Source organism: Benincasa hispida, chromosome 1, assembly GCF_027475165.1.
Source record: "Benincasa hispida cultivar pf3 chromosome 1, pf3_genome.v1.1, whole genome shotgun sequence".
NCBI lineage: Eukaryota > Viridiplantae > Streptophyta > Magnoliopsida > Cucurbitales > Cucurbitaceae > Benincasa > Benincasa hispida.
The window spans coordinates 29,643,268-29,708,232 of NC_143478.1; the positions used below are offsets into that span (position 1 = coordinate 29,643,268).

At 33.4% G+C, this 64,965-nt stretch overlaps 5 protein-coding genes across 14 annotated transcripts in view; all 5 read right to left on the bottom strand.

Moving 5' to 3' along the window:
- Positions 1-4,207: 4,207 nt before the first annotated feature.
- On the bottom strand, positions 4,208-9,686 carry LOC120084984 (C2H2-like zinc finger protein). 2 transcript variants are annotated; one of them, XM_039040802.2, is made up of 10 exons: positions 9,416-9,686; positions 8,360-8,540; positions 7,774-7,910; positions 7,547-7,591; positions 7,262-7,315; positions 7,005-7,109; positions 6,700-6,903; positions 6,375-6,460; positions 4,916-5,955; positions 4,208-4,742 (listed from the first exon to the last, which is right to left on the bottom strand). In XM_039040802.2, exons 2-10 carry the CDS (start codon positions 8,538-8,540, stop codon positions 4,480-4,482), a joined length of 2,115 nt encoding a protein of 704 aa, XP_038896730.1. In that variant the 5' UTR covers positions 9,416-9,686; the 3' UTR covers positions 4,208-4,479. The 2 variants fall into 2 exon arrangements, with proteins under 2 accessions (XP_038896730.1, XP_038896737.1); XM_039040809.2 differs by having other exon boundaries at positions 8,360-8,581; positions 9,416-9,681.
- A 17,780-nt stretch (positions 9,687-27,466) lies between these two features.
- On the bottom strand, positions 27,467-41,890 carry LOC120081741 (U-box domain-containing protein 32-like). Of its 8 annotated transcripts, none has more exons than XM_039036864.2 (11): positions 41,548-41,890; positions 32,706-32,827; positions 32,359-32,480; positions 32,181-32,237; positions 31,723-31,827; positions 31,320-31,414; positions 31,068-31,195; positions 30,271-30,402; positions 29,439-29,966; positions 27,954-28,691; positions 27,467-27,842 (listed from the first exon to the last, which is right to left on the bottom strand). In XM_039036864.2, the coding sequence occupies exons 1-11, from the start codon at positions 41,714-41,716 to the stop codon at positions 27,660-27,662; spliced, it is 2,379 nt and encodes a 792-aa protein (XP_038892792.1). In that variant the 5' UTR covers positions 41,717-41,890; the 3' UTR covers positions 27,467-27,659. The 8 variants fall into 8 exon arrangements, with proteins under 8 accessions (XP_038892792.1, XP_038892784.1, XP_090162630.1 ...); XM_039036856.2 differs by having other exon boundaries at positions 31,068-31,205; positions 31,315-31,414; XM_090306504.1 differs by having other exon boundaries at positions 31,068-31,205; positions 31,315-31,414; positions 32,165-32,237; positions 41,548-41,844.
- A 15,119-nt stretch (positions 41,891-57,009) lies between these two features.
- On the bottom strand, positions 57,010-58,623 carry LOC150038371 (uncharacterized). Its single transcript, XM_090315446.1, has 4 exons — positions 57,937-58,623; positions 57,587-57,675; positions 57,349-57,452; positions 57,010-57,277 (listed from the first exon to the last, which is right to left on the bottom strand). Exons 1-4 carry the CDS (start codon positions 58,375-58,377, stop codon positions 57,162-57,164), a joined length of 750 nt encoding a protein of 249 aa, XP_090171572.1. The 5' UTR covers positions 58,378-58,623; the 3' UTR covers positions 57,010-57,161.
- A 149-nt stretch (positions 58,624-58,772) lies between these two features.
- Positions 58,773-60,411, bottom strand: LOC120076483 (large ribosomal subunit protein eL36-like). The gene is made up of 4 exons (XM_090315448.1): positions 60,374-60,411; positions 60,013-60,117; positions 59,184-59,383; positions 58,773-59,034 (listed from the first exon to the last, which is right to left on the bottom strand). The coding sequence occupies exons 2-4, from the start codon at positions 60,112-60,114 to the stop codon at positions 59,004-59,006; spliced, it is 333 nt and encodes a 110-aa protein (XP_090171574.1). The 5' UTR covers positions 60,115-60,117; positions 60,374-60,411; the 3' UTR covers positions 58,773-59,003.
- Positions 60,412-61,892: 1,481 nt separating this feature from the next.
- LOC120081550 (uncharacterized) overlaps positions 61,893-64,965 on the bottom strand; it is a 5,675-nt gene continuing 2,602 nt past the window's right edge. For both annotated transcript variants that reach the window (XM_039036536.2, XM_039036544.2), the window contains exons 4-10: positions 64,735-64,823; positions 64,497-64,600; positions 64,326-64,425; positions 63,811-63,886; positions 63,608-63,722; positions 62,973-63,504; positions 61,893-62,564 (exon numbers count right to left, since the gene is read on the bottom strand). In XM_039036536.2, the coding sequence (XP_038892464.1) occupies positions 62,063-62,564; positions 62,973-63,504; positions 63,608-63,722; positions 63,811-63,886; positions 64,326-64,425; positions 64,497-64,600; positions 64,735-64,823 (1,518 nt within the window). In that variant the 3' untranslated portion in view covers positions 61,893-62,062. The remainder of the gene's footprint in view (positions 62,565-62,972; positions 63,505-63,607; positions 63,723-63,810; positions 63,887-64,325; positions 64,426-64,496; positions 64,601-64,734; positions 64,824-64,965) is intronic.

Consider the following 64,965-nt stretch of genomic DNA (forward strand, 5'->3'; position numbering starts at 1 on the left):
GGAACCTTTTGATCTCTAGTCTATGGCTGCATAGACTTTAAGGTTTAGCTGAATGTGGAAGTAAAATTTTATTGAAATGGATTGAAAAAAAAAAAAAAAAAAGTCGATCGAACCCTACTGTAACACTTGAAAATCTGATGGAAAGAGGAGAGAACGAGGGATGAGAGAGGAGAGAAAAAAGAGATAGGAGAGAAGTATTAGAATATACTTTTTTCTTTTCAAGTCATCTAGTTATTTTTTTATTTAAATTTAATTAATCCATTTGTAGACAGACGTTTTAAACTTATTCTTGAAAACTCATGGACTAAAATGACTAATTTAAAACATAAAAGACCAAAGGCACCTTTTGGTCCCTGAGTTTTGAAAAATACGTGCATTTGGTCCCCTATGTTACAAACTAACCATTCTAGTCCTTGAGTTTTCAAAAATAGGTGTAAAACATCTCTATACAAATTGATCGATTATATTTAAATAAAAAATTTACTAGATGGCTTATGTGGCAAGATGACTTGGAAAGAAAAAATATATTTTTATATTCTCCCCTTTCCCTTCTTTCTCTCCTCTCTCCTCTCTTGTTCTCTCTCCCCCTCTCCATTGGGCTTTACAATGTTACAACAAGGTTTGATTGACTTTTTCCTAATCGTTCCATTTCACTAAAAATTCCATTCCACACTCAAACAAAACTTACAATCTATGAAACCATAAACCAGAGATCATAATTTTCCCCAATGTTTCACTTCCCTCTACGGTTCTAACTATCCACGCTCTCTTTTCCATCTTTTGTAAAATCAGTAGTCATAACCTTCAAGGTCCTCACTGATTCAAATAACTTTGTAGAATTGAAATTAAAAGATGAACTATCGTACCTTGTTTAACTTAAAGCCCTAAATGTGTTCTTCCTGCCAAGCGAGGTATCTCTCCTTTTCTAATTAAAGAGAGTGCTTAACAAAATCAAAGCAACACACCATTAGGTAGATCAATCTTGGAACTAAAAATGGTTGTGGCTAGGAGGAAACTGGAGATTTCATCGCTTGGCGGGAAAAACACATTTAAGGCTTTAAGTTAAACAAGGTACGATTGTTCATTTTTCGATTTCAATTCTGCAAAATTAATTGAATCAGTGAGAAACTTGAAGGTTTGGATTCTTGTGGCTACTAATTTTGCAGGAGAGATGGAAAAGAGGGAACGAATAGTTAGGAAGGGGAGTGAAAATTTGGGGAACCTTTTGATCTCTAGTCTATGGCTGCATAGACTTTAAGGTTTAGCTGAATGTGGAAGTAAAATTTTATTGAAATGGATTGAAAAAAAAAAAAAAAAAAGTCGATCGAACCCTACTGTAACACTTGAAAATCTGATGGAAAGAGGAGAGAACGAGGGATGAGAGAGGAGAGAAAAAAGAGATAGGAGAGAAGTATTAGAATATACTTTTTTCTTTTCAAGTCATCTAGTTATTTTTTTATTTAAATTTAATTAATCCATTTGTAGACAGACGTTTTAAACTTATTCTTGAAAACTCATGGACTAAAATGACTAATTTAAAACATAAAAGACCAAAGGCACCTTTTGGTCCCTGAGTTTTGAAAAATACGTGCATTTGGTCCCCTATGTTACAAACTAACCATTCTAGTCCCTGAGTTTTCAAAAATAGGTGTAAAACATCTCTATACAAATTGATCGATTATATTTAAATAAAAAATTTACTAGATGGCTTATGTGGCAAGATGACTTGGAAAGAAAAAATATATTTTTATATTCTCCCCTTTCCCTTCTTTCTCTCCTCTCTCCTCCCTTGTTCTCTCTCCCCCTCTCCATTGGGCTTTACAATGTTACAACAAGGTTTGATTGACTTTTTCCTAATCGTTCCATTTCACTAAAAATTCCATTCCACACTCAAACAAAACTTACAATCTATGAAACCATAAACCAGAGATCATAATTTTCCCCAATGTTTCACTTCCTTCTACGGTTCTAACTATCCACGCTCTCTTTTCCGTCTTTTGTAAAATCAGTAGTCATAACCTTCAAGGTCCTCACTGATTCAATTAACTTTGTAGAATTGAAATTAAAAGATGAACTATCGTATCTTGTTTAACTTAAAGCCCTAAATGTGTTCTTCTTGCCAAGCGAGGTATCTCTCCTTTTCTAATTAAAGATAGTGCTTAACAAAATCAAAGCAACACACCATTAGGTAGATCAATCTTGGAACTAAAAATGGTTGTGGCTAGGAGGAAACTGGAGATTTCATCGCTTGGCGGGAAAAACACATTTAAGGCTTTAAGTTAAACAAGGTACGATTGTTCATTTTTCGATTTCAATTCTGCAAAATTAATTGAATCAGTGAGAAACTTGAAGGTTTGGATTCTTGTGGCTACTAATTTTGCAGGAGAGATGGAAAAGAGGGAACGAATAGTTAGGAAGGGGAGTGAAAATTTGGTGAACCTTTTGATCTCTAGTCTATGGCTGCATAGACTTTAAGGTTTAACTGAATGTGGAAGTAAAATTTTATTGAAATGGATTGAAAAAAAAAAAAAAAGTCGATCGAACCCTACTGTAACACTTGAAAATCTGATGGAAAGAGGAGAGAACGAGGGATGAGAGAGGAGAGAAAAAAGAGATAGGAGAGAAGTATTAGAATATACTTTTTTCTTTTCAAGTCATCTAGTTATTTTTTTATTTAAATTTAATTAATCCATTTGTAGACAGACATTTTAAACATATTCTTGTAAACTCATGGACTAAAATTACTAATTTGAAACATAAAAGACCAAAGGCACCTTTTTGGTCCCTGAGTTTTGAAAAATACATGTATTTGGTCCCCCCAATGTTACAAACTAGCCATTCTAGTCCCTCAGTTTTCAAAACTAGGTTTAAAACGTCACTATACAAATTGATCGATTAAATTTAAAAAAAAAAAATTTACTAGATGGCTTATGTGGCAAGATGACTTGGAAAGAAAAAATATATTTTAATATTTCCTCCCTCTAACCTCCCTTGTTCTCTCTCTATCTCTCCATTGGGTTTTACAATGTTACAACAAGGTTTGATTGACTTTTTTCTAATCGTTCCATTCCATTCCACCCTCAAACTAACCCTACAATCTATGCAACCGTAAACCAGAGATCAAAATTTTCCCCAATGTTTCACTTCCCTCTACGGTTCTAACTATTCGCACTTTCTTTTCCATCTCTTGTAAAATCAGTAGTCATAACCTTCAAGTTCCTCACTCAATTAACTTTGTAGAATTGAATTTAAAAAATGAATTATCGTACCTTGTTTAACTTAAAGCCCTAAATGTGTTCTTCCCGCCAAGCGAAGTATCTCTCCTTTTCTAATTAAAGAGAGTGCTTAACAAATCAAAGCAACACCCCATTAGGTAGATCAATCTTGGAACTAAAAATGGTTGTGGCTAGGAGGAAACTGAAGATTTCATCGCTTGGCGGGAAGAACACATTTAAGGCTTTAAGTTAAACAGTTCATTTTTTGACATTTTTTTATTTCAATTCTGCAAAATTAATTAAATCAGTAAGAATCTTGAAGGTTTGGATTCTTGTGGCTACTAATTGTGCAGGAGAGATGGAAAAGAAATAACGAATAGTTAGGAAGGGGAGTTAAAATTTGGAGAACCTTTTGATTTCTAGTCTATGGCTACATAGACTTTGTGGTTTAACTGAATGTGGAAGTAAAATTTTGGTAAAATGGATTGGAAAAAAAAATCGATCAAACCCTACTGTAACACTTGAAAATCAAATGAAAAGAGGAAGAATGAAAAATGAGAGAAAAATGAGAGAGTGAAATATTAAAATATATTTTTTCTTTCTAAGTTATCTTGTCACGTAAGTTATTTAGTAAATTTTTAAATTTAATGACTAATTTGAAACAAAAAGGCCAAACGCACCTATCCTTCAAGATAAAAATGTATCCTTTTTCCTGCATGTATCAACAAAAAGAAATAAACGTGGATTTTTAAGACATAATTTGTCATATTTACTAACCCCTAATCCTAATGGAGATAGACCACCAGCAAAAATTAGGCTTTAAGACCGATAGCAAAAACCCAAGAGAAGTGAGGAAGATGAGAGGAATTATAACAAAAATAACAAAAATATGACAGAATATTACAGGAACATCTAAGAAATCATGGGATGAATATTTTCAATTATGGGAAAAACCCAAGAGAAGTGAGGAAGATGAGAGGCAAGGCAAAATATGGGATGAACCTTTTCCATAACTAATAACAAAAATATTACAGGAACATCTAAGAAATTATAACAAAAATAAGGAATTTTCCTCGCTAACAAATCTGCTGCAGCAACCTGACAGAAATGACAGAATCATAAAAGATTTCCCAGTAAAGGAAAAAAAAAGGGGAAAAAAGAGAGAAAAATTTCAACTTCCAAGACAGAAGACCATTGGTAAAACTGGCTCTGCAAAGAATGTAAAAAAAACAACTCGTGGGTTAAATCCCACCTGTCTTGATTATTAGGTAGTAGTAGTAGTTCGAAGTTTGGGAATGTACTTTATCTTCGCACCCTTTTCAAATTTTGTCCTGAACTTGGTGGTCTTTCCAGCTTCATTGGCTGAGGATTTGGGATCCTCCAAGTTAATCAAAATTGTATTGCCAACAACAACATTGCGTCTGTCAAAGGTTTCAGTGTCATTTTGCATCTGAAAACATCCAGAAGACTCAGAATCTGAGGGTAAATTCAATTTGACATGGTCGGCTGTTATAGCCTCCTTCCACCCTGCATCAACAAAACAGTTCAAATTTGGATATTCTATCACCTTGGAGAATATGTTTCAAAAGTGAACTTATGAAGTAAAAAGTGAACTTATGAGGGTCCATTCAATTTGACATGGTCGGCTGTTGATCTCTCTCCATGCCAACTTGGAGAATATGTTTTAAAAGTGAACTTACTTTGTGCAAGGAAAGCTTTTGCAGCACGACTGGAGAACTCCAAACCAACTGGTTGTGCAGGTTCTTCCTGGATCGAAGAGTTGTTTCCAAAGTCTCCAGTGTCACCATCCAAGGATTGTGGAGAATATGAATTCAGCAGGGCCTGATCCTCTATCTTTTCAGTTATCACTTCAGCTTCAGACTCACCATTTTCGCTTTGATCTGGCATTGCGTATTTGGTTCCATTACGACTAACTGGCCTCCAAAGCTTAACCATCACCCGATTTGTTGCAGTTTGAATAGAATCCAGCTTGATGAATTTCTCCGAATGATTATTGATCTTCTTAGGCGTTTGATGACCATCCTGGCAATCATCTGGGGTTCCGACTGGATCTTTACTCTCTTGATTGCAATTTCCTAATGCCACGGAAATAGAACCAATCAAAACCTCATGGCTCTTAATTTCCTCTGCCTGGGCCGTTGTCTCTTCCTGTATCCTGGCCTGAAAACGATCTCCATCTCTTTCTGGCTTTGGTTTCCGGCTCCATACTTTTTTACCATTAACGATGGGCACAACCCTTGATTGCACATGGTTCCCATGCCTTCGCATATCTCCATTTTTGAGTCCCTGATAATTCTGGTCTGCACGAAAACCATGAGAAAGTCCCCTTTGTGTCTTAGGCAATGCCTGCCACTGGGAGATTACATGCTTATGGCCATTCATTTGTATTTTCTGCTGTTCACCATTGTGATCAGAAGGAAAATGTTCAGGGTAGCCATTGTGAAACCCAGAATGCGACTCGGAATCTTCATCTTCATCAGTTAGAGAATGTTGAGATGTTTCAATAGACGAAGGAGTATGATCAGGCAATATGCCCAGAGAGTCCCTTTCTGAATGGCAATCAGTCTGAGGGCTAGATGATTCTTCAATTAACACGTCTTCAATTGTTTCATCTACACTCCCTTCAATATCAGGCTTCTCCTCAAGCTTTTGCTCCTTCGACCTTTGTTCTTTCTGCCTCAGCTTCTTCTGCCTTTTTCTTTCCAACAGCTCTGCTTGTCTACAGAGTTACATGACTACATGAGTGAGGAACAAGCAATCTAGTACACAGAATTCACAACAAGCAAGTTTTTGAACAGTCAGTATTCTTAACAAGGTTATTTTGTTTATATTTTTATTCCCAAGGGTACTAGTTAGTGTGGCTAAGTTAAGAAAACCAGGATGGTCGTCAAGTCAAAGTATACTAGTTGAGGTAATCTTGTTTCTTACCAAGATATAATAGTTCAAGGAAGTAGATTTTTCTTCTCTATCAAATAGCACATTTACCATTGATCTAGGTACATGACTATTAACGTAAGATATCGACTCTCTGACTACACCACCAAGGTCTATTATATCCAGCTAGATCAGGTTACTCTAATAAAAATTCACAGGAAGGTACAAAGAAAAGGGGAAATTAGATGACGACAATGGATATACCTCCTTTGAGCAGCTTCTTCCTCCTCTACCAGCAACTTTTGACACCGTAAAGCTTCAGCATCCTTATCAGCAAGCCATGTTTTGACCTTAAAGAAAACAATAAGTCACAGGTTAATGAGCCTCCCCCCCCAAAAAAAAAAAAATAAATAAATAAATAAATAAGAAGAAATTAAAAAAAATAAAAAAAGGGCAATCAAGTCAATATGAATATATGATTACATAACAGCATATTGCTTGTATACAACGCAAATCTGCAACAAAGCAAGAACTATCAGCCAGACAGAACACAAGAAATGTACTAAAAATTGAAGGTTAGACAACTTACCAATTTCTCTTCCAACAAGAAGCTCATGCAAGCAACTAAGTTTTTAGTTTCAAGACCAATCTTTACAGCCTCCCCATCAAATATATATTTTTGCATCGAGACAGCTGTTCCACATAGGAATGTTTTTTCGCTTGCATTGTCAAGAATTTCAAATAACTCCTGGGAAGATAGTGGAAACCTAGATGGTCTACCTTGTACAATGTCCTGAAAAGGTTCACATATGCGATACAAATTTATATTCATTCACAATAATGCACTGATGACCAATAGGTCCAGAAATAAAGGCTGGCGGAACATGAACATACCAGAAGGGCAGAACCTGCCCTCAAATAAACATGTGGTAAGGCAGAAAATCCTGGTTTCCCAATGATAGCAGTTAGATTCTTGATTACAGCTGACCCTTGTATTCCCTATATGTTTACAGAGATTAATCATTTAAGAGAATATAAAACAGAAATTCTAAAAACTGCAAGGATTTTCCTTCAGATTATGTTTATTTTTCATTTCCATCCAATGATCTGACGGCTGCAAAGGATAAAAAAATAACTGAGGTATGACTTGCCTCAATTGAAACATTCTTAAATGAGACAGCCTCCTTCGTCTCTTCCCAGGATAGCTGTATAAGACATCAATGAGTAAGTGCCTCAAAAGAAAAAGAAAAAAGAAAAAAGAAAAAAGAAAAAAGAAAAAAGAAAAAAGAAAAAGGAAAAAGAAAAGAAAAAAAAAGACATCAATGAATAAACTTACAAAGGAATTCAACTATGCAGAATAACAACAAGGAACAAGTTTTGAAATAAAGAATGAGCCTTTGTAGAGCAAACGGAAGTGGATAGTGGACAAAGATTACCTTGTCCCAGAATGCTGCTAGTAGATCCCTAGTTTTGGCAGAATCCTACAAAGTGCAAAAGAACATGTACATTCAAGCAAGCAAGAAACCAATGAGAAAAAAGAATATTAGATGGCAAAATCACAATTCAATTTAATAATCGGCAAGCACATAGCTCCAAATACAAAAGATGAAGTAATTTTCATAGAAGTAAAAAGATTTAACATCTGAGAGTAGAAAAGAAACACCTTATCAAGCTTTTTCAGCCTATGATGCACTCGTATATGTCTTCTATAGTTGATAACTGAGCAAAATTCCCGGGCACACTTCTCACACTTCTGCATTTGAACCTTTAAAGGAGAGAGCAAGGGCCACCCTGGGAGTTCTGATGAAAGAAACAAAATATGTTTCAAAGCTATTAAATCCAAACAGGTAATGGAGGAGCACAAACCATAAGATTTGAATAAAGAATAAAGATTCATTAAATGAAAAATTGACTCCCTTCTAGGAGGCTTTGTTATTGCATAAGAATACTGCTGTATGGACTATAAAGAGCAGAGGCATTGAGATGCCTGTACACACGCAAAAGAGGAAGAAATTTGGTAGATATGCTAAAGAAATTCTTGCAGCCATGTTCCTGATACCAGCAACTAAACTGTTGTGTGCACCAAAAGATTGTTCTAATCCCTTGACTTGAAATGCAAGTAAATGAAATCAATATTCATTACATCCAAAGGACATAATATGCTACTCCAATACTCTAAAAAATAGAATTAGATATCAGTATAACAACATTTCAGAGAGAGCCCCTTCATTGCTGAACAATTCTATTACCTTGTTGGTCGAGAGCATGAAATAATTGGATCCACTGGACTGGACTCTCACCAGCTCTTGAGAAAGAAAGAAAAGGCTCTTTTCCGATTGCCTGTCTGATAATAGTGTCTAGAGAATCATTTCCCTCCTCCGATTTCATCACATCTGGATAGTTAGAGGCCTTGAGTTTTGCAACTGGCATCTACACACAAGTTTTAAACCCAAAATTCAAGTGCAGAAGCACTGCATAATATCAAAAAGAAAATACATTACATGCTGGAAAGCAGTACCTAGTGACCCTGACCATACAACTACACCAATCAGATTTGAATCAAGGAAATAAAGCACAAGCTATTAGCTGTAACAGTGTGCTGCATACAGAAAAGAAAGAAAGCTTCCCATCCATTAAGAAATGCAATGGAAAAAACGGCAAAGATACTATCTAGACGAACAAAAGACCATGCCAGATTCAAGTGTTAAGCCCCCAGTAATGAATACATTTCGCTGAATATCCTTATAAGGAGAACAAGAACTATTTCCCGCAATTTATTAAAAAAATATATCCAAGAAAGAAAAAAGAAAATTAATCATACAAAAATATATATCATAAGAAAATAAAGAGAATTCAATAGGTTTTCCCCAACATTTGCAAAAGCACTTCCGGGGACTCAAAGAAAGAAATCAAGAACAACAAGAAACGAATTAAGAAAAGTCAGCATTTTCTAAATGCCATCACATTCAAATTAATTACACAAATCTCACATCGTTACAACTGGACACAACACTTTGGTCAAGTTACGTTCACTATTAGAAGAACCCAATATAGAGATACAAACTACGTTTCATCCATGAATCTACAAGACCACCGAACGCATATAAATTGAGGGCATCAATCAAACACTAAACAAACGAAACAAAACAAAAATTGGCAAGCAAGAAAGAAACGAAAGAACGAAACAACCATTCAAGAACTGGGGCATGTGATCTGTAATCGAATGAAGAAGAAGGCAAACACAGGCAATAAGCGAAAATAAAAAGAATTAAAAAAGAAAACTGAGTGTGGTCGGTTTCACGTACCAGAAAGAACAACAAAGATCGAATCGAAGAAAGAAAGAAGGCGACAGATCGGATCGTATATGGAGCGGATTTGGAAAGAGTTAGAGAGCGTCAGGCCGGAGGAAAAGGGCCTGGAAAATTCGAGAAAGTGATCGGTGGAGAAGAGAGAAGCTGTTTTTTTCCTTCTTTTTTTCTTTTTTCCTTTGGGAGAGTTTCTTCAGAGAGAAAAAAAAAAACGAAGGTTTGTAGGAGAAAATATAAAGGCATAAAAATGAAGCCCTGTTCGTGCTTCAGTCCGGCAAAAAACGAAAATTAATAAAAATTAAAAAAATAATAATAATAATAAAACTTAAAATATGTAAATTGTAAATTGAGAATTATATGACGTGGAAATTACAACAGGCCCACGCGCTGTTAACGTGCGTACGTTACTAAAATTGGATATTGGGCCGAGCAACCAACAAGCCATGCTTGTAGGCCCATTTATGATCTCGGCCCAGTTACTCCTAACTAATTTGAGAACCCCATAGCCTTTAACTTTTTTTTTTCCACACAAAATCATGTCATGAAATACTATCGTACTTCATATAACCTTAATATTCATAGACAACCCTAATAGATATAAAAATATTTTAGGAAGAAGTAAATTATATAATAACAACAAAATGAAAATGTATGGAGTTCCACAAAATAAAAAATGAGAATAGAGCTGATTAAAGTTTAGAAGATGAATGAGATTACCTTTTCAATGTATCCAATTTTTATATGACTAGTGTCTCATCAATTGATTACATTCATGTATTCTAATAAACATTATCAATGACAATGAAAAATTTTATTCTCATTCTTTGATTCTTATTCCTTTAGAGTAAAAACAGCCTAAGGTTGAATAAACCAAATTTTATTGTCCATAGATTAAGCAAATGATCCATGCAAGTATTATTGGAATACATTTGACTAAATTATAGAATATTCCTAAACTTTGTAGTTTGTGTCAAAAAAATATTACTTTCAAGTTTCAATGATACCCTCAAACTAAATAAAAAAAAAAAAGTTTAAGTACCGTTTAAGTACCGTTAGTTTTGAATGAAAATCATTAGTATTTTGTTTCAAAAATACATTTGAACTTTAAATTTTCTAATAAAATAGTTAAGTTTTAAAAGAATTTTTTTTTTAAAAAAAAAAAACACCCTTATCGATAATATATGGACAAAAACCATTAATAGTTTGTATAAAAAAAATATCAATGAATTCTCAAAAGTTGTATTAGAGTTAACCATCTTAACCAATCACAAAAAATAGAATAATTTGTCCTGTGGAAGGGATCAAGAAAGTCTCTATCTCTATAAATTTGGTAATGCACATGTTTTCTTCTTTTGTTTTCTACTAGTAGTCCTCAAAGGTATGATCCAAATCTTAATGTGTCTGTAATTCTCAATGTCTCTCACTTTTTTTGTGTATTAAATTCAAACGACGTATTAACACATTTAATTACTGATGTACAACTTTGTTAAAACGTTTAAGGCTTAAAGTTCCTTTGTTGGGTTCCATTAGTCTCTTTCTTGTTGTTATAGTCTATAAACCTTAATTAAATGGGACAACTATTTCTTTTAGAGTAATAAAGGTCAAAGAGACGTGGTGAAGTGTAGATAAAAATTAAAAGAGTATTGTTTTACTTTTTTTTTTTAATGTAAGAGTACTAATACAACTTCTAAAACTATAAAGGTATTTTTGCAACAAGGTATGCACACTTTTTTATCATATACTTGAAGGAATCGAATTCCTCAACAGAAGCATGAATGCATGTGCCAATGAAATTCGTTTTAGAAAACTTGAAAAATAGAGAAAATACATAGAACATACATATGATCAACATTAATTCTACAACATGCTATTAGGGAAAGAAAAGAACTTACCCTTAAAAATCCTCTCCACGTCACAAACCATTCGTATTGTGAAATTCTCCCTCAAACTTGAAGCTCCTTCCAAAAACACGAACAAGGAACTTCTCTGGATATCACCACGAGGAGATCTCGCTATTCTTAGGACAAGAATTTGGGATTGTGGAATCCTTTTGAAAATGATGAGATTTGTGATAGAGAGAACTTGAGGAGGAAGAAGTTTTTCAAAGAGAACCTTTCTCTTCTGTAATACGTTGAATAAAAATTATCACCACTTCCTCCATTTCCTCTTATGTGAGAAATATCAATGGATGGGGAGTTATAACTTCCTTTCCACCAAAATGTATGGAGTTGTTCTAATTTTCTTTTATTTAAATTATATATTAAATTCAATTTAATATGTAATTAAATAATATTATTAATTAATTAATAATTAAATATCATATATTTAATTTGAATCATATTCAAATAATATTCTCTCACATAATAAAGTTTTAATATGAATCTCATTCATATTAATTATAACCTATAGTTTTAATATAAATCTCATTCATATTAATTTTAACCTATAAATATAATATGAATCTCATTCATATTATTTAATATTTGAATCTTATTCAAATACATTATTCTCTTATATAATAAAGCATAATTTTGAATCTCATTCAAAATTAACTTTATTTCATAATGTATATATATCCATTATATTAATTGTATCTCATATAATTAATTCCCTTATATAATTTGAACTATTCAAATTAATCCAAAATTAGAATATTCTTGTTTTACCCGTAGTTAGCTAGCAAAGGGGTCTTATGGACCTACAAATTAGAAGCTCCAATGATGGAGGATTAATTAATTAAGCTTTTTAATTAAATTAATCAATATCTATTAACTACAGGTCACTTCACTAAAGACCAACAGCTGCATTTTTCGTATTATAGATACATTTCTGTGTCCACAGATATAACTAATCAACAATAAGTCAATCCTTCACGAATCGCTCATAATTATAGCTAGGTCAAAATTACCATTTTATCTCTATAATTACATCTAACTCCTTAAGTCTCACCGATCCTCTAATGAACAACCTGTTTATGGTCTTACCATAAACAAAATTCTCTCAAACCAATAAGAGGGAAGGGCCTCATTATTCCAGACCCGGAGTCAGCTCTTGAAGGGAGCAATTTATCTATTTGTCCTAAAGACAGGAAGAAGCAAATTTCATCTTGTGTAGTCACTCTCACCCATAGATCAAAGGATTGCCCTCATAGACAAGAGTTTATAACTCGTTCAGGATTAAGGTCGAGTCACATGGTCATTCTATGAAATGTTAATCTCTTCATCCAACGGTGTTATAAAGAGAGATTAATCATTTCACGATCCAATCTTATACAAACTCTTTGTATAGAATGCCCCACTCGCATGTCTCCACATGAACGATTAGGATCCAATCATTTATAACACTTTACAACTCTTGTAACATTCACAAAGTATGTGGTATCTGTAGTGTCATTAGGATAAGACACCAAATTGAAGGGATCAAATCCCAAGCGGAAACGTGTAATCGCCTTGCATATTTGTTTTTTATTTTACATAAACAAAATACGGTACAAAAATAATAACATAATGGATAAACAATCAAGATTAGCATGCATTTAAGAGAAGAAAAGAGGGAAGAATTAAACCTTTCCTTTGTAGATTCCCAAATTCTTCATGATTCCCTCCGCATCTTCTCTAGAACATCTCTTCAATGATCAAAGGACACTACCGTAAATGAAACCTTATTGTTCTCTAGAATCCCCAGAATTGGATGTATGGTCTCCAAGACTTGGAAGAGGAAGAAGAAGTAGTAGAGAAAAGAAGAGAGATTTTGAGAGAAGTAGTAGAAGACTAGGATTCAGAATTCTCAATTTAACTGTGTCACATGAGCCATGAAGACCTATTTTAATCTTATTTAATTATTTTCTCTCTTAATTATAGATCACATCTATAATTAATCATATGATATTAATCTCATTAATATGAAATTGACTTGGACAATTCAAATCATTCCTCTTATATATTCTTTAGTGAACTAACAAGGGGACCTTATGGATCTACATATTAAAAGCTCCAATGATATAAGATTAATTAACTAAACTCTTTAATTAAATTAATAAATTTTCTTTAACTATCGGTCACTCTACTAAAGATCGATAGTTACACTCTTCGCATTGTAGATTTATTTCTGTGTTCACGAATATAACTAATCAACAGTGAGTCGACCCTTCACAAATTGCTCATAACTATAGTTGGGTCAAAATACCGTTTTACCCCTATAGTTACATTTAACTCCTTAAATACCACTGATCCCTCTAATGAATAAACAGTTTATAATCCAACTATAAACTAACATCTCTCGGACCAGTGAGAGGTTGAGGCCTCGATATTCAAAACCCATAATCAGCTATTAGATGAGCAATTTATCTACTTTCCTTAAGGTCGGAAAAGGAATGAATTCCATCTCGTCCAATTGTGTTCCCAGCTCTCTACTTGGACAAGCCTCCAAAATGATAGGCTTGTTGAATCGGCTAATAAGGTCACTCTCACCATACAAATTAAAGGATTGCCCTCATAGACAATAGTTCACAACTCACTCAAGATTAAATTCAAGTCACCTGTGATCGAGTGAAATGTAAGCCTCTTTTAGCAATGGTGTTATATAGAGAAACTATTCATTTCGACGGTCCGATCTTATACAAACTCTTTGTATAGAATACCCCCGCTCGCATGCCTCCACATGAACGATCAAGATCAAATAATTTGTAGGCACTTTAAAACAATTGTAACATGTACAAAGTAGGTCATATTCGTAGTGTCACCAGGATAAGGTATTTAGCCTCATCCATCTATTACAGACCGTTTAGGTTATCACTTAAACGTGATCCAACTGTATGTTTCCTCATACATATTTAAGTTTCATAAAATAACATTGGATCTTAGTTTATTTGATTGATTTAATGCAGTCTAAATATTAGTAAAATACCTTTTATTTTATTGAATATATAATTTATCTTTACTAACTATAAAATATACTCGATTTAGGACATCAACTCCAACAACAACCAAATCCATATACTACAGAATATTTATGTTATTACTTGAACATGATCCACCTATATGTCTACCATATACTGTTCAAGTTTCATAAAATAACCTTGGATCTTTCTTTAATGGATAACTGCATATATAAAATAATCAACCATTATTTCAAATAACATATTAACTACGAGGCTTTAAGACATATATCCCAACAATACTAACAACAAGAGTATTTTTTTTAACTTTTCTTTTAAGCTTAAGGGTATATTTGAAACTTTTGAAAAGTTCAAAGATATATTTTGAACAAAATAATAACGGTTTCCATTTAAAGCTCACGATAAGAGTGTTTTTTAAAGTTGAAGGGTTTTCTTGAAACTTTTTAAAACATAGAGATATTTCTAACACAAAATACAAAGTTTAAGAAAATTTTGATAATTTAGCCCACTACAACAAATTAGGCCTTTGATGTCGGTCCAAAAGAAAAAGTACAAATGTTTAATGTCAGGTGGGATTAAAAAGAAAGTGGATCTTTAATATCGGTTTCGACTAGCATTATAGATTAAAAAAAAAAAAAAAAAAGTGAATCTTTAATGTCAGTCATTTTAGGTAAAAAAAAAACTCATTTATAAACTTCTCCCACTTTTTTAAACACTATTTCTTCTTTCTCCTCTCATTTCTCTCACGTCTGGACAATATCTCCCGCCGCTCACAAGCCCTTTCTCTTATCAAGCTCCGTTCACGATCTTTGCTCATGCTTCCAACTTCGATCTGCCCTGCTCATGCTTCTAGCTCCAACCTACAGTGTCGTTCACGACCACTGCCGATCTGCGGTGCCGTTCACGATCCGCAGTGGGCCATTCCATCTCTGATCCGTTTTCTATCAATGCAATGCTTGTGAAATGGTGGAAGATTGTTGGATTGGATGCAAATTTCTTACAATTTTCAGTTTTCCAGAAAATTAAATCCTGGGGTTCTCGATTTATTGACTATCTTTTATCAGTGGATCTCAGCCAGCCTATTCAATTGGAGAGACGACCAACGAATCGTAAGCTTCAATTAGTTGTAGGCTTTGCGTCTGATGCTTTTGTATATACAAAGACATGGTGAAAGTTGAAAATATACACTCACATTCTATTAAAATATGTAGTCGATTTGATAACATTTTTTTTACCAATTTGTAGGCCGATTTAGTTTAGTCTATTGGAATTATTAAAATTTAAAAATTTTTAAGTTTTACTAAATAAATAGTTTGTATAAAGAATGGATGGTGTGTTCGACTGCTATGGCAATCCGAGAGAGATGAATAGGGTTTAATTAAAATTTTTCTAAATATGCTCATTTTAAACTAATTAGATGATTTTTAAATTAAATTAACAAAACCCTAATTAATACTAAATAACAATATTGACAAAAACAGATGTGATAATCTATTCATCAATATCAACCAACAAGAGCAAATAATTAAAATTAAGTGAAAAAATAATTAGGATAGAGTTAGAAAAGAAGACATTTTTTATTAAAAAATCTTCTTCGACTCTTTCCACAAATGAGAGTCGAACCTTGCTCATTTTACGGTTTCACAAGCCCTTTCCACGGATTTGGTCAAATCAGGTTTGTTGTCATCAAAATAATAAATAATTAATTAATTAGAGATTAAGGGTTAAAAAGTCAACAATCTCTCATTTTTCTTGAAATACACATAATCATAGAAACACATGTGATTAATAAGTAATTCAATATCAAGTATACATATCGTCACAAAGATCATGCTTGAAATTCATTCAAAAGAATTAACTTCTTCCCTTTAATTAATTCTTCCCCTTAATAATACATTCAATAGAAACAATCCTAACATATTTTTCTTATACAAAAAAACAGTAAACATATAAGCGTTCCCCATAAAAATATGATATATATAAAAATTCCAATTCTCCCCTATTAATATGCATTATATAATAATATCAAGTAAGATAGGAAGTTAATATGCATCACAACGAACAATACCAAGCTCAAGCCTATTTTTGCAAAAACTTTCTTCACTCAAAAGCTTGGTAAAAATATCCGCTAATTGATTTTTAGAACTCACAAATTCAAGAGAAATATTATCATTTTGCACATGCTCTCTAATAAAACAATGTCTGATATCAATATGCTTAGTCCTAGAATGATTGATAGGATTCTTAGTCAAATTAATAGTTCTAATATTATCACAAAATATCGACACACTATTAAATTTTAATCCAAAATCACAAAAAGTTTATTTCATCCAAAGAATTTGTACACAACAACTGGCAACCACAATATATTCCACTTCGGTGGTGGATAAAGCAACTGATTTTGCTTTTTACTAAACCAAGATACTAAGGAACTACCAAGAAATTGGTAAGTCCACTAGTACTTATATGGTCAAGTAAACTACTGGCGAAATTCACATCGGAATATCCCATCAAATTAAATTCAACATTTCTAGGATACCACAAACCTACATCAATAGTTCCAAGCAAATATTTAAATATTCTTTTAACGGCATGCAAATGTAATTCCTTAGGACAAGATTAAAATCTAACACATAGACATATATTAAACATGATATCGGGTCTACTAGTGGTCAAATAAAGTAAGGATCCGATCATACCTCGATAAGTCTTTATGTCCACAAATTTACTTTTTTTAATCTTTGTCAAGCTTAGTGGTAGTGCTTATAGAAGTTTTTGCAATTTTAATTGAATTTGATCTTCTTGAGCGAATCCTTTGTGTATTTTTCTTGACTTATGAAGATACCATCATTAAGTTGTTTGATTTGGGGCCAAGGAAGAAACTAAATTCTCCCATCATACTCATCTCAAACTCAATATGCATACATTTAGAAAGTTCTTCACACAAAGATGGATTAGTAGAACCAAATATAATATCATCCATATATATTTAAACTATAAGCATATCATTATCTTTAACCTTAATAAAGAGAGTAGTATCAATTTTTTCCATTTTAAAGTCATTTTCAAGTAAAAAGTTGCTAAGCCTATCATATCAATATTGGGTTTGATGCCCTAAATCTCGTAGGGTCTTGTAGTTTGTAAACACTTGTATGAACAAACACATAGTGATTTATAAAATATGATATTTTATTCACTTCAATTTATGAAATATGATATATTTTAGTTGCATTAACCACAAACCAATAAACTATGATTCATGATTATCGTTGTAACTTAAACATGTATGTGGAGACATACAAGTGAATTGTGTTTTAAGTGATAACCTAAATGGTATGTAGTATATGGATAATGAGGGATATCTTATCCTGGTGACACTACGAGTGTGGTCCGCTTTGTAAGTGTTACAAATGTCGTAAAGTGCTACAAATGATTTGATCCTGATCATTCATGTATTAGACATGCGAGCGGGGATATTCTATACAAAGGAATTTGTATAAGACCAGACCACGAAATGTTTAGTCTTGTTATATAGCGCCGTTCATAACTGAGACTTTCATTTCACTAGAATGACCATAGGTAACATGACCTTAATCCTGAGTGATTGTGAACTCTTGTGTATGAGGGCGGTCCTTTGATTTGTATGGTGAGACTAGCCAGATCGTCGACTCAACAAACCTACCACTTTAAGGATTTGTCTGATTGGTGAGCTGGGAACTCAGCTACACAATTCACTCATTTCCCGAAGCAGGGATAAGTAAATAAATTGCTCCCTTAGCTGATTTTGGGGCTTGAACAATGTGGCACCACACCTTCTCTTGACCCAAGATGGATTTATCATAGTGAGACTATGATCTATTGTTCATTAGAGGAAACAGTGGTATTTAAGAAGTTAGATGTAACTACAAGGGCAAAACGGTAAATTGGTCCAGCTGTACTTATGAGCGATTTGTGAAGGGTCATCGTACTGTTGATTGGTTATATCCAATAGACACAGAAATATATCTGTAGTGCAAAGAGTGTAACTGTCAGTCTTTAGTGGAGTACCCGACAGTTAACGGATGGTGGATAATATGATTAAAGAGTTTAGTCAGTTATTCACATACCATTGGAGCTTTAAGCTACAGGTCCATAAGGTCCCCTTGGTAGCTCAGGATTCAAGATAAAGTTTTTGGGTTAGTTTGAAATGTTCAAATTAACAAAAGGGAATTTGATTATATATGATATAATTCAATTAATTCAATTGTATATGATATAATTGATATGATGTATTTGATACATTATAATTTGATTGGAAGAATTAATATAAATATGATTTATATTAAATGCCATAAAAAGAGAAAAAGAACTATGGTTTATATATTATATATGATGCAATATTAAAACTAGGTTATAAATATAATAAGATAAGTTAGTTATTGTATTATTTATAATTTATTAATTATACAATAATTAAAATTTATTTTTCTCAATGACCGACCTTAGTGGGTGGTTACACCATTCTATGGTAAATGTAAGATAAAAGAAAATTGGATTTCAAAATCTTACAAGATAACAAGTTATCAGATTACTAATCGATAGACCATACGGTAGTATCGAGTATATTAGACGACAACTTGAAATTATCTAAACGATCAAGTATCAAGTCTATACGACAGACTTCTTCTTCTATACGATTGTTCATTGCTTACTCGATCGTCTACTCCAATACTTCCCTCATTCCAAAATAAGTCAAAGCCCACCACTCCTAGATTCTCACACCGAGAATACCAAGGTAATCTTGTGGTAGTGTCCGATTGTTCGAGGATTAAGTTCATACCCATTGCTGGTGTTCGAGGGAGTTCGAGTTCGAGTTGATCGTTGTGTTTAAGTTTGATCGAGGGAAATACGTGAAGAGTTCTTCAAAGTTATTATTTCTCTCATCCTTTGTATTTAATTCAAAGCATATTGTAATTTACTGATTAATGCATAATCTATTTAGTATGATTGTAAATGTTTGAGTTCTTTCACAATGGATTTTAGAATGATCCGCTTCTGCTCAAAGGTTCTCTATATTTAAAGTTCCTTCAATCAAACTCTTGGGGCTTATTTTAAGCCATAAAGAGCCTTTTTCAACTTATAAACATAATTAGGCAAATCAAAACTTTCAAAACCTGGAGGTTGTTCTACATAAACTTCCTCCACAGTAGAACCATTTAAAAAAACACTCTTCACATCCATTTAATACAAAATAAAATTCTTATAAGAGGCAAAAGCAAGCAACATTCCAATAGTTTCTAATCTAGCAACCGGTGCAAAAGGTTCCTCATAATCTATACTTTCTTCTTGACAATAACCTTGAGCTACAAGTCTAGCTTTATTTTTAATGATATTTCCATTTTATTTCTAAATACTCAGTTAGTTCCAATTAGAGATGCATAGGACTAATTCCCAAACTTTGTTCCTTTCAAATTAATTTAATTTTTCTTACATAGTTAAAATTCAAAACTCATCACATTCAGCATCTTTAAAATTTTTAGGTTCAATTTGAGAAACAAAAGCAAGATTACTAAATAAATTAAGAGAATAATGAATTTTCACACCTTGTTCGGGATCGCCAAGAATCAAATTCTTTGGATGGGATGAAGCATATCTCCATTCTCTAGGCATGAATGAAGAATTAATTTCCTTCTTTTCATTGATGCTCACTTCTTGCATACTTGAGATAATTTCTTTGCCTTTTTCACTAACAAGTAAATCTCCAAAATCTTTTTCTAAATCATCACTACAAATAGACACATTAGAAATATTATTACATGATTCATCAAACACAACATGCATAGATTCCTCAATAACTAAAGTTCTCTTATTAAAGACTCTATAAGCTCTACTTAGAGAAATATCCTAGGAAAATACCAGCATCCGTCTTAGAATCAAACTTTCCAAGCTTTTTTTTGTTATTCAAAATAAAACATTTGCAGCTAAATTTTTTTGAAATAATCAATATTTGCAAGTTTTCCATGCCAACACTCAAAAGGATTTTTATCTAGAGATTGTCTAATCAGAACTCTATTTAAAATATAGAAAGTGGTATTAACGGCTTTCGCCCAGAACTATTTAGGTAAACCATACTCATTCAACATGAACCTAGCAAATTCTTGCAAAGTACGATTTTTTCTTTCGACCACACCATTTTATTGAGGAGTTTTTGGCGACAAAAGAATTATGAGAAAAATCTTTTTCTTTACAAAAGGCTTTAAAAGTATCATTATCAAATTTTCTTCCATGATCACTCCTAATTTTATAAATAAAAAATCTTTTTTTCATTTTGAACTCTTTTAGCAAAACTAATAAAATTTTGAAAGGATCATACTTATGTTTTATCATCAAAACCTAAGTAAATCTAGAAAAATCATCAACTATTACAAATACATAATAGTTCCCTCCATAGCTAGCAATTCTAGAAGGGTCAAATAAGTCCATTTGTAATAGTTGTAGAGGTCTAGTTATAGAGATCACATTTTAAATTTGAAAGAAGACTTAGTTTGCTTACCCATTTGGCAAGCATCACAAACTTTATTCTTTTTAAATTTAAATTTAGGAAGACCTCTAACTAAAAAATTCTTGGAAATATTTGAAACTAAGTGCATGCTAGCATGTCCTAGTCTTCTATGTTATAACCAAGAACCATTATGCAACACGGAAAGACATTTATCAATAATAGAGCAATCATTCAAATTAAGGGTATATATCATCTATATTTCCAACAAACATGACTTTTCTATCACAAACATTTTTAATGATACAATTCTTTTTATCAAACAATTATAAATCCTTTATCCCACAATTGACTAATACTAAGTAAATCATGCTTTAAACCATCAACTAAAAGCACATTTTTAATCAAAATAGAAGATTCATTACCTATATTACCCTTGTCAATAATTTTACCTTTCTTATTGTCACCAAAAGTTACCATGTCTCCATCCTTTCTGGAGGAAGAAATAAATTTGGATCGGTCTCCGGTCATGTGCCTTGGAAAACCACTATCCAAGTACCACTTATTTTTTTAGAGACTTTCAAACAAATCTACAAACAAAAAATTCAAATTTGATTCTTTGGTACGCACACTTGTTTGGGTCCAATAGTGTTAGCATTTACAAACTTAGGGATCCATTTCATTTTTGCATTAGCATTAAAATCATTGGAGCTAGACAAGTAACAAGAATAAGCTTTATGTCCATACTTGCTACAAGAAAAACAAACAATATTATGCAAGGATTTATTTCTAACAAAAAATTTATGCATTTTACTCTTCCTGGAGAAATTCTTTCTTGGAGCATTGTAAAACTTTACTCTTTGAGAAAAGTTTCTTCTTGAAGAAGTAGTGTGACCATACTTCAATTTAAAGCACTTAGGTCTAATATGACCTTCAACACCACAATTATGACATATAGCGCGAAACTAAATTTAGCATTATTAGACACAACATTAGGTAAATTAAGCACAATAGAAGATTCTTTAACAAATATAGTTTTAGAACTTGAAGGAGTAGAACATTCATCAATATAGCCTAAACCGCTCTTATCACCAAAAGGCTTGCCTACTTCAATTATTTTGTGCAGGATTGTATCAACAGCAGCGGAAGCACAAGGATCATCTAAGACTCAAATTCACTAATTTTGGCATAATATAAAGCATGTTTTTGCAGAAACAAGTGAGTTTCAAAACATACCTCTTGTAGAACTTCTTTAAAGCTCCTTCTCCAACTGCTATCTTCTCCAAATCTTGTTGTAGACCACCTCAAGATCTTCCACACTATTCTCTTGGTGCTCTAGATTGAGTTGTGAAACTCAAAACAAGCTTGAATCAAGGGTAAAAGGAGAAATGCTCACTGCAGAAAATCAAGTGAAGAACTCTTTCTTCAAATCAATTTTTCTCTCAAAATCTCTATAGATTACATGCTCGATTTTCACTTCAATCTCTTCATTATATTGCAAATCAACATGCAAAGAAAAGAGTTGCATGAGTTGCAACTCATGTTTGGAGAAGACAAGGTCAAGATATTGCTTCTTGTGTGAACTACTTCAAAATATGGATGATGGAAAATCTTCATTTTCCATTTAAGTGTTTTGTTTTCTTTTCCTTTTCCAATTTTATCTCAAAAAATCAAATTTTGATTTTATTAGATCTATTTTGATTTTAAAATGAAAAAATTAATTAATAAAACTTAATTAATTTAATATCAAATATTAAATTAATTTTAACACATATCTATCTTTATATATTTAAATCATATTTAAATATATAAATTCTCCTATTGCGTTTAATCTTAAAATTAAATATACAATTATATCTCATATAATTACTAAACTCATTAGACCAAATTAATCCTCATTCGTTAACTAATGGGTCACTACACTAAAGCCCATAGTTGCACTCCCTGTCCACATGATTTAACCATAACCAGCAAGTCGACCCTTCGCAGGTTGTTCGTAATAACGCCTGGGTCTAATATCTGTTTTACCTCTGAGATTATGTCTTATTTCTCAAGTCCCTACTGATTCTCTAATGAACAACTGGTTTGTGATCCAATCACTAAACCAAACTCTCTCAGCCCAGTGAGAGGGTGGGGCCCCTTGAGGGATCCCTTACTCTAGCTCGGGATGTACTGGAAAAAGGACTCAATTATGTAATGATAAAACTAAAAAAATACTATTTACCAAAAACATATGATCCGTTGTTGAGCGGACCTTACCGCAGACAAATACATTTTGTTTTTTCATTTTTCAATTATAAATGAAACTTCTAGAAAAAAAAAATTATAGTGAGAACGTTTGGACAAGTAAGAGGATTCAGTACTTAAGAGAACAACCTTTCTCCTATCCCTAAATCGGGTAGACGTGAACTCCATCTTGCACCCTATGTCTCCAGCTATCTATCCGGTCTTACCCCTGAAATGAGAGTCTTATTTATTGAGCCAACGCTGTTGAGCCAACCCTCAACTATGCAAATCTAAGGGCAATCTCGAATAAACAAGAGTTCATAGTTAGCTCATGATTAAGATCGAGGTACCTAGGTCATCTAGGTGAAATAGTCAGTCTTAAATAGTAAAAACGTTATAGAGTAAGAGTGACTTATTTCTTAGTCCTGATCTTATGCAAACTCATTGCATAGGACGCCCCCACTCCTCATGTCATAACATGCACGAATTAGGATCACATCGTATGTAGCATTTTATAACTCTTTGTAACAACTACAGAGTAGGCTACATCCAATGGTGTTACTAGAATAAGGTACCCAACCTCATTCATGTACCATAGATCATTTTGACTATTTACTCGAACCCGATCTACTCTTATGCCTCCACATAAGGTTCAAGTACTCATATAATAGTCATGAGTCTTAGTTTATTGGATTTAGACTTTCATACAATTTATGATATCAATAATAAGTATATTGATTGTAAAAGATGTTTATCATTTTACAAACTGCGAGTTTTTAGGACATAACCCAACATTTTGTCCATTTTCACTTTCACTACTTCATCCCAACAATTCATCATCAAGTTCATCATTTTTATCACTATGAGCCATGAGACCAAGGTGTGCCACTTCATCATCAGCACTTCCATTTTCACTTTCACTACTATCATCCCAAGTAGCCTTCATTGTCAAAGATTTCTTAGATGCTTTGAGGAGTGGACAATCCATTCTTATATGACCCAGCTTTTTGTATTCATAACAAATAACCTCATCATTTTTGCTCTTCTCACCTTTTGACTCTCTTTGGGTTGATAGGTGTTTCTTAAATTGCTTATTCCTCTTGATGAAATTTTTGTACTTACCTGAGAGATAGGCAACATCATCTTCATCACAGGCATCCTCATCTTCGAAATCAACTTCCAAGGAAATGGTCTTTAATGCAATGCTCTTTTTCTTCTTGGACTCATCCTTCAAGTGTTCCTTCATAGTAATCTCATGGGTCATGAGTGAGCCAATGAGTTCCTCTAATGGAAGTTTAGTGAGATCATTTGCTTCTTGGATTGTCATCACCTTTGCTTCCCAAGTCTTAGATAGAGACTTAAGAGTTTTCTTAACATTTTCGGATGTTGAATAGACTTTACCAAGTCCCTTCAAAGCATTGATAATGTTAGTAAATCCCGTTATAGACTCATTAGCAACCGTTTTAAATCATTCTTAATTATGAACAAGCATGCTAATTTTAGATTCTTTAACTTGGTTTGTTCTTTCATGAGTAATTTCAAGAGTATTCCAAATTTCTTGAGTGGAAGGACACATGGATATTCTATTAAATTCATTTTTGCTCAAAGCACAATACAAACAATTAATAGCCTTAGCATTGAAAGAACATTTTTTTTTTCATTTCATTTTCATCATACTCTTCTTCTAATTTAGGCTTATCAACATTATCAACCTTTTCATGGATATATAAGGACCTTTAGCAATAATTAACCACAAAATTATAATCAATAGATAGCAAATAAATTTTCATTCTAACTTTCTAATATACATAATTTGAACCACCAAAATAAAGAGGTTTAGAAGTAGATTAGTCTTCAACAATTCCATTTGCTAATAGATTTGACATAATGCTCTAATAATAAAGTTTATCAAGAAAATTAAATTTCAAGAGAGCAACCTTCCTCTGATATCAATTATTGAACCGGTATGGCAACCCTAAAAAAGGTGAATAGGATTTAATTAAAATTTTTGCTCAATTTTCTTATTTTCCTCTTTGAAAAAAAAAAATTTGTTAACTAACATTGGCACACAATTTTTTTTGGCACGTTGACATCTGGTCTTTTGCCATTACTGGGTTAGAGCTCGCACATGGCCATGCTCCTTTCTCAAAATATCCTCGGATGAAGGTGCATTATAGTTCATCATATTGCAGCTTAGGCACAATTTTATATTCTACAAATAGATTTATGTAACTTTTGTTTAAGAATCAAATAGCATGAAAAAAAAAATCACTAATGAGCTTATAAGATGTGCAATGAATTGACTAATTGTTGATGCTCACACACTTGTTGAACATGCTTGAGTTACATCCATAATTATCTTTCAAAAACAAACTATTGAATTTTGAACTTCATGTTCTGCAGAACCATCGATTCTCATATGGTGAACCAACGACTGTGCAATCTACAATACAAGCTCTTTGTGATTTAGCCTAAGATTTGAAGAGTGCAATGAGGAGTTTATGATAATTACACAATTTTTTTCTCATGTTACTCTGTGCCTTCTCATGTTCTAGTTAAATTTATCTAAATTTACTTTGAAATAACAATGACTTAACACCGTTTATTTTGTTATTAAGCATCCATTTAAAATGTAACCTTCATGTGTATTATTTGATTAGGGAATTATTTCTTGCTTGGTCTTTACAGTTGTAGGCAATAATGATAACTGACTTTTTGATGTTATTGACAAGAATGTTTTTTTTTTTCTTTAGTTGCTAATTGAAGGCCGCTCTTATCGTGAAAGAGAAATAATAAATTTGCTGTTTAAGTGAAATAGTCGAAAGGTTGTTGGACTACTGCTTTTAAAATCAAAGGAAGAGATATTGAATTAGTGTTGTTTTAGTGATTTAGTGCTATTGAAAGGTAAGAGGCTAAAATATTGCATATAATGTACTAATGTTTTGCTCATTTTTAATCCTAGACTTTTAGGATATATACATGCATATGCATACATATATACATATATAATATGCGCACACACATACACGTGCGCACACACGCATATGCACACGCACGCGCGCACACACATATATTTTATTTGTTTGATAATTGTTGCTTATTAATTTCAAATTTTGACTACATCATTATCAGATACCAAAAGCTGCGTAGCTTGTTGACTAAGATCGTTGATTTCAAACATAATGTGGTAATGTATCCAACTTCCTCAAGCCCAGAAGTATTGGATGAATATGTTGTTTTTAATTGTATTTTTATGGAATTGTTTTGTTAGTTGCTATACATCGCTCTTTCTTTTGGAATATTTTTGGTTGTTACATCACTGTTATTGCTGGAATTTTTGTATGTGAAATCCTAATTTTACATTTTTAACCACTTCATGAATTCCAACATTTTAAACTCTCACAAATGGAAAGGTGTGCATGTTCATCCTTCACTTGCTTTTCCCTCTTAGAAATTTCATGTATTTTATGGAACTCGGTAACCTATATTGAATGAGCCTTCAATTACAAAATTTATATTAGTATAGGTGTATTCTTTAAAGATGTCTTGGTTCTCTCCTTAGTTTCTACCTCATTTTAATTTCTAGCTTGTTATTAAGTAATCCAAAGGTATTTTTAGTTGTAGGTAATCTCTTGGAAGACACTCAAAGAATGGAAATGCATTTATTACACCCTATAGATAGAAAGCTATGGACAACTCTCATGTTTATGCTACAGTAGATGGTGCATATTATGGATGACGAAATGTGGATGAATTCATTAACACTATCTGTTGTATTATTTTGAGTATTTAAATTTTATATCTAGACCGTTGTAATTCATATTCCAGGACCAGTAAATGTGAGAGTTGATGTTGTATACAAAGTCATTGAGATTTTATTTTGTGCATGTACAAGTGAGAGAAATATTATTGATTTATACGTGCGTATCAATTTTTTTTATTTTTTCAATAAATTAATGATGATAAGTATTATTAGTCATAAAAACAAATGTTTAATATCGGAGAAATTTTTGACAGACATCAAATGCGATCAACATCAAAGAAGATGTTATCATAGGTATTCAATGTTGGTCGAAAACCGACATTAAAGTCATCTTCAAGTGAAAACTGACATTAAAAGTTCACCTGAAATTAAAAGTGGCGAATACTTTTAATAACATCTTCTTCGATGTCAGCCAGGCAACTGGTATTGTACCCCTGTAATGTCAGTTTTCGATTGACATCAAAAGACTTAATTTGTTGTTGGGGGCATATCTTTTTACTTCTTGTAAGAACAAATGACCACCCCATCCAATGGCTTTTCAGTGGTCAAAGAAGATAATCTCTGAGCCCTAGGCAAACCTCCAATTAATTCAAATGATAAAATCTTTCACCATGTTACTAAGAAGAGTTCATTAAAATGTAAGATAAAAGCGTTTTGACCAGCATGGTTTTGATTCTATTAACATTAGACTTTAAATCAGCAGTATGACTATGATTTATTTAGGTCTATAATAATGTTCTGTACATCGAAGGAAATATATAGGCATATGTAAATAACATGTATGAACTGTTATTATGGGACAGCTTTTGTACCAAGCCTTACCAGTTTGTATTCTTTTCTGGAAGGTGAAGGTGCAAAGGAAGCCAAACCAAAGTTGTCATAGCTGATGCTGCCACTCTTGAATTGCATTCAAAAGAGCATAATTTGGCACAAGATTACAGTGCTCAAGTTTAAGATTTGTCATCGGAGAAGTGTTGTGGCCACTTTTGAACCATCCTCTTATTGCGTCAGCTTCGTATGTGAATCCATCTGCAGCAATGAGTGGATCTTTCATAATTTCCTGTAAAATCAATCAAACGCTTTTCAGTAAGTTTCCCCCCTTTCTCTCTCTCTCTTTAAATGTACATTTACAAAACATGCTCAGTAAACCATTTTTGGCTAGACTTTTTACCTGAAAAATGGGACACGTAAAATGGGCAGGCACTCGAGCGTGTTTTTTCAAACTTGAACATGATGCTGAGGCAATGGATCTCATTGGCTCCAAAACACTCCATAATTCTGAGACAAGGTCAGGCCGATCCAACTTTTCCTTCTCACAGCACCTCAATGCCACAAGAGCTAATTGCTCTGCTAGATCATGTGGCCAGTCTCCAGCTGATGAGTCCAGAATGGCACCAATCTCGTCATTTTCTAGGGCACATTTTACATCTTTTACAATTCCCGGAGGTGCTCTGGCAGTTAAAATTCGCAGCAAAATAACACCAAGAGAGTAGACGTCTGATTCTGGAGCGAACCTTCCAGTCTCAAGATACTCGGGATCTATATATGGATTATCTTCTTTCGACATATTACATACTGATGCCACCTTCTCTTCTTGGGGGATCAAACGAGAGATGCCCAGGCCACCTAGTTTGGCAATAAAATTGGCATCAAGTAGGATTTTGCTTGGTTTTATATCTCCATGGACAATGCAAGGGTTGCTGTAATGTAGAAATATAAGGGCTGAGCAGATATCAGCAGCAATGCGAATCCGTATCTGCCATGAAAGTGGGCGATTGTGATTTTTGTAGGAAAGGTGGTCTTCCAAGCTTCCATTTTTCAAATTCTCATACACTATTAACCTAGATTCTGGACATGCTCCAATAATCGAAACCAGGTTGGGATGCCTGACCCTACTCAAGACCTCAACCTGTTACTCAACAATAGAAAACCGAAACACATAGTTAAAAGATCAGTTGTGTATAAAATCATAAACCAGCAAACAAAACATGAATGTGAACAATGTAGTGAAGTTATTAAACTTACTCCAACTACTAGGTTTTTAGGTTAGTGGAGACTTAAACCAATATATTAAATCCCTAAAGTGTTGGTTCCTCCTCTTTCATATTAATAATAGTCCATATATTGGGTATGTTCATCTACAAGCATACATGCGATGGGAAACCATGAGAATAAAGTAGAATTTATATATATATCACCAACTTGTACACCAATTCTTACTGAGCAATTGTTTGACCCGTTGCATTTAGTTACCACAAATACTCGTGGATTGATGGACAGGACACCATAACTTTAATTTATAATTCTTAAACTCTTCATTACTTCCATTGCCCTTGCAAACCACTAGTTAAAACATGGTGGCTTAGAATATTGAATTTATTATAAACTACCAATTTGTGAGGTTAGTGATGATTTGATAATGTACCATAAAAATTTTCCCCAACAATGTCTGTTGGCTGTTACAGAGAAAAAGTACAGTATCAAAGGCTTACTTTCAAATCATAAAACTAGTTAAGAATGCTTGTATAGATCAGATGTATTCAATGATAACACATCATAAAGACTGACCATTTCTTTAAGCAGTTTACTTTTTAGAATTTTCTTCAGATGAGAATGCTGTGACAACCAACTTGTTTTATTATTTAGCAAGATTTACCTCGTATTGGAACGTTGATTGGGAATGAGAACCATACGAAGGAAACATTTTTAGAGCAACATCCATGTGACGGAGGAGGCCTTTATAAACATTACCATGTCTTCCCTCACCAATCTTCCAGGAAGGGTCAAAGTTTCTCGTTGCTTCAATTATTTCCATAAAGGAGAATGTAGGCATTTCTGCACTGCGATAGCGTGAAGGTTCCTTTTTAACAATATTCTTCAGCTTGCGAAGCTTGTCCACTGCACCTTCATGCTCTATCTGCAACTTATCTCGTTTTTCCTTAAAACTTACTAAGAGGTCAATAGCTGCAAACATCTTCTTCTCCAACTCCTCCACCTCACACTGGTACTCCGAAGCTTTTCTCTCAAGTAATGATTTCTGCTCTTGGACATGTTGTAGTTCTTTCAAAAGCTCATCATGCTCTTTGTTCATTCGTTCTACTTCCTTTTTCTCTCTCTCTAAAAGTTCTTCCATCTCTCTTCTTTTCTTCACCTCCTCCATACACGAGCTTTCTGATGATTTAGCCTGTAAGATGACAGAAAGAACATCCTTTATCGATTTGACAAACAAATTAGCATGCAGAACTCCCGAGGAAGTCTTAATATGTCAATCATCACATTTATCTAATCATTGAGCTTTCTTATCCATATGCCCTTGTAACAATTGATCTCACATATAATAGTATGCTGGAGAAGAGGGGGTATGTTACAACCTATAAACAAAAATGAAATCCTGCCAACCTTCAACTATCCAGAATCAACCAAGATCAGAAAAACTACTCTTTCTTCCACAAAAGTTCATTTTACTTCAGGAAACAATCACAAAATACCTTGAGTTCAGCACCCACAACATCTTCCTCTACCCAAGCCTTCACTTCCTCAAAGTCTTGTATGGACTTAACATTCATCAAGCCTTCTTCTTGCAAACCACTCTGGCTAACTGGATGTCCACCTTTTACTCCCTAAGAAATTCATGATCCATCAGTTATGTTTAAATACATAACGATGTTAAAAGATAATTCAGTGCCTCGCTTAAAAATTTATCAAATTTCTTGTTTATTGAATACCATGCAAAATGAAATATGGTGAAACCCATTAGATGCAGAATCTATGTTCCTTGGAACCCAAGGCGATGGTGATAAGTATTGGATGTTTGTAGAGACCGAGGTCCAAGATCCAATCCTCTACGTTAAAAATTTAATAACTTCAACCCCTTGTTATCTTTCAAAACTAGCCTTTTGATTGGTGAAATCTTCCGCTGATCAGTGGGGTTGGGCCACCAGCAAATAATGGATAGAATATTAAAAGTACAAGGTACTCACATTTCAAATGTTTCCCCATAATCACATGAAAAGTAACCGAAAGCAAAATTGAAGTCATTTTCAAACTTGTGATATATATATGTATAAATTTTAAGAAGCTGAGCATTCATCAATATGCCATGGAATACCAAAAAAGAAAAGCTTACAAACGGAATCCACAACAAACTAAAAGAAACGGACTCTAATCCAAAAGAATTACACCAAGCTGAAAATTACAAAAATTCTGATTAATGGAAGCTCACAAAAATGCATTATAAACCTCACCACCTCCCAAACTTGTGAATTGGAGGGATGTCTTTGCTCACCTCATTCTTTAACAATAGCGTTGTCCTTGAAGTACCCAGGTCTCCATTATTGGAACAATTTTTATCCACCAAATCTTGATATCTAAACCTGCTTATCCTATCACACGCATTCTCCTTTTCTTGAGCATCTGCAAAGTTCTGCAACAAATGTAACTCTGCTGTCCTCTTTGTGGAAACCAATACCGCTCAAGGAGAAATACTTAGAAAATCAGATGTCAGAGGAATAAAAATTGAATATGTGCGATACCTTACAAGTCACAGATTCTGGTCTCAGACGGTTGGTATGGTTGATTCCTATTTCCAAATTTTCCAGCGGCAATGGATTGAATCTTCCCATTCTGCCCTGCCTATTTTAATAGGAATCTTACTGAGGTAATGACGAACAAATAATACATGCAGCCAATTGAAGAAAGAGTAAAAAGTCAAATTAATTGTTAGTTCAACCCTAGAGGGAATCTGAGATGTAGAAAACCTGGAAAAGTTAAAATACTGTGTAGAAATATGAGAATTCTACCATCAATTTAATTTAATAAAAGTTTGACATTTAATAAAGAAATCAGTCATCACAAGTAGCCCAATGGATAAAACATCAAGCATAAAGATCATCATCCATCCTTGAAATCAAGACCAATCAAATTCTAAAACATCAAAATACCTCGAGTATATAAGGCGTCCTCTGCAGACAAACCATATATCGCAACATATTGGTGCTTGCTGGGATACATAGAAAGCTTTCTTGGACTTCAATCCTATGGACCTCCTAATAATGCAATTGAGCAAGGAAATCAAATACTAGTGAAGTGGACAATACAAAATGACACACTTGCAAGTAAAAAATAACTCCCCCTGAACAGCCACCTCATCTTTTGAATTATAGTATTATATAAGAGATTTACATTCCAAACTGCAAAAAGAAAAACCATACAGTTCTATGAAGTGTATTTTATGCGTTGTCACTTCAAGGAAATATAATAATTTTCTTGGTGGAAAAAATATACGCATTTCATATTTATAAAAGCATGTAATTCCATGTAAGGTAACCATCCTTTGCCCTAATTAGGCTTTTTGAGACAAATAAATAGATGTTGTTGGTCAACCTGAACATAACTCAACTGGTCTAGACACCAAAAGGTTGGATGTTTGAATCTCCCACCACCATTTGTTGTTGAGCTAAAAAGTAAATAGATCTCAAAGACAACATTAAGATAGTACTAAGCATATGTAGCCACTAAACATTAGAAGAAAAATCCAATTTCCCAGAAAGCTCATAATAACAGTAAATGATGCATACTTCATATTGTATCTTTCTGTGTCTAAGCCCATGACTAGCCATTTAATACCGTACTGAGCAATAATTTCAACAATCCCTCTCTCAACGTTGTTCGTCTCAATCCATACTTTTTGGGCTTGTACCTACAAATTAAGCCAATTCATCAATTTGAGTAATAACCAATAAAATTCTTTTTATTGATTAATATGAAAAGTACAAAGTTGTCATACCACCGACTCATTAACACTCTCTTGCATGCAAACATTATCAAACTAGAGTAGCATACTACAATAGTCTTTATAATAATTAAATTTATCTTCCTATAAAAAAAAAGTAATCCTTAACTAATATGGGAATTGAAATGATACCCCCAGTTTGGCAAGAATGAGAACATATTGATTAAGAAGTTCAAAAGGCTTTTGCCTTTCGGGTTCCTCGAATGCCTTGTCTATATGTTCTTTTAGTGTATAGGAAGATGGCTCTTCATTTTCTGCATGCAAGGATAACATTGTATAAGACCACTTATGATACAAAAGTTAAGTCACTATAAACTCCTCTTACTAACCTCCAATCAGATATAGAAAGGCAAAAGGCACTGACATCAGAAGTTGTCAATTATTTGAAACAAAAAGAAAACAATGTCATGTACATAATTGTACATTACATTAGATTTTAAATGTATATGCAATAGAATGTGGGAATGTTGTGGGAATTTTTAATACTTGAATGGCAATGGCCAACTATGAGGACCCATTCTGTTCATTTGTTCTTTGTATTTTAAGGAATATAATTGTCTTGCACAAATATTTCCCTTTCTCAAACTCAGAGAAATAAGGACTCTATTGAACAATTTAATTTTTCAATTCCAAATGCTTGCAAGACAGAGAAAAAGAACTTTAATCAACAGCTCCTCAAATAGTATTCTATTAGAACCAACTGGAAATTGCACACTCATGACATTTAGCTGTCATAATAATAGAAGATTTGGATAATAATTATAAGAGTTCCAATACCTATGTTCTAATAATAGAGAAGCAAATGAGAAAAATTTTCAGCTTCATACAAAGAAAAAAGTACAGACCTTTCCTAAATAGACATAATTCTCCAAAATTAGAAACCAACAAAGACTATTGTCTAATGCAACCTCAGTATCTCACATTCAAGACTCACATTTTTAATATAGTGCATATTTGTGATGTCAACAGTATACATTGTTTTTATTCTTGTTACTAACAAAGAAATTACAAGTTGGCTAAATTATATAAAATACCCCTAAACTTTGTACTTTATTTTAAAAATATCCCTAAACTTTTAAAAGTTTCAATAATACCTTTAAATTTTCAAAAAGTTTAAAAAATACCCTTGCATTTAGTTTTGGATGGAAAAGTACTCTGTTTCAAAAATACCCCTCAACTTTTGAAAGTTTCATTAATACTCTTCAAATTTCAAAAAAGAATAAAAAAAAAAAAAAAAAACATCATTTTCCACTAGTATATGGACAGAAACCAATAGTACCACATTTAAAAAGTACCTCTGAATCTTCAAAAGCTGCATTAATACCCTCAACCTTTAAAAACCATTTTAAAAAGCTCTTACCGCTACCATATGGATGAAAATATTTAAGTTTTAAGGTCCCTTAGCGATTCTATTATCCACCTTTTTAGTCTTGCTATAAGTAAATATCTTGATTGAAGAGGGTAGTTTTAGAGATTGTGGAATAGAATAAGAGGAGTAGGAGGGCATTGAAGAAAGAGTGTCAGTGGCTATAGATTGAAGCAGAGAAGGGAGAGAAGTGATAGGTGTAGATAAATGATTTTTGTCCATATACTAACAGTAACGGCATAGAAAAAAAGAGTTAAGGGTATTAATGCAATTTTTTTAAAGTTAAGGGGTATTTTCTAGTCCATCCATATACTAACAATAAGGATATCTTTGAACTTTTTCTTAAAGTTTAAGGATATTAATGAAATTTTTGAAAAATCGAGAGTATTTTTGAAACAGAGTATTGATAGTTTCTAGTTTCCATTCAAAAGTACGGCAAGGGTATTTTAGAACTTTTTCTTAAGGTATAAAAGTATTAATGAAGTTTTTGAAAGTTTAGGGGTATTTTTAAAACAAGTACTAATGGTTATGATTTCCATCCAAAACTAACAATCAAGGTATTTTTAACTTTTTTAAAAAAAAAAAAAAAAAACTGAAGGGCACTGTTGAAACCTTTGAAAGTATATGGATATTTTTTAAACAAAGAACAAAGCTCAGGCGTATTTTCAATAATTTAGCCTCACAAATATAAAATATTTTCTAGCACAAAATATAACCAACAAATTTTAAAAGGGAGAACTCCTAGATTTATGCCTTAATATTTATTAATTGCATCCACGGAAAAATATTCATTACATTTTGTACTTGTACTAAACTTGATTCATAAATTTCTTAAACAAAATCTGAGAAACTTTAACAGAATGCCATAAAGTAGAAATGTGAAAAACCCATCCAACTCCATGACACATGTTACAAAAACTACTATGGATAAACCACTCTCATCAATTTTCATATATTTCACATTTTTAGGGATTCTTTCCTTTCTTTTCTTCTTCTTTTCTTTTTTTTTTTTTTTTTTTTTTTTTTTTTTGGTTCTCTAAGTAAGAAACAAACAACCAAAGTAAGATAGGTAAACGAGAGAAACCTACCAGAGTGGTGTACCAGGAATCGATGTAAGGGAGTTAGAATAAAAGTTAGTTAGAACAATTAGTTAGTTGTTATTCAGCCTACTTGTAATCAATTTTCCTATAAATAACCCCTCTCCCTCATTTGAGAGAGAATTGATATTGACTCAAAAATTAGAGTTTTGGTTTATACCACAGAATAACAGCATCCTTGGACGAATGGCGAGAGGAAGACACGTGCATCCGAGAGGAGATGATGCACCGGTGCTAGTTCAAGAGGTGGAAGACACCCCCACCCTCTTCAAGATCCACCATGCGACGCCTGTTGTTCGTGGAAAGCTCCTTGGAGGGAATTCAAGGAACGTTGAACAATCTTCAAGGATCTATAGCAATGATCATGAGAAGAATGAATGCAATGTTGGGACCGGCCCAAGTTGAGGAAGAAGCTCCGATTTTCAATCAAATTTGGGGAAGGAGAGGAAGAAGAAGCATTGGAGGGCCAAACAAATTTCCAGTTTCATCAAGAAAACTTTTAAGAACGGGATCCAAGAATCCATAGACCACTGCAAGAACCAAGAAAACGCCCAATGGAGCAAGAAAGGCATAAAGAATTCCAAGATTGGAGTTCTTTGACCGAGGATGACTTAGAAGAAGAGTATTTTGATGCAAGAAGAGGCCGAGAAGGCAGAGGTAATGCTCGGGGAGAGTTTTATGACTTTAAGATGAAGATAGACTTACCATTTTGCAATGGTAAGCATGATATAGAGGCATTTCTTGATTGGATCAAGAACACGGAGATCTTCTTTGATTATATGAATACCCCAAAGCACAAGAAGGTACAACTAGTAACTTTTAAATTGAAGGGGGGTGCATCCGCATGGTGGGATCAATCGGAGAGAAATCGCCAACGACAAGGCAAGAGACCTATTCGAACGTGGGAGAAGATGAAGAAGTTGATGAAGGAGAGGTTTCTTCCTCCAAATTATGAGTAAACCTTATACAATCAATACCGAAATTGTAGACAAGGCTCTCGGTCAGTAGCTGATTTTGTGGAAGAGTTCCATCATTGGGGGGGCAAGAACCAATTTGGCTGAAAATGAACAATACTTGATTGCAAAATTCGTTGGAGATTTGCGTATGGACATCATAGACAAGGTGAAACTTCAGCAATTTAATGTGTTGGCTGATGTGATTACTTTTGCCGAAACTGTGGAGGAACTTAATGAATTGCGATCTAAGAAATTTTCAAGAAAGAACCCGTGGGAGACATCTTCAAGCAAGAAAGTAACTTCCTCATTTAAAATCACTAATCAACCATCTTCCATATCCTCGGCCAAAGAAAAAGAGAAAAATGGCTTGGAGGGAATGATAGAGAAGTCCACAAAAACAACAACCAAGAAGAAAATCCAAAACCCATATACTCGAACCTCTTTGGGTAGGTGCTTCCGATGTGGCCAAGCTGGTCACTTATCCAATGAGTGTCCACAAAGAAAGACAGTAGCTTCTATAGAAGAAGGAGATGAAGAAGCCCCGACTGAACACAGTGAAGAAGAAGAAACCAAGCTCATTGAACTGGATGATGGAGATAGGGTATCTTGTGTTCTCCAAAGGATGCTAAACACTCCCAAAGAAGACTCAAACCCTCAAAGCATTGCCTCTTCAAAACAAAATGCACGATTAATGGCAAAGTGTGCATTATTGACAGTGGAAGTGGCGAAAATTTTGTCTCCAAGAAGTTAGTGACATCCTTGAATCTTAAGGTGGAAGCTCATCCAAACCCCTATAAGATGGGTTGGGTGAAAAAAAGCAACGAAGCACAAGTGAAATATGTACCATCCCTCTTTCAATTGGTAGTGGTTATAAAGATCAAAGAGTGCCATACGATCTCAGGATTACTTCGTTCCTTGACGCTATGTGGGAGAACTCGCGTCCTCGAAGCACAAGTGAAATATGTACCATCCCTCTTTCAATTGGCAGTAGTTATAAAGATCAAATAGTATGTGACATCCTCGAAATGGATGTTTGTCACATACTCTTAGAAAGACCATGGCAATATGATACTCGAGCCTTGCACAAGGGGCGAGAAAATACTTATGATACCGTTTTCCAATTCCAAGAATCAGTGACCTACTTGATCAACTTGGAGGGGTAGTGAGTTTTTCAAAAGTTGATTTGAAGAGTGGCTACCATCAAATAAGAATAAGACTAGGCGATGAGTGGAAGATCGCTTTCAAGACCAATGAGGGACTTTCTGAATGGCATGTTATGTCATTCGGTCTTTCGAATGCTCCTAGCACATTTATGAGACTCATCACTCATGAACCAAGTATTACACCTTTTTATTAATAAATTCATTGTAGTATACTTTGACGATATCTTGGTTTATAGCAAGAGCATTAAGGAGCACTTACAACATCTTCACAAATTATCTCAAGTTTTGACAACAGAAAGATTATATATCAATCACATGAAGTATCTCTTTCTTGTGAAAGAAATTTCTTTCCTCGGCTTCCTAATACGTCACAGTCAAATCAGAGTCGATCCAAAGAAAATTGAAGCTATCACTCAATGGCTCACCCCCAGTTCTGTGAAACATGTCCAAGGCTTGGCCTTCTTTTATAGGAAATTTATCAAGAACTTCAGCTCTATGACAGCACCCTTGACTGATTGTCTAAAGAAAGGGAGCTTCATTTGGGGCCCAAAACAACAAAACAGCTTCGAAAACACCAAGAACAAACTGAGCAACAGCCCTCTTTTGAAAACTACCAGACTTCTCCTTACCTTTCGAAGTGGCAATGGATGCTTGTACTCCAGTATTGGAGCTGTCCTATTTCAACAAGGCCACCCACTTGAGTATTTTAGTGAAAAACTCAATCTTTCAAGACAAAAATGGAGTACATATGAGCAGGAATTATATGCTCTTGTTCGTGCTCTCAAACAATGGGAGCATTATCTTCTATCCAAGGAGTTTCTCCTAATCACATATCACTTACACTCAAATACTTACAATCTCAAAAGAATATTAGCGCATGCATGTGCAGTGGATTTCATTTGTAGAAAGATTTGAATTCTTGATCAAACGTCAATCAGGCAAGGAGAATAAGGTTGTTGATGCTCTTAATAGAAAATGGTTGATTCTAACTACATTAGCTACAAAAGTAACTACATTTTCTTACCTAACAGAATTATATGAAAATGATCGAGACTTTGTTGATATTTGGAACAAGTGTACTAATTTCTTGAATGTTGAAGACTTCCATATTACGGACAGTTTCTTAGTTGTGTATTCCTTATACATCTCTTCGAGAAGCTCTCCTAAAAGAAGCTCACTCCGGAGGTTTAGCAGGGCACTTTGGCCAAGACAAAAGATCTAAATTAATATCCAATCGATTCTATTGGCCACAGCTTCAAAAAGATGTTAATAATTTTGTCAGAAGGTGTGTTGTTTGTCAAAAAGCCAAAGGAACTTCTACAAATGCCGGATTATATACTCCATTACCGATCCCCACAACCATTTGGAAAGACCTATCTGTTGATTTTGTTCTTGATCTACCCAAAATACAAAGGGGGCATTTGGTTTGCAGGTTTGGAATGCTAAGCTTGGGAATGTTAATCCTGTGGGTTAGGCTGGGAGGTTTGGGTAATCTGGGTTTAAGAAAACTGTGTTTGGAGTGCAGGTTTTGGAAGTCTGGGTTTAAGAAACCTGTGTTTGGAGTACATGCTTAGAAAGCCTAGGAATGAAGTGCAGATTTATAAATTTTGAGTTTGTGAAATATTTTCTTGTATTTAATCAATGATTAGATTTTAAATTAGTTCAAACTTGTCATCTTAATTATTTTAATATAGCTAAGTTTAAAATAATCTAAAAAATTTAGAAGAATATCTTTTTTTTAAAATTTTGAAATATAGATTTGACTAAAATTATAATTTTATTTTATTTATTGTTTTATAATGTGATATTTTGATTTTATTAGGTTTTGAAATAAAATGTTATACAAACATTTGTCTCTTTTACTAATTTAAATTGGGGTTTTCTACTTAATTATGCAAAAATCTAGTTCAATTTACTTTTTTCCCCACCTTACTATTCAATTTTTATTAAAAATATGTATATAAGAAGAAGAAGAAAAGCATATAAGGGATGCTTCTTGTAGTTACAACTAGGAGAAATAGAAAAAAAAAATAAAGGAAATCTCCTTAAATAAAGGAAACATATAAACAAATGGAAGAGAGCGAATTAAAAAAGATAATCTAATAAATAATAATAATTAAAAAGAAAAAACTCCAAATGAAAAAAAAATAGAAGAGAGTTTATTTTAAAATATTATTATCATTAAACTAAAGGCCTGTTTGGAATGAATTAGAAAATTTTTTATTTAAACACTCTTGATTTAAAATAAAAACACACGTGTTTGACAACTCTTTCTTAGAAGTATTTTTATATACAAGTTTGTTTAGTTTGTTATATACTAAAAATGCTTTTATTAATGTTTTCCAAAGTTGATCGATGGTAGCCAAAGTTTGGCCAGAGTCGGTGGTTAGAAGTTCGCCGGCAAGGGTCGCTGACGATGGTCGTCGAAGTTAGCCAACAGCGATCACCAAGGGTGGTGGTCAAAGTTGGCCGACGGCGACCGAAATTTGGCTAGAGTCGGCGGCCAGAAATCCATCGACAGGGTCGCCGGAAGTGGTGACAAAAGGTGGCCGGCGATGGTCGTCGGAGGTGGTGGTCGATGTTGGCCTATAGCGGCCGTCGAAGATGGTGTCTGGAAGTTGGCCAACAAACTTCCTAAAATAAATTTAAAAAAAAAAAATGTAACCCATGGGTTTGAATAGTGTTTACTATTCAAACCCATGGAAAGAGGGTGGGAAACCTTTTCCTAAACCTTGTTCCAAATAAGGGTTGGCCTTAGGATGCCTAACCCTTGAAACAAACACCCTCAAAAGGGATATGATGCAATCATGGTGGTTGTGGATCGTTTCAGCAAAATGACCCATTTTCTAGCATGCAAGAAAACAAATGATTCAAAGATTGCTAACCTTTTCTTTAGAGAGGTAGTTTGACTTCATGGAGTACTTAAATCAATCGTCTCAGATAGGGAAGTAAAATTCTTAAGTCATTTTTGGCGTATTTTATGGAAGAAGTTTGACGCTAGTTTGAAGTTCAGCACCACTTCACATCCACAAACTGACAGCCAAACTGAAGTAACCAATAGAACATTGGGAAATCTTATATGATGTTTAAGTGGTTCACGACCAAAGCTATGAGATTTGTCCCTTGCTCAAGCGGAGTTTGCTTTTAATAATATGAAGAATAGATCAACGGGAAGATGCCCCTTTTAAGTAGTATACACTCAACCTCCTTGACTCACATTTGATCTTGCCAATTTACCTTCTTACGTGGATATCAGTCTTGAAGCTGAAAGTATGATTGAAAGAATAGAAGAATTGCACTAAGAAGTTCATGACCATTTAGAGAAGACCACGCAGTCTTACAAGGAAACTAAAGACAAATCAAGAAGATAAGTCAATTACAAAGGAGACCTTGTAATGATCCACCTACGTAAGACAAGATTCTCAACTAGAACTTACAACAAGCTGAAAGACAGACAATTAGGGCCTTTTAAAATCCTACGAAGATATGGTTCGAATGCTTATCGCATTGAGCTACCACTTGACCTTCATATCAATCCAATATTCAATGTAGGAGATATGAAACCCTACTTTTCTCCTGAAGAATTCCAGTTAGCTTCTTGATATCCTTGAGGTCGAGTCTGAATTTTAGGGGGCGGAATATGGTGTACCAAGAATCAACGAAAGGGAGTTGGAATAAAATTTTGTTAATAAACAGTTAGTTACTTGTTAGTTAGCTGTTATTTAGCCTACTTGTAATCAATTTTTCTATAATTAAAACATCTCTCCCCCTCATTTGAAAGAGAATTGATATTGATTCAAATATTAGGGTTTTGGTTTAAACGAGAGAGCTTAAAGGAGCTTTTGAAATGCCATTGTGCAGGCACTACCCTCAACCAGTCCAGCAAGAAAACCCAACCCTCTGATCAATGAACGTCGGACACCGTAAAAGCTAATGCAGAGAGAAACCAAAACCAAAAGGGAACTGCAGTACATCCAAATACTAGCCATTCCATTCCAGAACCAGATATAATTTTGAATTGGCAGCTGACCTATACTACCACCCTAGGCACCTTGACTAATTGAATTCAGTGGCAGATAACTACAAGAAATTGAAATTTGTAGCTATTAGTTCAAGAAAGAGAATCACAACCACAATCCCCAATCCCCCAATCCTGAATCACCCTAATTTTGATATCACTGTCATGCTGAAGATTTCATTAAACTTCATTTTACAACCTAATGTCGAAGTTAACATGTCAGCTAGCTTTAATGAAGAGTTTTTTCTACACAGATCAGTGAGGAGAGAGAGGCAAAAGATCTACGAGGCGAATTCGAAACTAATTCTAGCCATTTGACTATGAGCATATACTTCAAAAGCAGTAGATTGTAGCAACAGAAATACTGAACTCACTGGGAGCAAGGTGATGAACATGAAGCAGACAGAAACTCTTGCCGGTGAAGTTTTGGACAGCCCAAATAAGAGTAGCTTCAGCGTCGTCGACATCGGTGCCCACCGCAACAAATATAGTGTCTTCAACATCGAATTGGAGCAGTTGTCCAATCACGTCGGCACTGCCCATTTGCGGAAGCTACCAATTAGGATAACAGCAATGGAATTCCAACATCTCTCTCTCAAGAGATCACTGTGTGATTGAGATTTGTTTGGTGTTCGACGAGACGGTGACGGAATTAGCCACAGACGACTCTCGTCTTGACGGATTCCAAGGTCGCACATATTCAACCAATTGTTACCTGGGAATTTTCACATAGATTCCTTACTACTTAAGTTGAACCCTTTTTTTTTTTTTACTCCCTTGCATAATTAGATTGGACATTGAATATTGATCTAATTTAGACCCTAAACTTTTAAATTACCCATTTTAGTTCCTAAATTTTTAAGAAGTATTAACTTGTATTCTTAAATGACTAAGCTAGCAATTAGGCACGCTCAAAAAATCTAAGATTTCTATATGCAATTTCATCTAGAAGTTAACAAAATCTTAATAGTATGGACTAAAAATCGTTTTTTAAAACATATGGACCAAAATAGAACAAGATTCAAAGTTTAATTACCAAAATAGGATTTAAACCTAGATTTAATTTTAAATCAGCGATGCACTTTTTTTTTTTTTTGTAGAAAATTTTTTAATTAATTATAAGCTATATTGTGAAAATGATGGTATATAAAAAAAAAAAAAATCAGTAGAAAAATTATCATGAATAACAAAACTGCTAGAAATACTTATATAAGTAGTAGATCGTGATAGACAATGAATTTTGCTATATTTATAATTTTTTTCATTTTCCTATATTTGAAAACAATTCAAAAAGATAGACACAATTAGTAATTTATCGTATGTAGATAATCAAATTTTACTATATTTATAAATAAATTTTTTTTCATTTTTTATATTTGAAAACAAAAGCATTTACAACTCTAAATCTAAAGTTAATTTTATATAAAAGAAATTAACTTTTGTACAATAATTCTAATATTTAACCCATCAAGTATTTCTTAAAAAAAGAAAAAAGAAAAAAAGAGAGAAAGAGAGAAAACAAGGGGAAAAAACCATTAAGTAAATGCCTTTATTCCGGGGGACTAAAAGATTTAAAATGTTTAAAAAACCTTAACGACCAAATAAAACCTAAAACTTAAAATTTATGATTTTTTATCCTTCAAATGTAATTTGATAAGAAAAAAAATATAATTTTCCAATCATTGAATTTAATATTAAAATATAAGTTGTTTCAATTTTAAGTCAACGTATTATGGTAAAAAAATTGATCATTTTCAAATTAGTTAAGATGACAAAAATCTATGAACTTTTATTTCAAAATCTAATCAGATAAAAATATCAAATTATTAAAATAATAAATTAAATAAAATTATAATTTTAGTCAAAATATCTATTTCAAAATTTTAAAAAAAAAACATTATTCTAAATTTTTTAGTTTATTTTAAACTTAACTATATTAAATAATTAAGATGACAAATTTAAACTAATCTAAAATCAAATCAATAATTAAATGTAATAAAATATTTCACAAATTAAATATTTATAAATCTCCATTTCATTCTCAGGCTAATGTTAGACTCCAAACACAGTTTTCTTAAACCCAGCTACCTAAACTCCCAGCCTAATCTCCAAGCTTAACATTCTCATGTTTAAGATTTCAAACATATGCGGAACATTTGGTTTAAGGTTTTCTAGATGCCCAAAAATTAAGCTGGCAATTATAAACCTTAGAATAAAATTGATGGCAATCACGAATGACTGTGTTTGGTTGTGTATAGAAATACTATAGGAATTTTATAGGAACAAATTATCTTTGTATTTAATTTATAAAATTAATTGTGACAACTCTATAAAATTCTTAGATTAATTGATAAACAATAAATTCAATTCAAAATTTTGAAAAAAAACAACTATTAAATAATCAAATAATAATAATAATCATCGTCGTCGTCGTCGTCGTCGTTACAAGTATTTATAAAATGAGTAATTATAATTAAAGTTACTAGAATAATGAGAAATTATAAAATATTAAATTAAACCAAATTTACCTTTCAATAATTAATTTACACCACAATAATTTTAAATAAAATAAATTAATTTAATCTTCATTCATAGAACGAAAAAACATGAGAATAAAATGATAAGAATGAAAGGAAATAAAATAATAAAATTAAAAGAAAAATAAAAATAGAAAAATATGAATAATAAATGGAAGAAAGGAGGGAAAAATAAATATAATAAATATAGTGAAGAAATAATAGAAAAGAAAAAACATGTAAAAATATCACACACAAAAATGATTAAAAATGTTGAAATAATAAATATAAAAAGAAGAGGAAAATAATGAATAAAAAAAGAGAAAAACAAATGTAAAAGGAATAAAAAATGGAGAAAAAAAAAGAAGAAGCAAAAGCGGGGGTTTATTAAAAACCCACCAACTATGGTGGGAATAAAAAATATACAAAAAGAGGCATCCTTAGGGCCCTGAGAAATAATAATGCATGAGGAGGGTATTGAAGAAGGGAGATAATTCATACTCTGCTTTTGTGGAACTGAAATTTGACAATAGGACTGCAACTTCAACCCTTTCCAATCATCAATTTCAAATCCAACATCATGACGCTCCTTATCAGCAAACTTTTTCATCTTTTCTTGAACCAGCCTCAAATGTTCCTGACACTCGCGCAATGTAGTATCTCTGTCTCGCGTTTGTCGGCACAAAATCGCATTGGTCGTACAATTCCTCCTATAGTAACCCAACACTGCTGGTTGTCGTCCATACACAATCTGAAAAGGGACAAAGCCAGTAGGAGCACTATACGCAATGCTACTCCAACAACTCGCCCAGTGCCACCAGTTCCTCCATTCTATCGGTCGCTCACCACCGCAACACCTCCAATTCATTTCACGCTGCGATTTACCTGCTCTGTCTGACCCTCAGACTGAAGATGAGAAAATGAGCTATGATGGAGTTTGGTACCCGACAATCGGAACGACTCTGCCAAAATCGATTCACAAACTCCTTGTCTTGGTCCGAGACAATGGATTTCAACACCTCCACAGATCGATACACTTCCACAGTCATTTCTTGTTTAGTAGTCACGAATCTCCCACAGATCGATCCCTTTCTTGAAGATCGGAATCACGCTAACATCCTTTTCTTCAAGTCTTCCCAATCTTCGAACGGCTCTCTATTTCTCTCCGAACGGTACTAGTCGAATGCGAGGTCATCGAAATTAACAACCGCCACCGTAATCTTTTCAAACTCAGTCAACTTGTGATCTTCAAAATATCAGTTTGCTCTGTATATCCACACATCTAGATCGCTTCCTCCAAACACTGGCATTTCGAATTTCTTGAATTCACTCTGGTCGCCATTCGCTTCTTCACTGAATGTTCTCACCGAACTGTTTGTCCCACACCTCTGATTGGGATCTGATCCTTCTGCCTCCTCCGTCACCTTTGCTTTCTCTTTGGTCATTTCCGTAACATGGGAAACGAACATTTCTTGATGTTTTCCTGCCTGCAATTTCAATCTTTCAATGCTCTTCGCTATCGACGCCAACCTCTCCTCTATGGTTGACACTTTTTGTATTTCGACTCTATATTCAAAGATTTCTTGCTCTAGTAACTCTAGTTTCTTTTCAAAATCTTTCTGATCCATACTTGCCCAGGTGATTGCTCTGATACCAATTTGTTAGGAAACTGATTTTTGAAGTTCTTGTTGGTGTAACAAATGGATATAATCTCTAAGAAAGCGTTTAAACTATGAACAACTTCTTTATTAAACAAAGGGAATCAACAAGACCAAACGGTCGCTTACAAATGATCCCTCGATCGTTTACCATACGCTAAACAAGTAAACGATCGTTTATAATCTATTACACGATCGCTCCGTATTAGCTTACTAAATCCCCGCGATTGCCCACAAACTCCTACACAATCGCTTAGCTATTACTATTACATGATCGCCTACCAGAACCTATACGATCGTCTACCAAGTGCTACACGATCGTTAAGCTTTACTACACGATTGCCTAGTGGACGTAGACGATGAGTGGCACGCTGCAATGGCTTCTCCACGACAGCGTCTTCCGAACTCCCACTCTCGAGAGCTATTCTAAAAAGAAGGAAGGAAACAGATGGGAGGAGGGATTCTGAATAGTCAGGAGTGAGTTAGAGGAGCTCTCGAGAGTGGGAGTTCGGAGGACGCTGTCGGGGAGAAGCCATCATAGTGTGTCGCTTATCGTCTACTTCTACTAGGAGATCCTGTAGCAGAACTAAGTGGTCTTGTAACGGAGCCCAGCAATCGTGTAGCATTTGGTAGACGATCGTATAGCAACTAGTGGTCGATCGTATAGTAATTGGGTAAGCGAATGTGTAGTAGTTTGTAGGCGATCGTATAGGAATTAGTGAGCGATCGAGGAGGATTTAGTAAGCAATCGTTTAGCAATACTGGGCGATCGTGTAGAACTTGTAAACGATCGTTTAGTGTTTGGTAAGTGATTAGGTGATAATTGTAAACGATCGATTAATCTTGTTTGGTTCATATCGTCTAATAAAGAAGTTGTTCACCGTTTAATTGTTCTTTCTAGAAGATTGTACCTCCGGTTACGTTAATAAAGAATTCAAGAATTAGTTTCCTAACATCATACCACCAATATCATTAATATCATTCATTTAATTGATATATATCTAAGTCATATCACTGATATACAGATGTCAACTTCTATTAGTAGCTATCGTTAGTAGATTATATCAATGGTTGTTACTAATAACTTTCATCGAATAAAATTGGCTTTAAAATATTAACACTTAAAGCTATCAGTGGCTATCACTAACCAAATTTCATTAACAGCATTCAACATTGAAAGGTTGACATTTCAAGCTATCAATGATAGAAAGATATCATTGGCTACTAGTGATAGATTTCTAGCGGTTATCAACTTTGAAAGATTATTTCTATAAAACATTTAATGTCTATCACTAATAAACTTTTATCAGTGACTACCAACTTTGAAAGATCAACACTCAAAGTTATCAGTGCTCATCATTCATAGACATCTATCATGACCATAATTAGTAGACTTCTATAAGTGGATATCAACTTTGAAAAGAAACTATCGACTTTCAAAGATTAATACGTAAAATTATAAGTGATAAAAATCTATCAATTATGATAAGTCTATAAATGAGTATCATTAATATCTACCTAAGTCGTCATATCACCAACAACACTAATATTATCAATATCATTGATATTTACTGAGATATATCATTGATATCATCGATATATGGATATCACCCAACTTCAATCACTGGTATCACTTAGATCGTGGTTATCGGTGACAGCTTCTATCACCGATCGCATGCTATCGAAGATAATTTATGCCATTCTTTTTTATCATCAAATAACATGCTATCGTTGATAGCTTCTATCACTGATAACATATTATTAGTGATAACTTCTAGGCATCTCACTTAAACTTGTATTCTTAAATGATTAAGTTGCCAATTAGCCACGCTAAAAAAATCTAGGGTTCCTAGATGGTAAACTGATTTCTTATATGAGAACTCAAAAATCATCTTACATTCACCTACATTTTGCTTAACACATGTTAGATACAATTTCATCCAAGAATTAACAAAATCTTAATGATAGGGACTAAAATAAACAAATTTTAAAAGTTCAGGGACTAAAACGGTCATTTTTTAAACATTAGGGACCAAAATAAAACAAAATTCAAAGTTCAGTGACCAAATAGGATTTAAACCTAAATTTAATCTTAAAATAGCTTATGCATTTTTTTTAAGAAAACTTTTTAATTAATTATAAGCTATATTGTGAAGATGATGGTATATATATATATAAGGAGTAGAAAAATTATTATAAATAACAAAACTGCTAAAAAGACTCACACAAATAGTTAGTCTATCGCGGATAGATAGTGAAGTTTGTTATATTTATAAATATTTTTGTTCATTTTCCTAAAAACAACCCGACACAAATAATAATCTATTGTAGATAAACAATGAAATTTTGCTATATTTATAAGTATTTTTGTTCATTTTTCTATATTTGAAAACAATCCAAAAAGTATTTCAATTACATTTACAACCCTAAAACAACCTCAAATAATGGTGTTAAATAATTTCGCACAACAAAAACAAGAGAGTATTAAACCAAATAAAAACAAAAGGAAAAAGGGAAAATTAAACATAACAGTTCAATTCGTCTTGCGCTTATTGTACTCTTGGAAAAAAATTGTAACCTCCCTTGACAAAATAAACAACTCCATTAGAAAATTTGGAATATGGTAATATACTGGCCTATTAAAGTCCTAATTACCAAAATTTAAACTTTACCTTTAATCAAAAGTTAATATTAATCTCACAACTTCCGATATTTTGCCTAAGAACAAAATCGAACATTCAGATCCAATGTTTAGATTCATTAAAAAATTGTGTTAATGTTCAATTAGGACATTACCTAATTCTCTGCTAACTCGACTATGATAAAATTAGGGTTTTTTTAGTTTTCTTTTTTTTTTTAAAAAAAAAAAAAAAAAAAAAACTAACCAGCCACAAACCTCGATCAAAAGGGAGGATGAGAACCAATACGAGATAAAATTAAGAAAATAAGTTCACATATAGAAAAAAAGGGCAACTCAAAAATAACAACAAAAACAATAATATACACTAAGAGGGTGTTTGTTTCAAGGGCTAGAATTGGATGGTTTAGGCATCCTAAGTCCAATTCTTATTTGGGGCATGGATTTAGGAAGTTGGCTTCCTACATCACTTTTCCATGGGTTTGAATAGATGGGTTACCCCTTCCCTTATTTTATTTGTTTTTCCATATAATCTAGAAAGTACGTCAGCTAACCTCCGAACACCACTTGCAGTGACCACCACAGCCAACTCCGACCGCCTCCCTCTGATGACCGTCATCGACCAACTCCAGCTGCCATCTCCGAAAACCGCCGCCAACAACTCAAGTCGCCACCTCCTGCGACCGTCATCAGCCAACTTCGACTGCCACCTCGGCGATCACCACCGGCCAACTCTGGTCGCTACCTTGGTGACCGTCATTGACTAACCTCCAGTCGCCACTAGCCAACTCTGACCACCATCGACCTGTTGAGAATGTCTTAAAACTCACAGTTCGTAAATATGGAAAACATATTCTATTTATCAACAAAAGTATTATTGAGTTGTTCATTCAATAAAATGTCATTTATATTGCATTCTGCTATGAAAATCCAATAAACGAAGCCATGACTATAATATGAATACTTTAACTTTATGTAGAGACAAATATGGATCATGTTTTAGTATATAGCCAAAAAGGTCTATAAGTATATGGATGAGATTGGGTACCTCGTCCTTGCAACACTATTGGATGTGGTCCACTTTGTATACTGGTACAAATGATGTGATCCCAAAATCATTCATGTAAAGTGTGAGTGGGGGCATCTTATGCAAAGAATGTTTGCATAAGACTAGACTTCAAAATAGTCACTTTTCTTTATAACGACTGTTTACTATTAAAATTTATTATTTCAAATTCGATGACCTAGTATAACTTAATCTTAATCTTGAGCTAACTATGAACTCCGACTTATTCAGGATTATCCTTTAATCTGCATAGGTAAGAGTAGTTCAACAACAATGCTCAATAAGCCTCCCATTTTTGGGTAAGACTGGACAGATAACTGACTTAGTCTTGCAGGATGAAATTCACTCCTACCCAATTTAAGATTAGCAGATAAGTTGTTCCCTTAAGTACTAACTCATGATGTTGAACAAAGGGGCTCCGCCCTCTCATGGCCGAGAAGGATATGGTTTATTAGTTGGATTATGAACCGATTGTTTAATAGAGGACAAGTGGGAGATTGTTGGGGTTTGTGCCCTAAAGTCTCGTGTCCTGTAGTTTATAAACAACTTTGTACAAACACTTGTGATGTATAATATAAATGATATTTACTTCACTACTTGACTTTGCACATTTAGATGTTTTTCATTTTATCACAAACCAATAAACTTAATATCCCTGGTTATCTGTATGTAACTTAAGCATGTATGTGGTGACATACAAGTGGATCATGTCTTGAATGATAACCAAAATGGTCTGTAGTATATAGATATAGGAGGGAAACCTTATCCTGTTAACCGCTACGGATGCGGCTCGCTTTGTGGAATGGTCACAAGTGTTGTGACTTATCACAGATGGTCTGATCCTGATCATTCGTGTAAAGGACATACGAGCAAAAGCATCCTATACAAAGGGTTTGTATAAGACTTGACCACGAAGTGTTAACGTCTCGTTCTATAACACCGTTCATGACTGGGACTTCACTTCACTAGGATGACCATAGGTAACATGACCTCAATCCTGAGTGAGTTGGTAACTCCTACCATTGAGGGCAGTCCTTTGATTTGCATGGGAGCGAGTGGCCAGAACAATGACTCAAACCTACTATTTTGGGGATTCATCTGATTTGGGAGCTGGGAACTCAGCTTCACAAGATAAAGTTCACTCCTTCCCCAAAGTAGGGGTAAGTAGATAGATTGCTCTCTTAAGGGCTGATCCCAGGGCTTGAACGATGTGGCGCCACGTACCTTCTCATGGCCCAAGAGGTGTTCACACATAGTGGGACTATGTTGTATTGTTTATTAGAGGGATCAACGGTACTTAAGGAGGAAGATGTAATTATAGGGGCAAAACGGTAAATTGGCCTGTTGTAATTACGAGCATCTGTGAAGGGTCATCATACTGATGATTGGTTATATCCAATGGACATAGAAATATATCTATGGCAAGAAGAGTTCAACGGTCGGTCTTTAGTGGAATGTCTGGTAGTTAACGGATGGTGGATATCGTGACTAAAGAGTTTAGTCAGCTATTCACGTACTGTTGAAGCTTCGAGCCATAGGTCCAAAGGTCCCCTTGGTAGCTTGGATACAAGTTGAGATTCAGTTTTTGGGTCAATTTGAAATGTTCAAATTGACAAGAGAGGGTTCGGTTATATATGATATAATTAACTTTATGTATGAGATATATTAATTTGGAGGAAATTGGATATAAATATGATGTATATCTAGTAGAGAAAAATATTATAATTAATATATGATATCAATTATTTGTTATGAATATGATAAGATCATTGGACGGTTATAAAGGAAATGGGAAGGCGTCTCTTCTGTTCTAAATAACGGATGAGTGCATTATAAATAGCTGACGGTGTGCAGGAAACAAGTGCGCGAACATTGTGAAAAGATAGTGTCATCGTTTGGAAAATCAGTGTTTATACGATAGTGACTGCACGATCGCTTACATATACGATATTACTAAGCGATCGCATACCAATTACACTGTCGCGCACTATTATCTAAACAATCGTTTACCTTTTTCCTAAGCGATTGTTTAGCTCCCGATATTTACTAAACAATCGTATAGATGATCGCTTAGTTTTCCTACACGATCGTATACTTCACCGAAACGATCAAGCATCTTGTCTATGCGATAGATGACCGCATCTCCCACTTGCTTGATCGTTGTGTACGGTCTCTCTTCCTCCTTCCCTCTACCAAATCTGAACAAAGCCCACATTTTGGATTCTCATTCTAAGAATACTAAGGACTCTAAGTGGTGTTGTCTTCTCCGTTTCCTTCTGTCTGAGTGGTGATTGTTCGAGGTAGACGGTTGGGCTTTAGACTCGCTGTGAAGAAGAAATCTTCATCTGATATGATTTCTTGATCTTTTTAGCATTATGAAAAATATGTTTGAATGTATATGCGGTAATCCTGTCACAATGAATTGGAAAGATCCGCTTTCGCTCGTAGGTACTCTTGAATAAAAGTTCCTTCAGGGTCGACTTACTGATTATGGTCAAAGTGGATAGAAATATATCTATAGTGAGGAGAGTACAACTATTGAGTTATAGTGGTGTGTCTCGGTAGTTAACGAATATTGATTAATTCAATCTGAATAATTTAGCCAATTAATCTCAAATCGTTGGAACTCTTTGTAGGTCCATAAGGTTCCTAATTACTCATTAGATTAGTTAATTGAGTGAATTTGAAATGTTCAAAATCGAAATTAGGATTTTGAATTTCAAATGTTCAAATTCAATTTAGGGTTCGATTAATTATATTCAATATAATTAAAACGTTTAAATTTGTCGAAATTAAAATGTAAATTGGAGAGATTAAAATATTCAAATATTGATTTAAATATTGATTTACATTAATAGGATTCATGTATAAATTAGGTGTTTAATTAATTTAATATTTGATACTAAATTATTAACTAATTAATTTTGTTTAATTTTTATTTATTCAATTCAATTTTGTAAAATTCAATGTTTTTTTGAAATGTTGAATTAAATTTAATTTGGATGAAAATTAAATAAAACAATTTTGAAATTAAATTACAAATTGAAATTCCACTTTAGTGGTATTTTCCATTTTTTCCAATGTTTGAGTGGTTATCTTATTAATTAAATACCTAGCCCACTCAAATTAAGCTCTTTGAAATGTTAATGAGCTGAACAGTCACTCACATGCTTTACATGGTTAAATACTTCAGAATTTTGAACGGGAAAGAAGTTAATGCAAGCTGAAAGCTGAAATTCTAAAATCCTCTCCAAACTATCTTCCTTCTCAACCCAATTGACCTTAATTCAATGTTTCCACTAGACAATCTGAGTTAGAGAATAGTATAAAAGATTCTCTTAGTGGTCTACTATGCATTTGGAGGCCAAATTCGTGAAGAGGAGCAATAATTTGAAGAGTTTCATCAAAGGTAATATACTTAAGAAACCCTACTTTATATAACAGTTTAAGTGCATGTTTTAAAACTCAAATTAAATGTAAATAGAATGCTTAATGATTATGATTTCTTCCGTTGCATGTATACTTACTCAATCACAACCAACCTCTGGCAACCCTTTTTGCCCCACACTGGCAAAATTCTGACCACTGACTCCGTTAGCCACCCTTCGACTGCCGCTTCCGGTGACCGCCACCAACCGACCTTAAAAAACATTAATAAAAATACTCTCAGTATATAACAAACTAGAAAAAATTGTATATAAAAACATGTTTAAGAAAGAATTGCATTACATATATGCTTTTTTTATTTTGATGAGTTCTTATCAAAAGTGTTTAATTAAAAATGAATTTTTGAAAGATATTTTTTTTTCATCCCAAACATGTTAATAGACTGCGATTGTATAACTATATTTGTTTAGGTTATATTGTAGGATTGTATCAGCAACAACGGAAGCGCAAGGATCATCTAAGCATCCAAATTCACTAATTTTGGCAAAATATAAAGCATGCTTTTACAGAAAAAAGTGAGTTTTAAGACATACCTCTTGTAGAACTTCTTCAAAGCTCCTTCACCAGCTGCTATATTCTCCAAATCTTGTTGTAGACCACCTCAAGATCTTCCCCACTATTCTCTTGGTGCTCTAGATTGAGTTGTGGGACTCAAAACAAGCTTGAATCAAGGGAAGAAGGAAAAATGCTCACTGCAGAAAACTAGCTGAAGAAAAATGCTCACTGTAGAAAACTAGCTGAAGAACTCTTTCTTCAAACCAAAATTTCTCTCAAAATCTCTATAGATTTCATCATCATTTTTCACTCCTCACTATATTACAAATCAACATGCAAAGGAGTGAGTTACATGAGTTGCAGCTCATGCTTAGAGAAGATAAAGTCAAAGCAAATGTTTCATGTGTAAGCAACTACAAAGATGGATAATGGAAAATCTCCTTTTTCCATTTTAGTGTTTTGTTGTTGTTGTTGTTGTTGTTGTTTCCAATTTTATCATAGAATCAAAATTTGATTTTAAAAAATCTATTTTGATTTTAAAAAAAGAAAAATTAATTAATTTCATAAATTAATTATTAAATAAAACTTAATTAATTTAATATCAAATATTAAATTAATTTTAACACATATCCATCTTTATATATTTAAACCATATTTAAATATATATATAAATTCTCCCATTTCGTTTAATTCTTAAATTAAACACATAACTATATCTCATATGATTACTAATTCCCTCAATTCTAATTTGAGCGATTCAAAATTAACTTATCACACTATTCTAAAGCTAGTCCGTTACAAGCTAGTAGGGGGACCTCGTGGACCTACAGATCATAGGCTCCAACGATCCGAGATTAATTGGCTAAACTCATTAGACTAAGTTAATCACCATTCGTTAACTAATGGGTTACTCCACTAAAGCCCATAGTTGCACTCCTTCACTGTAGATATATTATGTCCACATGATTTAACTATAATCAGCAAGTCGACCCTTCACAGGTTGTTCTAATAACGGCTGGGTCTAATATATGTTTTACCCTTGAGATTTCGTCTTATTCCTCAAGTCCCTACTGATCCTCTAATGAACAATTGGTTTGTGATCCAATCACTAAATCAAACTCTCTCAGTCCAGTGAGAGGGTGTGGCCCCTTGTTCAAGACCTGAATTCAGTACTTGAGAAAACAACCTTTCTCCTATCCCTAAATCGGGTAAGCATGAACTCCGTCTTGCACCCTATGTCCCCAGCTATCTATTTGGTCTTACCCCTGAAATGGGAGTCTTATTGAGCCGGCGTTGTTGAGTCAACCCTCAACTATGCAAATCTAAGGGCAATCTCGAATAAACAGGAGTTCATAGTTAGTTCAGGATTAAGATCGAGTTACCTAGGTCATCTAAGTGAATAGTTAGTCTTAAATAGTAAACACCGTTATAAAGTAAGAGTGACTTATTTCTTGTTTCTGATCTTATGCAAATTAATTGCTAAACTCATAGTTACTTCATCGCATTGCTTGGCACGCATCATTGCTAAACGATCGTGTAGTACCATCGTATAGTAAATTGAACGTACTGTTTAGTTCCTACGCCAAAGCTAAACGATCGCTTAATGCTATCGTATAGCAAATTGAACGCATCGTTTAGCTACCGTAGGTACACGATCGTCTAGCGTTTAACATCACAACAACCAGAGCCCATTACTATACGATCGTCTAGCTTTTCTTCACAGCACCCATTGTTATATTATTAGGTTTTTACTCCGATAAATATTAATGGGCTTTTCCTCCAATAAATGTTAATGGGTTTTCTTTCATAACGTTATTGGGCTTCATTAGGTAAGCAGTAGCAAATGGAGCCGAGAGAATAGTTAAAGCCCAAATTGGGGGGGGGGGGGGATCGGGGAACAATATCTTTAACTTTAAAACCCTAAATATAACCCCCAAAAGATGCCAAATATACCAAATACTTATTTTTAATACGAAGGGTAGGGTGATAGTGATAATTGATAAATTGATAATTTAGGGATTGGTTGCACCAAAAAAAAAAAAAAAAACCAGGCCTCAAATAATAAAAAAATGTTGCACAATATAAATACATTAGAAATATGGCACAAAATTAGGAATTTATTAGATAGAAAAGGTGCTTTTGAATTTTTTTTTTTTTAAAAAAAGATAGAAATTTTGGACCAATCACAAATCGCCACGTCATTTACTAAATTAATGACAGAGTTCCAAAATTGTCAAAGAGTTGACATGTATCTTAAATTGAAATTAAGGACAAATTCAGGTGTTGACCCAGTTACGCCCAAATATGGGCCTAAAACGCCAAAATAGGCCTAAGCCCAGTTTTGGGCATAAAGGCCACGCTCAAGTCTAATTAATTAGGCTAAAAGCTGCCCAAGTCCAATTAAATTAGGTCCAAGGATCAGGTCCATGGGCCAATCAACCCATGCCCATTAAACCCATCAAGGACCTCTATAAAATAAATATAAATACAAAGTTCATTTCACTTTTTTAATATAAAAGCTGACCACAGGAGTCCATCAAAGACTCTCACTCTTGAAGCTGACTCTTACACAAATACTTTCCAAGAAAGTATAAACATCAAACCCGATCAACAAACCCAAAGGTCGGAAGATCAACCAGCTTAAAGATGATAGTTTATTTTGAAAGCATCAAAATAGTATGTATTAGAGATTGTACTCACTTTCTATAAAATTAATATAAATACAAAGTTCATTTCCCTTTTTAAATAATCTTTTTTATTAATATGCTATGTACCATATCAAAATGTCCTCTCTTTTATTTAGTTTTATTTTTTTTATTTTGTAAGGGAAGCATGAGTGCATCCTTGTCATTATTTTTCTTTTTTTATATATATATATACTTTTTATAATAATTTAATGTTTTTTTTAATAAACAATTTTATTCAAAGTTTTCGTAATGTAATTTTTAAATAAAATAAATCTTTTATGATAGTTTAATGTTATTTTTGAAAAACAATTTGACTTGCATGTTCTTGTAAAATATTTTTAAATAAAATAGATTAACTACGTTTGCTTCAAATATTATTGTTTTTAAATATTTTTAACGAGTTATTTTATATAATATTTAAAACAAAATGCATTTTTTAATGAATAAAATGTATATTCTTGAAAATCTTAGACAAATTTATTCATGCAATTCAATTTTCAGTAAGCATGACTAGAAATAAATAATTTCTATGATTGCACACGCAAACATTATCCAAGTTACTAAAGTTACTATTAGTGGTGAGTAGATAATTACTCAATATGTGGGTAATTACCTAAGTTAGTATTGACTATATATATACTTGTGATAAGAAAGTTCTTGTGTGCTCTCTCTAATTCTGTGTGTGAATTGAATAATTTACAATATTAATATTGAAATATATGAATTTAAAGAATTTCGGATATTTATCATTGAATCATCAAATAAGTGTTCATTTATTTAAAATATGTATCTTGGTTGATTTAATTATCCTATTAAAAATCATGGGTGATAATCTCTTTTATATTTGAGTTTAAATGATGCTAACAATTGAAATAAAATTGTAAATAAAATTGATTATTATAAAAAAAATAGATTACAAAAAGAAACTTGTAAATAAAATTGTTTAATAAAATAACATTTTATTATTATAAAAAGTTTAACTATTTTATTTGAAAAAGACATTACAATTTATTTTCAAAAATTCATTACAAAAACTTTGAAATAAAATTGTTTATAAAAATAACATTAAATTATTATTATTAAAAATAAAAGTGAGAGGGGATGCACTCCACCACGATCCAATACACAATTCTAAAAAATTAAAAGAGGGGACCATGCTGACACCATGAAGAACAAACTAACAAAAGATTATTATTTTTTAAAAAATCAAATCAACATTACATTTACATGAATTTTAACATTTTTTAAAAAATCACATGTTCACGCACTCTTTTGAAGGTAGACAGAAACATTTGTTTATATCTTTAAAAGCAGCACACATGGTAAACATTGAGAAACCATGAAAAACTGGATAATTTCCTTTTAAATGTAAATTATATCAGGTAACTGGCATATAATAATCAATAACTGGAAAATACATAATGTTGGCGATGGAAATTAAAAGAATGTAAAACAAAACAAAGGATAAAAAGGAAATAACCCTAAATGATGAATAACCTTTCGGGAGAGAAAAGTAAAGGACCCTGATCTTCGTCCAATGAAGAAGATATATCATGTCTTGAAAGCTTGCTTGAAATCAGTCCAGCTTCTGCTAAACCTGGAAAATAAAGACGAATTAGAAGATGTAATAGAAAAGCCAATATCCTAAGAGTCAAATATCCCACTGACCTTGAATAGATGCAAAATCAGGGTCTTGGGGTGTAATATCATCAAAAGCAAGCTCGGTAACATTCTCTATATACATTGCTGGGTATACTTTAGACGTTGTGTTCCTAGGGATTAAAACAATTCCATTGTTTCATTGGTTTATATTCAGGTAAAATCATAACTAAAAGAGTTTACCATTTCAATACCCTAAAGTCCAAATACTTCAGGGAACTATAGCAGCAACGAAAATTAGAGTTACCTTGAAAGAGCACTGCTTGCAGACACCAGCCAACGAGCATATTCCCGACGAGTACATAGATCACTAGGCCCGACATCAGCCTCAATCACCTGAATAATTTACAATCTTTAAAATTAATTGGTTCCGTTTATTTCTAACCAGTCTACATCATGATTCAAAAAACCAAAGAAATTTGGTCCAGTATCTTAAGTATCTAAACCCATAAGTGTATATTAGCCAGAAGGAAGCAACACGCTTTCTCAAGTCATATAATTATTATTAAGACAGTAGGCAGAGTAGGATATACTAAGATCAATAGAACAAAATAAATATTCTGATGCAAGTGCATCTGGAGAGACATCACATAGTACCTTTAAAACTTGCAGTGCTGCCAGTGCCTGCCCCTGAACCTGATCCACTACTGCAGGAACTAGGACCTTGCCAGGAAGTGTTTTAACAGCTGCAGAAACCACAGGAGCAGGAACACCTGCAGAAGAAAATAAAATCTCTTGTAGTTCCGGTTTGGCAGCAGTACCATTCATGACACTTTCATGATTTTTCTCTTGATCATCTGCCGATGGATAATCTGTGACAGAGACTAATGCTGCTTCAGATAATCCCCGTTCTATTCGCTGTTCTATGGTTGATGCAGTACACTCGGATAAGAACTGTTCAGAAATTTCTTGCAATGAAGAATCTGTAATTTCATTTACAGGACCAAGTGTCTTATCCTGGTTGCCAGAATTATAGTTTGATGAACTATCATCATACATTGGTAACTTCTTAGAACTGAAATCATAGAGGACCAACATTCAAGGTTTAATGAGAAAACCCACCCAATTTCATGGGATTAAAAATCCATCAAGACCGACATTCAAGTTGAAAAAAATATTTTTCCAAACAAATATCTCCAAATCTTCAACCAAACATGGGTATACAAACCCATACCCATTCCAACCTTCCATACCATCAACCCAAACGAGCCAGATTTCTATTAGGGTCTATAGCTGATAACCTCATCTATCCCCGCCCCTATTAAAGAAGATTAAAATTTTACTATATTATAGAAATAATTTTCCTTATTTTTCTATTTTTGAAAATTTTCCTAAATATAAATTAATTAAAAAAAATCCTAAAATTCAAAGAACTTACTATCAAAAGAAACAATTAATATTTTTTTGCTTTCAAATAAAACATTCTCAGAGGCTAAATTAAATGATGCATTATATTCTTGCTAATTGGCAATCATACCAAAAGAGATACAAATGGCCGCAAGGTGCAATTAAAAAAACGACTTGAAGAAATTTAAATATAAGTTCTAATAACATCACAGTTCATCTAACATAATGTTCAAAAATCCACTCAATTTCCTTCTGGATAAGAAAAATATTAATCTAGAGCATGTCCTTATACATTATGGGAATTAACCACACAAGTTTCATTTCTTCTTCTCGCCACCTCCACCAGCTCTGTATCAAAAAGATATTCAAAGAAAAAAGTTTTAGTATATGGAAAAAAACGTAATTAAATTATGTATTATCGCTGATAGCACGTCAGAAGTGAATTAAGGATAAAATTCAATCATACTGAGGAAAAATTGAAAGCCATCTGAAAATACCTCATCTTGCGGAGAACACTGGACATCTCTTCTCTCTTCTTCTTTGCTCGCTTGTGAGTTCCCAACTTTCTCTTAGCCACTTTTAGTGCTCTCTTATCCTTTCCAACTTTAAGAAGCTCGGTGATTCTCTTCTCATATGGGGCAAAGCCAGCAACTTCCCGAATCAAATTCCTCACAAACAGAACTCTTTTGCTACTTTTCTATGGTAACAATCAGAATTCAAGCAAACATTAATCTTTTTGTGTCAATTACTTCCATCCACCAACAGCTAATATAACTCTGAAAGAAACCAATAGTCCAGAACAAAAGAAGTTCCAATTTGTTTTATATGCAAAATGGTAATATGCATATGGTCAAGACCCTCACAAAGCAGACTCCTTTGCTAGTATTCAACATTATCAATCTAACTGAGCACATGCAGACAATAAATAAAAACTTATAAAAGGTAGAGTTAAAATATCATTGAAGGAAACTGATAGCAAACCAAACAGTCAAACACAGTCCACATCCGACTTTCAATTCACTTAATGTGAGGAACAAACATTCAAATGTACGATCAAGATCTATCTCCTTGCTTTAGAGCTTTTGTAGAGTATTAAGTTAAGTTCATATAACATAGAAAAATTATTAAAAATATCTTATCAAATTGGCCCTACCAAGGGTATTTATGCCCCAGGAAAACCCTGGTTTCATCCACCACTAAAATCCCAAGAAAGAAAAGAGACGAACGGAATCAACTCAATAAAAATTTTAACAAGGAAATAGTTTGGAGAATGTCTATGATTACCCAATGTACACCCTAGATTAACGAAATACAAAATCAACTTACTCCTTTACGATCTGAGGGGCGCGGAGCCAATGCCTTCTTCGTAACTACGTGTCCTTTGTTAAGCCCCACGAAGAGACCAGTATTCGGCTGCTTCGGAGCCATTGCCTATTCAAAAAGTGGATACATTTATACGATGAACACAAATTACAGCGAACCAGGGCTCAAATATGGTAAAGAGTACCAAAAACTTGACTGACTTTTCACCGGAGAAAAGAAAAATGCTGGGAATTACTCGTTTGATCCAGGGAAATAATAGTACAAAACTAGCATTAAGATTTCGACTATAGAAAATTGAATAATGATAAATTTGATTTTAGCGATCTGGTAAAGACAGAGAAGGGGAAGGGAAGAGTCGACGTACCTTCTACGACGGGAGGCGGGGAAGTTCTAGGTTACGGCAGCTTTGTTCTAGGTTACAGCAGCTTTCTTATAAGGATAGGTTTCTAAAGGGTATTTTGGGCTGATAAAGTTATTGGGCTTTTACTCATATAAATGTTAATGGGTTTTCTTTCATAATATTATTGGGCTTCATTCGATAAGGTATTTATTAAAAACCCACCAACTACGATAAGAAATTGAGAAAAATAGTTTCTTTCAATTCCTTATTCGAAACCTAGCTTTCTCAAATTTTTTTAATTAAATAATTTTATTAAAAAGTTAAAGTAAACAATAAAAAAATTAATAATGAAAAAAATTGAAAATAGAAAATCAAAACTAAAAAAATAAAATAAAATAAAATAAAAATAAAAAGTAAATGTAAGCAATTGAAAAAAAATGGAAGCCAAATGGAAAAAAAAAATGGAGACCACACAATAGTAGAGGAGACGAAATAGGGAAAGAAGAAAAAGAAAAAAAAGAATGGAGAACATTGGGAAAGGAGAAAAAAAGTGGGGAAAAAAAGGAAAAGGAAGAGGAATAGAGAAGGACAAACTTGGAAATTAAAAAAAAAATTAAAAGGCGGTTGGTCAACATTTATGATATATGCAATTATTTTTAAATGGTTATATATTGATAAATATTCTCTTATTTTACTTACTGTTATAATTTTTCTAATTCAAGCCCATTTGGTAATCATATCTTTTTTGTTTTTTGTTTTTGAAAATTAAGCCTTTAAATACTCATTTCACATATAATTATTATTTTTTTTTATTTTTTTTATCTACTTTCTACTAATATTTTAAAATAGCAAACTCATTTTTAAAAACTACAAAAAAAAACATATATATTTTAAAAACTTATTTTTGTTTTTTAAATTTAACTAAGAATTTAACTATTTTACTTAAGAAATATGTATATTGAAAGAAAGAAAGCTTACTTTTCAACTCTTTTCACGATAGGAACTAAATTATTATAAGTTGTAAAGCACATCACTTAATTGTTACAAATTTAAAAATATAAAGACTAAACCATTGTCAATTAAAATTCAAAGACTAGGACTCCGTTTGATAACCATTTCGTTTATTGTTTTTTTTTTTAAAAAAATTAAGTCTATTTTCTCCCATGTATTATAATGATTTGCATCTTTTTTAAATATAATAGTTGAATTCTTAGCCAAATTTAAAAAACATAAACAAGTTTTTAAAAGCTACTTCTTTTTTAATTTTCAAAATTTTGGCTTTATTTTTTAAACTATTGGTAAATAATAGATAACATATAAAGAAACTTGGAGATAGAAATAGTATTTTAATTTTCAAAAACTAAAAATAAAAAATGAAATATTCATAAAATTCAAAACCTAGAAGTATTTTTTAACCTAAACTTTAATAACAAACTTCTATGAATTTAAAAATATTTTCTTTAATTTCAATTTAATTTAGTTCAATGAATAAATAAAATTTAAAATATATTTCGAGATCGAATGAAAATTTTGCAATAGAAAATGAACAAGATCGAACCGATTCTCTGTCTTTTATTTAGTGGGTAGAAATGGATTGAAGTTTTCCATTATAAAACGTGGCTTAACAAAATTTTAAAAAGTCGATAGCCAACTTTATTGTGCTCTTCAAAATCTCAGTACATCCACTCAACTGCTAAATCGATAGTTTCTGTCTTAACCATAAGATGTTTTGAACTTTTGGGTAATTTTCTCTACTCCTTCCCTACAATCTCCCACAACTCGCTTTGCTCCTTCCTTCAGTGCCAAGCTCAACTCTGCAGTGCTTTGTTGCAGCTCTCTTGCTGATCTATTTGCCCTTGAAATTGCCACATTCTTTAGATCTTCAGCCTGTTCTCCGGTTTTCGAAATCCATTGTCTCAAGTTTGATACTAGTAAAGCTATCTTCTGGATGATCTTCTCGATAACGTCTCTCGATTTCCCTCTTACTTCTGTAGCCATTCTTTTCAGCTTCTCCATTAAGTTCTCGGCCCTGTCCGTGGTTTCTTCAACTGCAAATTGTTTGCTAGAATCAAGCCAGGTATCGACAGCAGATTCTTGTTCACGGAGATCACTGTCGACGACAACTTTGATGCCACGCTTTTCCCAGCGATCTCTAGCCTCTTCGAGTGCTTTTGCCTGTTCTCTTGCTCTTTTTGCTTCGTCCTCGGCCCAAGCTCTGCGTGACAAAATAGAAGACAAGGTGATGAAAGTAGAATGGCATGATGCAGGTTGAAAAATTTTCATTTGAGGTTAAAACCAGTTTCCTTTCCATGGGGAAAAAGATCTTATTGAAAGCAGAAAAATGGTTCAAATTTGATAGGAACACAGACAAAAGAGGGCTTTAAAACAGCTTTATGAAAGATACTAGGCTATGGCCATACTACTACACCTAACCTTTTTGCATTTTCCTCGGTAATTATTCACCTATTTTATAACCACAAATCCTTAGATGGTTCCCTAAGAATAAGATAAACAAACAAACCTAGGGTTACTTTCTTCTCATCTACCAAACCTTTGTAAAACCAATCATTTCACGATGTCCAGTGTGTCAGCCTCAAACACGAAAAAAGCTGCAAAACCTCACCTGGCCATGGACAAGGCCTTTCTCTCAACTTCAAGCTCATACTGCAGACGGGAAATCTCCTGATTTTCAATTTCAGCTTCTTTCCTGAGTTTGTTGATTCTTTCCTTTTCAAAGGATATCTCCACTTTGTTACTCATCAGGCCTCGCAACTGCTCCTCCAACTCACTCCTTAACCTGGAAAGAATTTCCATTTCCGATTCAATAGAAGCGCGTTCCCTGATCAAGGTGATACTATCTCTCTCTCTGTCGGATCTTAATCTTTCCAGTTCTTGCTTTGCCTCTTCTGCCATTTTCTCCACAGCGTCAACCTTTTCCCTTTCAATGGAAAGTTCTTTCTCAAAGCTAGCATTAATATCTTTCTCAACTTGAGCTACCAAAGCACTATGCGTAGCAACAGCATTTTCTGCCATCGATTCAGCTTCAATCCTTGCAAGCTCCTCACTTACTATATCAGAAGCCTCCCCAGTTGCAAGAGCAATGGCAGCTTGTGCTTTTGTTACAGGCTTATCTGGCTGGAAAAGCCTTGTATATCCTATAAGAAGCAAAGTTAGTTTAAAATGGATACATCAACCACAAAATTTGAAATGAATTTTGTATGAAAAAGGGTTTTACGATGTGCAATTATATCCACGCACCAAATGCAAGAGCTACTATTCCCTGTTCTCCTACAGAAAGATCAGCAACAAGTGCAGGACAAGCATCTGGATGGATCTTATCAGCATCAATAAATCCAGAAACTTGGTGGAGCATCTGCATATCAGTCGAGCCAAACTTTAACAAATATGCTAATTATATACAAAATTGGAAATTTCAAAGTCAAGCTTCAAAATAATTTGACCTTTCTATCTGCCACTGGCAGCTGCCTTTTTTCAAGGGCCATCTTCCAACTCACAAGATCCTGACGTGATAGGTGGCTGCAGTTTTAGAAATAGTATAAATAACAGAAACAATTTAGCTTGTACTATGGTTGATAAGAAACAAAACACAAATCGGAAAAGGCAAGTCAATGCAATTGAGCATTTTAGAAAGTGCCAAGATTAGTCAGCAATGAAAAGTTTTCAGCGTAAATCAACATTATATTTACATGAATTTTAACATTTTAAAAAAAATCACATGTTCACGCACTCTTTTGAAGGTAGACAGAGACATTTGTTTGTATCTTTAAAAGCAGCACACATGGTAAACATTGAGAAACCATGAAAAACTGGATAATTTCCTTTTAAACGTAAATTATATCAGGTAACTGGCATATATAATCAATAACTGGAAAATACATAATGTTGGCGATGAAAATTAAAAGAATGTAAAACAAAACAAAGGATAAAAAGGAAATAACCCTAAATGATGAATAACCTTTCGGGAGAGAAAAGTAAAGGACCCTGATCTTCGTCCAATGAAGAAGATATATCATGTCTTGAAAGCTTGCTTGAAATCAGTCCAGCTTCTGCTAAACCTGGAAAATAAAGACGAATTAGAAGATGTAATAGAAAAGCCAATATCCTAAGAGTCAAATATCCCACTGACCTTGAATAGATGCAAAATCAGGGTCTTGGGGTGTAATATCATCAAAAGCAAGCTCGGTAACATTCTCTATATACATTGCTGGGTATACTTTAGACGTTGTGTTCCTAGGGATTAAAACAATTCCATTGTTTCATTGGTTTATATTCAGGTAAAATCATAACTAAAAGAGTTTACCATTTCAATACCCTAAAGTCCAAATCCTTCAGGGAACTATAGCAGCAACGAAAATTAGAGTTACCTTGAAAGAGCACTGCTTGCAGACACCAGCCAACGAGCATATTCCCGACGAGTACATAGATCACTAGGCCCGACGTCAGCCTCAATCACCTGAATAATTTACAATCTTTAAAATTAATTGGTTCCGTTTATTTCTAACCAGTCTACATCTTGATTCAAAAAACCAAAGAAATTTGGTCCAGTATCTTAAGTATCTAAACCCATAAGTGTATATTAGCCAGAAGGAAGCAAC

Excerpts from the sequence above, each read along its gene's own strand:
- LOC120084984 (XM_039040802.2), bottom strand. The coding sequence starts at position 8,540 with ATGCCAGTTGCAAAACTCAAGGCCTCTAACTATCCAGATGTGATGAAA. Across the intron at positions 7,911-8,359 it reads TCATGCTCTCGACCAACAAG|AACTCCCAGGGTGGCCCTTG; the intron begins GTAATAGAATTG and ends TTCTTTCATCAG. Across the intron at positions 4,743-4,915 it reads AAAAGCTTTCCTTGCACAAA|GGTGGAAGGAGGCTATAACA; the intron begins GTAAGTTCACTT and ends TTGTTGATGCAG.
- LOC120081741 (XM_039036856.2), bottom strand. The coding sequence starts at position 41,716 with ATGGGCAGTGCCGACGTGATTGGACAACTGCTCCAATTCGATGTTGAA. Across the intron at positions 32,238-32,358 it reads ACAGAAAGATACAATATGAA|CTCAACAACAAATGGTGGTG; the intron begins GTATGCATCATT and ends TTTACTTTTTAG. Across the intron at positions 31,415-31,722 it reads GGACGCCTTATATACTCGAG|GCAGGGCAGAATGGGAAGAT; the intron begins GTATTTTGATGT and ends CTATTAAAATAG.
- LOC150038371 (XM_090315446.1), bottom strand. The coding sequence starts at position 58,377 with ATGTTGGTCCTCTATGATTTCAGTTCTAAGAAGTTACCAATGTATGAT. Across the intron at positions 57,676-57,936 it reads CAGCACTGCAAGTTTTAAAG|GTGATTGAGGCTGATGTCGG; the intron begins GTACTATGTGAT and ends TAAATTATTCAG. Across the intron at positions 57,453-57,586 it reads GCAAGCAGTGCTCTTTCAAG|GAACACAACGTCTAAAGTAT; the intron begins GTAACTCTAATT and ends TTTAATCCCTAG.
- LOC120076483 (XM_090315448.1), bottom strand. The coding sequence starts at position 60,114 with ATGGCTCCGAAGCAGCCGAATACTGGTCTCTTCGTGGGGCTTAACAAA. Across the intron at positions 59,384-60,012 it reads GCCCCTCAGATCGTAAAGGA|AAAAGTAGCAAAAGAGTTCT; the intron begins GTAAGTTGATTT and ends TTGTTACCATAG. Across the intron at positions 59,035-59,183 it reads AGTGTTCTCCGCAAGATGAG|AGCTGGTGGAGGTGGCGAGA; the intron begins GTATTTTCAGAT and ends TTTTTGATACAG.